The 71,866-nt window shown below is 37.5% G+C and overlaps 6 protein-coding genes and 1 long non-coding RNA gene across 18 annotated transcripts; all 7 read right to left on the reverse strand.

Annotated features, from left to right (window-relative positions):
* Positions 1-4,051: 4,051 nt before the first annotated feature.
* Positions 4,052-4,993, reverse strand: LOC113296350 (ATP-dependent DNA helicase PIF1-like). The gene is made up of 2 exons (XM_026544656.1): positions 4,937-4,993; positions 4,052-4,792 (listed from the first exon to the last, which is right to left on the reverse strand). Exons 1-2 carry the CDS (start codon positions 4,991-4,993, stop codon positions 4,052-4,054), a joined length of 798 nt encoding a protein of 265 aa, XP_026400441.1.
* Positions 4,994-5,112: 119 nt separating this feature from the next.
* Positions 5,113-9,205, reverse strand: LOC113296351. The gene is made up of 3 exons (XM_026544657.1): positions 9,049-9,205; positions 8,348-8,958; positions 5,113-8,019 (listed from the first exon to the last, which is right to left on the reverse strand). The coding sequence occupies exons 1-3, from the start codon at positions 9,203-9,205 to the stop codon at positions 5,113-5,115; spliced, it is 3,675 nt and encodes a 1,224-aa protein (XP_026400442.1).
* A 2-nt stretch (positions 9,206-9,207) lies between these two features.
* LOC113296352 lies at positions 9,208-10,726 on the reverse strand. The gene is made up of 2 exons (XM_026544658.1): positions 9,935-10,726; positions 9,208-9,882 (listed from the first exon to the last, which is right to left on the reverse strand). The coding sequence occupies exons 1-2, from the start codon at positions 10,724-10,726 to the stop codon at positions 9,208-9,210; spliced, it is 1,467 nt and encodes a 488-aa protein (XP_026400443.1).
* A 6-nt stretch (positions 10,727-10,732) lies between these two features.
* On the reverse strand, positions 10,733-11,608 carry LOC113296353 (ATP-dependent DNA helicase pif1-like). Its single transcript, XM_026544660.1, has 3 exons — positions 11,302-11,608; positions 10,894-11,204; positions 10,733-10,783 (listed from the first exon to the last, which is right to left on the reverse strand). Exons 1-3 carry the CDS (start codon positions 11,606-11,608, stop codon positions 10,733-10,735), a joined length of 669 nt encoding a protein of 222 aa, XP_026400445.1.
* Positions 11,609-28,476: 16,868 nt separating this feature from the next.
* LOC113293634 lies at positions 28,477-30,126 on the reverse strand. 2 transcript variants are annotated; one of them, XR_003332414.1, is made up of 4 exons: positions 29,859-30,126; positions 29,365-29,416; positions 29,223-29,283; positions 28,477-29,120 (listed from the first exon to the last, which is right to left on the reverse strand). XR_003332414.1 is itself a non-coding variant. In XM_026542209.1 (4 exons), exons 2-4 carry the CDS (start codon positions 29,396-29,398, stop codon positions 28,721-28,723), a joined length of 360 nt encoding a protein of 119 aa, XP_026397994.1. In that variant the 5' UTR covers positions 29,399-29,416; positions 29,859-30,083; the 3' UTR covers positions 28,477-28,720. The 2 variants fall into 2 exon arrangements, 1 of the variants encoding a protein (XP_026397994.1); XM_026542209.1 differs by having other exon boundaries at positions 28,477-28,985; positions 29,859-30,083.
* Positions 30,127-31,654: 1,528 nt separating this feature from the next.
* Positions 31,655-35,390, reverse strand: LOC113300145. 11 transcript variants are annotated; one of them, XR_003335467.1, is made up of 6 exons: positions 33,924-35,390; positions 33,588-33,717; positions 33,207-33,435; positions 32,824-32,911; positions 32,587-32,704; positions 31,655-31,712 (listed from the first exon to the last, which is right to left on the reverse strand). It is a non-coding gene; the product is annotated as an uncharacterized LOC113300145 (long non-coding RNA). The 11 variants fall into 11 exon arrangements; XR_003335468.1 differs by having other exon boundaries at positions 31,656-31,697; XR_003335469.1 differs by lacking the exon at positions 31,655-31,712 and having other exon boundaries at positions 31,765-32,704; positions 33,924-34,922; positions 35,202-35,390.
* A 681-nt stretch (positions 35,391-36,071) lies between these two features.
* LOC113296354 lies at positions 36,072-39,124 on the reverse strand. The gene is made up of 4 exons (XM_026544661.1): positions 37,717-39,124; positions 37,395-37,601; positions 36,981-37,297; positions 36,072-36,719 (listed from the first exon to the last, which is right to left on the reverse strand). Exons 1-4 carry the CDS (start codon positions 39,122-39,124, stop codon positions 36,072-36,074), a joined length of 2,580 nt encoding a protein of 859 aa, XP_026400446.1.
* Between the last annotated feature and the right edge of the window lie 32,742 nt (positions 39,125-71,866).

Here is a 71,866-nt window from a genome sequence, read left to right on the forward strand (position 1 = left end):
TTTCTGAAGGAACACAATTACAATTTCATAAATTATACTTACTGATCATTAGTAGTCTAATACTTCATCAGTAATCAGTATCATTTCAGTTGATTCAGTAACAGACTAACAGTGAAGTCTTGAAGTTGAACAAAGAAAAATACCCTTCAAGAGTAAGACAAGAAGTCTCCAAGACTCCAACAATAAAGATATTAACAACCACTTCCTGCACAAAATATATATTGTGGTTAATCAAAAAACAGTGACAACTATCAGATTCCAAAAAACATCTCCACTATATTTTCTATACAAAATTTGGAGACACTTTGATAGTTTGATAAGTAACTCCTGTCCAAAAAAACATTCTCATTTTCCATGTCTATCTTTGAATTGAGTTGCTCCAACTATTCAATAAGAATCTGTAATTTGAAGGAAAAATAAATGAAACAAAAAAGAAAACAAATCAAGTCAAAAATATGGAATTTGCATAATTACCCCGCTTTATATTGAAGAACGAAGAAGTACTATGCATACTAATTAGACGCATAAGAACTTACATCCCCATCCTCCACTGCCCCGTCCTCCACGACACCAAGTTCAAATCCTAACACATCTTCTCCACTGATTCCATTGTCCTCATCCAAATCTTCTTTTCCTATATGGATAAAAACAATCAAAGTTGTATATGAAATTTAGACATTCACCTAAATGGAAAATTAATGACTTATGCACCAACTGACCAGCAACAACAGTTACAACACCACTTAGTCAGACACACTTACCGATTCCATAAATCCAATCACGAGTAGTTATCACCGCCTCGGCATTTTCAGGTAATAAGGAACTGCGGAATCTATCAATTACCCTTCCACCAATGCTAAATGCAGATTCTGAAGCGACGGTTGAAATAGGAATTGACAAAATATCCCCCGCCATTCTTGAAAGTACTGGAAATCGATGTTCATGGGCCTTCCAATACATTAGGATATCAAATGTTTTATCTAAAGAACATCCATATTTCTCAGAAAGATAGAGATCCAACTCTGACAAGTCAGATTGCATATCACCACCACTTTCCTGTGTTGCAGCATATTCCTGCATGAAACAAGCAAGAAGTGAGTGCAGTTCTGTAGTGTAAGGTACTAGTTATGTTCTATGAAAAAATTACCAAACAACTTCAGAAACCCACTTGGTTAAAACAGAAAATAATACAAGACCACATGTACTTCATAAATAAAAAGTAATCTTTAAAATTACCTGGAGCCATTCACTTCCCGTGAGGGTAGAATTTCCACCATTTTGAAACAGCATATTCTGAGTTCCAGTGACATAAGCTCTTAAAATTACCTGGAGCCATTCTTTGCAGTTAACATCATCTGCCCTATGTCCTGAGAGTCACGCTTAAGGCACTTATGCCTTTTCATAGATGAAGTTCCACCTCTCTGGCTATCATATTTATATCCAATTCTACAAGCCTTGCACACTCCCTTCTTTGTTCCATCTTGACATTTAACGAGATCAAAATACTCCCACACATCAGATCTAAGTTTATGTTCTTTTTCAGCTGAAACGGGTGCAGTTGCACAACCAACAGTTGCAGAGTCATTCAAAGATTCTAGCATCTCAAGTTCTCAACATCATCATCCGCCGCACCGTCACTAATCACAACATCGTTGTAATGTTCTTGTACACTTGACATCCTAGAACCTGGATGAAGCCACAAAGAATAGGTCAAATACTCATAAATTAGTCATTACTTACTCCAATCTACATAAACATAAACTAGGGAATGAAAATGAAATATGCACAATCACATATTCACATTAAGGATGTCTCAAGCTACATAAACATAAACTAGGGAATGAAAATGAAACAACAACAGACTCCAATCGACCAGTCAATGCAAGCTTAATGTAATCCTGCAAACAGAAGCTCCCTAGCAAATCAAAGGTTGCAAACTTGCAATGTATGCAAAATATAGCGCTTGCAATCAAAATAATCATAATCACTATGATTTCAAACCAAAAAAAAGTCAAACAAAGACATTCAAGATCATTCAGAATTCTAATCGACCAATATCAATACACATGAAAGGCGGATGAAATAAAGATCATTTCACAGTCTGATCTAAAAGGATTGTACATAAACAGACAGGGCCTTGTATATACGAATGGAGTCATGGACCGATCAACAAAGAAAAAAATAAGCTAACCAAAAAAAAGTGGACGAAAACATAAGAACAAGTTGAAGAAAGGATTGTTCATGAATAAGTATTAGTGGAAACAGAACTATCCCAATACTAAGTGAAACATCCAATACCTACGTATTTTGTTCATAAGTTGCGTCCTTGGATGTGTATTACTGCTTCTAATTGGGCTAAAAATATTTTATCAAACCTTAAGGCTTGGATTTCTTAAACCAACCATAAACTAGTTCATATGTATTGCACCACATTACCTACAGTTTAACCATGTCATAGCATAACTACTAAAAAGAGAGTAAATTAGGTGAATGCATACAGAAAAATTAAATACCTACGGCAACTATACTCACCAAATTTGCGCCAAGAGTGTGAAACAAAACAAGCCCGAACAACATCAGCTGGTTCATACAAAATTACAAATAATATAAAACTTTCAATGATAAGTCACGGTTGAGCAACTGTAGAAAATCCACAGAGACAGACCCTGAATGATATTTAAACAAAAAGTAAGCAATGAAACTCTAACTCAAATTACAGGATTGAACTAAATTGGCTTGGCAGCATTAAAGATGCTCCAGAACATTACATATCGTCACTCAACTTGTACAGTACAAGAAAAGTAAAACTATTTAACCAAAAAATTAAAAATTAAAAAAAACAGGCCACGTTACATACAAAATACCCAATTTAGAGTACAGAAATACCTCCTAAATTACAACTACTACAGGAGACTTCATTTGCATCCATTGGCTACAGGCATATATGATCTGTTTAGCCAATTTAACATCAAACTTAGATCCTGACAAAGATAAAGCAAAGATCAATCTGATCTATGAGAACTGTCTCATGTGTGTCCAACTGTCCATAAATGTCTAAACAATGCTAATCTGGATCAGTAATTTATGGTCAGCAGACTCCATAAACATGATCTATAAGTCTCTCTTTTACAGTCTACAGTCTACACATAATAAGAGTGATGATGATTACCAGAGAAAGATTTGTGAAGTTGCTTATACCTGTAACCTGAAGATCTTTGAGAAATTACTGCACCTGGAGGCTGGAGGTCTTCGACAGAATCCACACAATATCAAAAAGAAAGGAACTTCAATTAAAACCTTAGCAGAGAAATTGAAGAAAGGAGTTACTGGACAATCTATCAAGAAATTAACCTCTAAGGCTCTAACAATTCAAATAGAATCAAAGTGATGGAGAAATTCAAATGACCTGAAGATTAATCTGCACCTGAAGGACTTCTACATTCAAAAAAAAAAAAATTAAATTCAAACCCTAACATCCAAAAAATTGAAAACAAAACAAAAATAAATCAACTTTCGAAAACCATAACATTACCTGATGAGAATTGAAATCAAATTTGAAGAAAGGGGATTTTGATTTTTGAAGATACGAAGAGAAATAGGGTATGAGAAAAGGGGTTTATAGATTTTCCAGTTCCCCTATTTCACTTTCAGTCTTTCTCCCACGAGCCCCGCTTGCTTACACAGAGAACTAGAGAATACTCAACAGTCAAACGACTCTCAAATCCTTCAAGATCGAAGTAGTAGAAGACGCAGAAGAAGAAAGAACTTCGTCTGTGAAGTGAGGCTGCCGCTTGCGGACGAAGAAGACGAAGCAACCATGGTTTTTTTCTTTTTATACCATGGCTGCATGACAGATAGCCAGGATAGGAGACACGTATGTGAGTTAGTGACACCCGACAAAAATGAACTGCGGGTTAACGGGTTAACCCGTGATTGTACGGTCCGGTCCGGGTTAACCCGTTTATTGACGGGTCACCATTTCTCCAACCCGAACCCGGCTTGTTTTGTAACCAGCCGGTCCAAGTTCGGGTTTTTACGGTCCGGGCACGGGTCAACCCGCGGGTTTCAACTTGTTTGCCAGCTCTAACCTTGACAAAGCAACGTAGAGTTGGCCGTGACAAAACACAGGTGTCTTCAAGTCAATGCCAACGTGTTGTACCGACTGTCCTTGAGATTTCTTGATCGTCATTGCATATGCAGACCGAATCGGAAACTGGCGTCTCAACATATTTATGTTCAACTCTGAAATATTGGGCTGGAATGATATGCTAGGCAACATCACTTTTTCTCCGATCTTTCTCTTCTTTCCCGTCACAATTTTTGCTTGTATAAGATACTTCCCGCAGTGCGTCACCAACAACCTTCTTCCATTGCAAAGTCCCTCCAAGGGAGCGAGATTTCTCATCAAAATTATCGGACAACCAACTTTGAGTTGTAGTTTGAATAAAGGCATTCCTTGAGGGTTTAGATTTTGCAGAAATTCATTGCTTATAGGTGGTATCCTACCACTTTCGTCGGGAGTCAACATATCAACTGCTAGATATGTGTGTGTATCTCCGTCCAAAAAATTAAGTGCCTCGACATTAATTTCATTAACATCATCATTGCGTGCCGTGAGAATCATTTTGTTAGTTAGTTCCTCCTTCGAAACTTGTTCGTAACACTCCTCATCCCCTCTCCAGATTTGTGTTTTTGTGAGGCAGGGATAGAGCTTTGTTATTAGCTCTCTTCTGTTTTTACATACATTCACAGCCGATGGCAGATAAACTTTGTCAACTGGTTCGGAACCGACCTGCAAAACGTAAAATAAGATAAGAAGTTTAAGTCGTTGTGTTAATATAAGCTAATTTCCAACTATAATCTATCATGGTTACCTGAGGTACTAGCACCAATTACCCGAATCTAAGATGTACGGAGAGACAAGAAAGATAATTACCTTGAGTAGGAAATCCGCGTACGCTCGATTTTCCGGTTCTTGCATATCCAGCCGCATATTCTTGGTGAGTGTCAAAACTTTTTTTTTTTTGATAAGTCAAAAATTGTATTAATAGATAACAAAATATACAAGAGACGTTTATAAGAAAAGAGGCAAAAGCCCCAAAAACTTATAAACTATTTGAATCTATAATAAGCAACATGAGGTTTTTCAACTGAAATTAAAAACTGAGGTCTTCCATCAAAATGAACACCAACTTCATTGTCAAGGAAACATCCTCTTTTTTCCATGATATCCGCTGAAAAATTAGCTTCCCGAAAAGTGTGAATAAATCTAATGGCCTCATAGAATTGATTAATCGTTAACCATCTTGGTCTTGCGAACCAGGGTAAGCTGTTACTTGTAAATGCTGCCACTACACTAGCCGAATACGATCTGATGCAAATGCGTCGAAATCCCCATCTAGTAGCCCATTCCAGACCCACAAGAATACCATAAAGTTCAGCTAAGTAATTGGTCGTGATACCCAGCCCAATGGACATAGCACCAATGACATTACATCTTGCATGCCTAGAAACAACTCCAGCACCCGCTATGCCTGGACTGCCTCTTGCTGCTCCATCGCAACACAGTTGCAATTCATAACAGTCAGGCGGTTGCCAATAACATTCCATCGGCTGAACAAACTTCACACTCCTATGTTTTACACGAAAATAATTCAGCAGAATAACATCATCAGGATAGTTGCGCACGTGTCCTTTGAGACGAATCAAATAGTCTTGAATAAGATTCAAAACACGCTTGAAGAAGACGCTCCAGTTCGCTTGCTTCTGCTCGAAAACAGCTTTGTTTTTGACTGCCCAGAGTTCCGATCTGATCACCATGTTTGCCAGAAGCCACAGGTCACGAATCATTCGACTCCTACTCCGAGAATCCTTGTAAGAAACCATAAGATTAACGTTAGCAGGAATACCAAAAACAGAAGATATCCAATTCCAATCACGAGCAACAAAGCTGCACTGAAAGAGAACATGGTCCAGAGTTTTTTCCGTCACTCCACAAAGAGAGCATTTGTTTGCAAGCTGTATCTTGAATCTATCTCTGATGAGGTCATAAGTTGCGCAAGCTTTTCGCAAGAACTTCCAATTTTGAGCAGTTAAAGTGGGATGAATTTCTTTTCTCCAGATAAGTGACGCACCCTCCAGCATGCCATATCTCTGCCGAATCAATTCTTTGGCTGAACTATCAGTGAAATCTCCTTTGTATTCCGACATCCAAATACGAGTATCCGACCCTCCAACTGGATTTGGAAGCTGATTGACATCTAGATTCGCAGCTAGCAAAATATTCAAATGGACTTCAGGGATCATCCATTGATTGTCGATCAACATATCACTCACCAAAATAGTTCTGTCAAGAGAAAAATCATTAAGAATATCCGCAACACTCCTATTACCGTGCCATGCATCATAGTAAAGAGAAGTAGATCGACCATATCCCAGCTGAACCTTAGTGTTAGCATCAACCAAATAGTGCACCTTCTGAATACTAGGAAGGATAGAAGATTTAACACTATATTGTTTGATATGACCATTTCTCCCAAGGAACTTAGCTCGTCGAAAACCATCCCATTTCTTATTCGAAGTACGAATATTCCACCAAAGCTTCATGAGAAGAGTTGTATTCATAGTAGCCATACGAGTTAAACAAAGGCCCCTCTCCTCAAAAGGGCAACAGATTTTATCGAAAGCAACTACAACAGCTCGGCTAACATTTGAATTTCCAGACCATATAAAGTTACGAATTGCTCTTTCACATTGAATAATGAACTTTCTTGGCCACCGATAGATAGCCATATTGTGAATAGAATAGCTGGAAATGACAGATTTAACCATAACAATACGGTCATTAAAAGATAAATGTCTTCCCTTCCAACCAGCCAACTGAGCTTTAATCTTCTCAACAACATTAGCAATGTGGTGATATTTTACCGAGCCTGGCATAATTTGAACTCCCAAGTAACGGTCAGAAAAAGTAGCAACACTCATCCCTAAATAATCAGCAAGATAAGTTCTTCTAGACAAAGAACCTCCACCATAATATATCTTACTCTTTTGACGACACACAGTTTGTCCAGAAGCGCGTTGGTATTTACCCAATAAGTCCACCAGGTTTTGAAGACTTTTTAGGTTTCCCTTGCAAAAAATCATAATGTCGTCAGCAAAGAAAAGATGAGTAGGAGAAAAGCTACCTCTTGTAACCATATGGTTCATTTTCTTCTCACTAAACAACTTCGTAATATTTCTGCTAAGCACGTCTTCAATCAGCACAAATAACAAAGGAGAAAGAGGATCTCCTTGACGCAAGCCTCTATTAATTTTGAAATAGCCTTCAGGATTTCCATTCAGAAGAATAGAGATTCTAGCAGAATTAAGGATATTAAAAATCCAAGAACACCACTGCTCAGAAAAACCATATCTACGAAAAACTTCTAATACAAATGACCAACTCACCGTATCAAAAGCTTGAGATATATTAAGTTTTAGACCAATGTTACCATCCTTACGTTTTATATGAAGCTCATTGACCATCTCAGATGCCAGGCTTATATTTTCATGGATGTTACGGCCTTTCATAAACGCCACCTGCTCCTCAGAAACCAGCTTGTCCAAAACACTACCAAGTCTAGTAGCTAAGATCTTAGTAAAAATTTTGAAGAAAAAATTACTAAGCCCAATCGGACGAAAATTACGAAGATTATTAGCCCCTCTTACCTTATCTAGAAGTATGATAAAGCTAGAATTTACACCATTCGGAATATGACCAGTACCCCAACAATGTATCACAGCCTTAACCAAATCATCTTGGATAATATCCCAACAATGGCGATAAAAACACCCTGAAAATCCATCCGGACCCGGAGCACTGTCAGCTCCTAAATCAAAAACTGCCTGCTTGATTTCTTCATGAGTAGGAATATTGTCCATAGCAAGACTCTCCTCAGAAGTAATGGAATCATGAGAATAATCAAATAAATCCATATCATAGTCCAATTCCTGGCCATTAAATTTCGCTTCATAATACTGCACCACATGGTCACACAACTGATCTTAATCTGTAATATTAACGCCATTGGTATCCACTAACTCAGAAATAGTGTTGGATCTCCTTCGGATGCGAATGCTATTGTGAAAGAAAGTGGAGTTACGTGATCCCTTAGTAAGCCACTGATTTCTAGACTTTTTTCTTAAGCATGGTGTTATGTTGTAGCCTAGTTTCACCAAGAGAATTCATAGCATCCTTCATAATATTGAGTTTAGCAACATCAGTTGGATCTTCATCTTAGATGCGCGCCGCAGTTTCGAATCTCAACTGATCCTGTTTAAGACGCATGTGAATGTTTCCAAAAACCAGCAAATTCCGTTCCTGCATAACCCCTTTCAACCTCTTCAACTTGTACGGAAAAATAAAATCAGGATCGCAATGAACAGGCATATTCCAACAGTCCTGAACCATACGAAGGAAATTTGTATGCAGAAACCACATTTTTTGTATATGAAAAGGAGCTCTTTTAGGATGAGAAACCACAAAAGGATAACCCAACAAAGTAGAATGATCTGATATTTCTCTAGGGAGAGCTTTACAGCGCCAGTTTTCAAACTTTGCCAACCAAGCATAATTAATAATTGCTCTATCGAGTTTGCTCAAAATTCTGTCAGAACCCGATTGTCGATTAGTCCAAGTGAACTTAATACCCATAGAATCAGCTTCGAAAAGATTGTTATCATCCATCCAGTCACTAAACTCATCGATAGCCGAGGTCCTAGGCTCAAGACCTCCCTTCTTATCATTAAGACGCAAAATACAATTAAAATCTCCCATGACCATCCAGGGAGTGCTTGTATCTTGCAAATTAAGCTGATGCCAAAGACTTCTACGTGTAGTTTGAACATAACTAGCATGCACAAATGAGATATGAACTCCCTCAACCTCAATAGTAATTGCTTGTTTACTCATATTCACTACAACATGATTTATTTCATTCAAAAAGAAAACCCAAAGATTTGCAATACTGGAAAATGAAGAATTATGAATAATATCTGGAGACTAACCTTCCATATGAAGTCTCCTTCTAAAGCTGGAAGAACACGCAACCTTTGGTTCAGCAAGACAAAAAATTTCCGGCTTGAAATCTCTTATTAAATCTCTAATCTTACACTGTGTTGACTCACGCGCAACACCGTTTATATTCCAAAACAAAACCCGCATAATTAAACTTTGGGTGTTTGAGTTTTATTTAGCTTAGCTGTTTTAGCTTGATTATTGGAAGGATTGAGGCCTGGAGAAGAACCCCGATGAGCACGAATTCCCAACTGTGAAATCTCTTCATTGTCAGTCAGAGAGTCCATACCCTGTAAATAATTTAGTTTTGCTTGTAGAGCTAATATCTGACGATGTTTTGCTTGTCTAGCTGTCTCATCAACCTGACCAACCATAGTTTTATTGCCACTACTGTCACCTAACAAATGAAACCGATTATGAGAGATGTATTCCGAGCTTTCTTCAAGAGCATCACACAAAGGTGTCGACGAAGATGTAGCTAAATTCCTATCAGCATGAAGAATTCTAGTTCTAGCCAATTCGATATTCCCATCTGACTTAGTGTTCACGACAGAAGTACTCAACGACCTTGCGTTACTAACTAAAACTGAATGCGACAGAATGGCCTGCTTTTTTTTCTCAAACTCAGCAGAAGCCAAGCGCAATGCAGCTTCAGATTTTGCAAATTCATCTTGCAACTGTTGTTCCAACTCAACAACGTCTTTAATGCTCACAACTTCAGCAACTTCAGAGGATATTGACGAACCAATCCCAGCTTGAACAGTCACTTCAAGAACAAAAGGAATTTTAGGAGCATTCTTTTCCTTCTTTATTCTTCTAGCTTCCTGCCATTCGCCAACCTTAGAGTCAGAACCCTGGTGATTTTGAGGAGGGTACAATGAGTTGTGTTGAGCTGTTATCGGTTTTATTAGGATTCTTCTTCTTCTTGTGACATTCAGAGTCAGAATGACCTAAAATAACACATTTCGAGCAAAACTTTGGCTTTTTAAGTATCTCAAAATTTTGCCAGAACTCCATACCTCCAACTGTGACATGGATACCATCAGTATCTAGCTCATCGAAATCAAAGTCAATGAGTACCGAAGCGAAGTGACCATATTCATGTTCCAGCGTACGTTTATCCACCACTACCGGATTACCCAAAGCTTTACCCATATCCAGAAGAGTTTTTTCAATCCAAAACTCCATAGGTAAACCCGGGAATTTAACCCAACATGCAGCACGAGAAGATCTCTGCTTGTCCGGATCGAAACTAGGGTACCATTCCATGAGAGTTAGGGTTTGTTGAGCAACAATCCATTTTTCAGCTTCTAAAATCATTGTTTTATCGTCTTGTGCATGTAACTTGATAATGAAGAAACCTCTATTCAGAGGGACAAACTGAATACGGTCATCACCCAATTTCCATTGGAGTTGAAGATTTTTCTTCACATCTGAAAAAATAAGATCTTTAAAATACAGTCTACCAATAAGACTGGACTTCCAAATCGCGCATCCTTCTAAGTAGTGCTCTTCCGGTATAACAACAGCAAGCTTACCCTCTTTAGTAGTAGGGTTTGGTAACGTAGAGAGATCAACAACGATTTTTGGTGGTAGGTTTTTTCCTTTGAGACGATCTGCATAGGTTAATTTCTTAGCATCTTGGGATGGATCAGGAAGATCCCCCATCGCGAATCACCAGCAAGTGATCGAGATTGATAAAATTGAAAAGTTTGAAAACAAATCCTTAAAAAAATCGCCAGAGCCAAAAAATTTAGGAGAGAGAAAAACCGAAAATGTGGAGTCAAAAGCTTTATGCTATCCCATAAATAAGATCTCCGTATGCACGCCCCCACTATTTCTGCTCGGCCTCCATTCGGTATCACTGGCAAAGTCTGCCCGAAGTCTCCTCCCATAACGACAGTCACACCTCCGAAGTCATCTTTCTTATTTTCATAAATATCTTGGAGCAACCTGTTTACCGCCTCAATACAATGCCTATGCTGCATCGGCACCTCATCCCATATAATCAAAGTCGCCTGTTTTATAAATTCAGCTTCTTCCTTTTGTTTAGCTATTGAACAAATGCTGGTGCTTGTTATATCTATAGGAATTCTGAATGTTGAATGTGCAGTACGGCCTCCCTCCAAAAATAAGGAAGTTATTCCTGGTACATGTAAATAAATGCAATTTAATAATCAAAATTAGATCAATATAATAAATAATTTATAAATATAGAATATTAAGCAATGGGATATATTTACCGGACAATGCAACAGTCAAAACAATCTCTCCCTTCAAACGGCAGCTCGCAGCAATGGCGTTGTAGAAAAATGTCTTTCTTGTCCCTGCACTACCATTCAGAAAGAATTTAGACCCGTCTCTTCGCTCCATGGATTCTGTCACTGTCTTGAAAGCCGCAAGTTGCTCCTCATTCAATTTATCAATATTCTGCTTAAGATGATCCGTATCTATTTCTGCCTTCATTTGCATATGCTCGCGTATGTAACGGTTTCCATAAAGATTATCCCAATCAATCTCAGACTTAGGCATCGAGCAGAAATGCGCCATCTCCTTCCCTCCATCATGCAGCAATTTATCAATCAGCTAAAGTCCGTAGTCTTCAATCTGCTCATCTGTTGGTTCTAGGATGCCATACTTTCTTTTAATAACGTGATGTAAATCATCGGAGATATGCATCTTGAATTCTTTCCATAACAATTCTGGTTCAGCTGGATTGTCATCCGACAGAATTATCTTAAAGAGGTTTCTCATCTGGCTTCCTACCTGAGCAGTTGATGCCTCCCTCAAACAATTTACAAATTCACCGTCGCTCTCTAATAACCCAAGCTCAACGCAGGCTTTTTTGTAGGTTGGATGTAGCACGACATTCACAGTCCTCAGATGTTCGAACGACCTGGCGCCCTCCACAACAGTCAATAGCAATCTCAAGTAGAACAATTCCCTAGCATTCGGAGAGACAAAGTACATCCTAGCTATCGCAAACCGTTGTTTACTTACTTCCCATTTAGATTTATCTGTTTTCCACACCATATGCTGCGGAAATTATTGATACGTGTATGCAGGGGCATCGGGATTCTCATCATAGTACTCAAAGTATGCCATCAGTTTAGATTTATAATTCTCAGCTGTCTGTGTCACTCCTTCGGTCGATGCTTCAGATTCATATACAATTCTCTGCATACCTTTAAGGTGTATTGCCAACCTTTTTACGTGGGGCAATTCCTTGTGCATACGGTACCCAAACAGATGCCAAACAGCTTCTGTGGGACCTATGTACCTTGCGTCTATGTATATTTGTATCTCATCAGCCGATCCAACTACAAATGTTGTTTTGTCATACCCCTTGTTGATGTACTTGACCTCCCTTATCCTTGCACATACCTCGACGTTTATATGACAATTAAACATCCGCAACAAATGCGGGTTGTAAGGTACAACATCAATGTTGGTTGCCTTACGCCCACCGCGAACAACCACCTCTACGCCGTTATTCCTGCGACGATAAACCGGATACCCACCTTCGTCCAAGCAAGTCGTATCGTCATAGCTCTTTGGATAGTGTTTGGTGCATTTTCCTTTTTTCATGCAAGGCGATTCTTTATTCCTGTCACCACGGGTCCGTGGACCATGCATTTTCTAACCGTATCAAACAGGACCGAGTCACTCTGCTCGTCTGGAAATTCAGCCGACACGTATCTATCTACCTGGTCAACTGTACGTATTTTCTGCGACTTCTCAAGATATATAAGTGCATGCATATGAGGCAATCCACGCTTCTGAAACTCAATGGTATACACATACCCGACCACATCCCCAAACACCTTCTTTTCAACTATCTCATCCATCAACGCCTTTCTTTTCATCTCAAATACTTGCGCAACTAAATCTGGACGGTCAGATGCAGTCTGGTGAGGATAAAGTGCTTCTTGTATCTCTGTCCAGTTTGGATTCAACGTCATGGTAAGAAAGATATCCGGATGATGATAATAGCGTGTTATTACCATGGAGTCCTGATAGATCTCATGCATCTTCCTTGGTCATCCAACATGCGTAGACGGTGTACCCCCCTGATCCGGTGATATCCCATCCTCCTTCATCTTGATTATTGAACTGTAATTATCCGCACGCAGCTTATCCTAATTGAACCTTATCCAACCTAAACGGTTCTGTTCGGTCGAAGCCCATGCATCCACCACGAATTCCTTGAAAAGTTTATCCCCCCTAAGAATAGTAGAGTATTCCAACACGCGAGGAAATAGATAATAACTATAAAATCCATCAGGGATAGACTTTTATCTCCAAAATCTTTAATGCTTTCCTCCCAGAGAGTTAATTCGCAGCTCCAATCCATCTCACCGTAAGGAAAGAACAACACATAATGCAGCGGCAGATAAAGAGGATGACGTTCAGTTATCCTAGTCCATTTGTGCCCCTCTTTCAGGTGTAATATAATATCGCGAGTTCTTTGTATGTCATCTTCCTTTTCAGGTACGATAACCGACACTTCCTCCACAATCGGGGCGTTGTACCTTCGCTGGTCGGATTCTGAATTAAAATGCAAAGATACCTCTACTTTTTTACCGGGTTCTTCTGGTATGCTCTCCAGTATCTCTTTCTCCTGAACGTACTTGGGATAGAGTCTATTTCTAGCTCTCAACGTATCTTGTATAATACATAGCACTTCACGTTCTGATTTGGGATTGTTCAGTTCTCGTATTTCCAACGCTTTCTCAGGATCATAAAAGAATAGATGTGAATAGCTTGCCTTATTCTCCTCCGCAGGTACCAAACTACTGCTATAATGTCGCAGCTCTCCATGTATTGAAAAATTTTCAGGACCACCTCCCTTTTTATCTCTATTGTCATACTCGCACCCGAGACTTGTAAAGGCGTTGGCGAAATTATATCTCCTTAAATTTTTCTTGAACATCTTTGAACTACTGTCATCCCCTTCGAACAGTTCCCTTATTGCCGGAGGAGGCTCACGAAGATCCGGAAATCTAACTTTTCCCCTGCGGCAGCATCTAGTAAAAACATGATTTTTCAAAGAGGAATCGCTCGTTCTCTCGTCGATCCAGTGCAAAGTGCCGCACCAATTACACTTATGTTCCATCTTCCCCAGATAATGTCGGCCGAACTCATCAAACCCTTTGCGTCTTTTTGTAGCTCTTTTAGCAGAGGCTAAAAGCACCGGAGTTTGTTTCATAAGTTCGTCATCATCTGATGCGTAGTAATCACTGTAATCGTCAGATGGTGTATCAGGAGGCGGAATAGACCTGTTCAAAAGAAAAGCCACATCAAATATAGCTACATCTCTGTCTAAAGTTTAAAAAGTTAATTTGAGCCATAAAATTAATGCAAGGACATATCATCGTCGTTTTCTTGGGAGTCCTTTTTTGAATTCACATGTATATTCAGAACCTCATCTTCCATCCCCAACTGCGATAAGAAATTAATCGTCGAAACCAATAACTACGATTAAAATTGCACCAAAAAGAAAATATAATCTAAGCTAAATCAGAACATCAAAGTATTGTCTTGGATAACATATCTTTAGTTATTTAGTTATATCATTATTTACCTGGTCACCACATGCAGCATCACTACCCATATAATGTGCACGACATGTCGCTTCATCACCCTCATATTGACCACCGAATGGATCCTCGACAACTTTTCTCATCCTAGTACGATTATGAATATGTTACAACAATAATCCACATTAACGAAAGATCTGTATATTGTAATAAACGATGTATTTTGAATGACTTACGACTCTGACTCCAAAAACCAGTGTCGATATCACAAAAAAAACAACTTACCGTTATTTTCTTTTCATCCTTTTTTCTTCAGTTTTAAACTTAATCTTTAGGATGGTATTATACTCTGACATTTAATCTTTTAATATCTTAACCTTAATCTTTAACGTACGCTGAGTTCGTCCGATCTATTGTCTATGTACTCTTTTTTTTTTGATGATATGGGATGATAAACATGTAACCAGATGGATACAGCCACTCAGGATTCATAAAGAAATCTTACCATTTTTTTTCTTCTGTTTTTGTGTATTTCCACCAATAGAAACGCCATCTTGTTGCCCCATCACAACTTGTTCCTTGATTTGTCCATGTCTCAAAAGTATATTATACTTTTCTTCTTTAGTCAGAGAAGCATACTGCAATTTTATTTTATTTTTTTTAAAAGACTGATTAAAGAGAACAATAGATTTTTTACAAAAAATAACTATTAAAAACTCACAAATGTTTCTGGATGCACACGCGCACATGCCTTGGGATTCAAATCCAATTTTTGAACTGTAACAGCATCACTGCTAGCAACCATTCTTTCCATTTTTGCCTTCTTTTCTCTCTCATTTGCCCATCGTGCCAACTTGGCTGCAGACCGTGTCTGAAAGTTCAAAAGGAAAAAAAAAACACAATGAAATAGATAACGTGTGTGCATAACATGTTTTACATTTGAATCAACACATATAAAATTCTTATCGAGGATACTTGTTTAGTGATTTTAACTTTCTGCACTGGTTCCTTGGATGCTCTCTCGGCCCTTTTCCGTTCATTATACGCTTTATTTTTCCTAGCCTGAATATCAGAAAAGGGAATAAATTATAATGCGAATTTTTAAAAACTAAATGCACAGAAACAAAGATATCAATCCATACCTTACATCCCCCGAGTATGTATTGTGTGCAAGGTTGTTGACTAAAAAGCTGGAAAACGAAGAAATATATTTAGTTAAGCAGATATGCATACACATAAAATTCTCACACAATAACTAACCAAATAAGCTGGAACTACATTGAAAAATTCACTTTTCACCTGAGTTTGTCTTTCCTTCTCCTTCAGTACACGCTGTCTATATTCTTTATCATCTAATACAATATCATCGCTTTGCGTTTGCTGATGCATTGATTGTTCTCTACTCTGAGGTTCTCCTCCCAAATTAACTTCTCCACCACAGACAGCCGATGCCTGAAGTATATAAAAAATAAAATGTAACACAACCATTGCTCAAAATTTAACCATTAAACGTTATTATCGACAGTGTAACCATTTTCATAGTCTTTACAGTAAATAGATAAAGTACGAACCTGAGCATCTAATGGACTATTGATATGGTCACTCTCCTGTTGTTCTATTGCTTTCCCAGACCCTTCACTGCGAATATGTAATAATCCTTTACGTTCTTTTTCACGCTCTTGTTCTTTTTCGTTCAAACGACGCCGGCGTTGACCCTCCACTTTCCGAGTCTAAGAACCGCAACCAAGATATAATCATACTTTTAAACATAAACCATACATTCATCGATACACACGTTAATTAAAAGAATGAAACCTCACCTTTGTCCTTTCTGCTATGAACTGATTTTCAGGTCGTGCATTGAACTGTAAAAACAAAACAATATATTATAGATAATCAAACACGTTAACGTATATTGGAATTATTTTTTGACAATATTAATATTTCTCCTCACCTGTTCTTGCGCTAACTGTTCTTTTAAAAGACGCTCGTTGTAATCTCGTTGTTCTGTTTCCCGCCTAATATCCTCCTCCGCTTTAGCTTGCAATGAGTAAGTTTATAAACAATTAACATTAATTTCAATACAAATCAAATCTCCTTTGGATATTAATGTCAACTATTGTATATTTATAAAGTACCTGTCGTTCAATTTCAAGTTGTTGTTCAAACTTCAATCTTGCTTCGCGTTCCATCTGCTCTTGTTTTTCCCTGTTACGCTGCCTCTTTTTCTCCTACCTTAACCTGGCAGCCTCAGACTTTCTCTGCAGTACACATACGATATAAATTAATCAAGTTCATTGTCATGTCAAAAACCACGTTAATGTATAGATGAGATTTTTTTAAACAACTAATAATCTTGCTTCTCACTTGCTCCCGCCTTATATCTTCCTCCATTCTAGCCTGCAATAAGAGACAACCACGGATCAGTTGTATAAACAGTTAACAGTAATCTTAATACATAGGAAATCTCCCTTGAATATTAATGCCCGCCATTCTGTATTGAAAAAGTACCCATCGCTCAATTTCAAGCTTTTGTTGAAAATTCAACCTTACTGCACACTCCAATTGCTCCTGTTTTTCCCCGTCATCCTGCCTTTTCTTCTCCCACCTTAACCTTGCATCCACAGACTTTCCTGTAATACGATGCATAATATGTAATTAATCAAATTTATTGTTATTACAAACAATGTAAATAATTATATTTTGGAACATACATTAATGTTTTGTTGCCCATCTCGCCAGCTTGGATAACTTTACTTATTTTCCACCTTATTAGGTTCACAATTACGATGATATGTAGGTTTTTTCTCTCTTATGTCATATTAATTCTTTAAACTTTTTAATTCTTAATTAACTTCTCAAGAAGCTCGGGAGTTAAAGACATATACAATAGATAATTGTTTTGTTTATAATTATTACCTCTGATACTATCTTCTTTTGTGGTTCTCTTTTGCTTGTTTGTATTTTTGAATTTTTAGGTTGAATGTCTTCAAAGGATAAATTTGAAGATCGTGCAAATTCAACTTTTTGTCGCTGAATTAAAGCAGAATATGATTTTGAAGATGGTCCAAATACAACTTGTTGTTGCTGAACTTGATAATCTGAAACTATCTGTTGTGCTTGGGTTGTTTATTGTCCATCCTCGCCAGCCTGCGATGATGTTTTCTTCTGCCTCTTTGAAGAACTGATACATAAATTTATTCATTAAGCACACTGATCAATAAAAACGTTAGAATTCAACGCTACATGATCAAAGACTAACCTCATGGTGTTTCAAATCAATTCAATGCCACAATCGAATGCTTACCTCATAATTTAATTTAAGTTAAACCAATATATCTGCACGATTCTTTATGACAATACCTATGTTCCACGATGGTGCCAGACTTTGATCAAAGGTAAAATAATTGAGCACTTTCAAAGGTGTATATATGTAAGAAGATATATGGAAAAACTGTTAGGATCAGGAAAGCCAATTCAGCTAAGAAAGGTGTACATATAGAGGATATATAGGAGAACTGTCAGGTTTAGGAAATCTAGTTAAATTAGGAAATCAAGAGTCTAAACTGGTTTTGATTTCTTGATTAGGAAATTTTATTAGATTGGGAAATCTAGTTAAAGTAGGAAATATAGAGTTTCAAACGGTTCTGGTTTTGGCTTACTCATATAACCAAGCCATTTGTGGGAGTTGAACCCACAACAAACATGGGTGAAAGCCATGTGCTCTGCCGTTTGAGCTAAGACAGCATTCCTATAGTAAGTTGAAAACATACTTAGACCTGTTTGTTTAAAAGATCGAATTGAATAATGGGATAAGCTTCTCTACCTTTACTTGAAGAATGGAAACATAAACCCAACCTGATGACGTACTTACAGTGGTTGCAAGCAAAAAAACGATGTATAAATAAGAAAATAGCCGTGCTTTAAAATAAAAGAACAATGAATGCAAATGTCCAAAATACACTGATTGGAATGGGTGCAGACCACAAAATTTCTCATTGCCAAGGTGTCTCGATCAAGGGACAAAACCATAAATTTGTAATTAGATCTATGAAAAATACACCTCCAGTCCCAACTGGAACCTACTTTACAATATGACGTGTATAACTCCATATTCCGAAAAGATAATCACAGTTTGGATTCCTTACATTTTATTCCAGGAGGAGAAGATTGTATTCATTACAATTTGGAATCCATAAACCCCCAGTTTGTTGATATGCCTGTCAGTTTCAGTTTGTTCTGGCACCATACACCCCCAGATTACCCCCAAAGACTCAAAATCCTGCTTCACATGAAAAAGCTATAGCTTATCTTCTGCAACTCATTGTCTTTTTTTATATGTTTCTTCTATCATATGCAAGTACTTCAGATGATATTGTAGAGAGAAACATGATAAGTAAATATGGCTTGATAATATATGCATGAGATTAAGATTAGTTAAGCATCAGTATCAAACAATTCTATGCACAACATATACAAAATAAAACTATCGATCTGAAGAAGTTATAAGCAATTACTACCTATAACCACCCCAACATTAAGTTCATATATGAATCCTAATTCCCATGTAAGACTACTCATACACAAATAACTTAGGGGTTTCACAACGGGCAGGCAGACCGTGACTATACTTTAAATGTTCAGCTTTTAGGCATATAACATAGTTTACAATTCAATATCTCCTTTATCATTATGAATCTATATGAGTAGTATAGAGGACAAATTAGTTACCATCAAAAAAGTCTAGGTATCTGGGAAGAAAACAACTAAATTCATTAAAATTCTCACATAACAATTGTTGATTCGTCAAACAGTGTGGTGTTATTAATATCAGTGACACCTCAACTAATTCTAATGCACAGCTCCACCAACAATTCTCACATACCAACTTGCCTGGTTCAATAAATCAATAAAGAAAGAACTCCAAAGACACATCTATAAAGTGCATCAGTGTGAAGAAATTTGACGTACTTGGTGCAATCATATCACATTGAGCTAACCTATTATTCAGCATTGCACCAAGCTACACATGTATCATGCTTATAGCAGTCAATTAGAATAATTAGTTATATCTCCATTACATATTTAGTTAGCTTTCCACACAGCCTCTTAGTTAAGATCTAAGATTTACTTTAACAATGAAATTCCTATATTTTAAACAGGGATAAAAGAAAGGAAGATAAAAACTATTACTCTTTCGGCAGTGGCTGCTTTTTCCTGCGCTCCAACACCAACCACATACCTGGGTCCAAGAACAAATGTTACAACTTTTTCAAAATTATCCATGTATCTGAAGTATGAGTCTATAAAAGAAGCTATGAAGAATCAATTAGAGAAAATTATGAAAGATGACCTCATTTCCTTTTTCAAAATATTAAATTTTGATACATAAACTGTAAATAAAAGTGATTCTCCTGTTTCGTATGGACTCCACGTAATTTCGCAAGACAAATTCAAAGTAAATAAATTTTCATTATAACAGTGATTCTAAAGTGATCCCTTTAGTGAAATCTCATTGATTCTACTCAGCCTAGATCATGGCATATCTATTGCCCTAAATAGAACACACAAACCTCTAGATAGTCCATATAATTCGAATAAAATATCTTATTGTTATAAATTTATTTATGAGCACAACAAAAGCAGTAGCTCGACATATCTGAAAAGAAAAGGAAAGAAGAAATCGAAAAGTACGTAATCTTAAAATAGTAGTTGTATAAGGGTATAGAAATCCAGCAACTCACTTGAGCTTCTTTGGAATTGGTTGTCTTGGTCCATCCTCGGCAAAAATTCCTGCACCATATGGGCTACCACCTTTCACTTGCACCATCTTAAAAATCCCAGCCACGCATGTGTATCCAATGGGAACATAAATTAGTCCATGGTGAACCAACTGAGTGATTGCTCTCAACCTGTATATTTAGAGGGTACAAAATAGGACTAACCAGTGTTATTTTCGATGAATATTATTTGTTACTTCTTAGGTAGAGATAGCAGAGTGAGACTTACGCTCTCGTTTCCTGACCACCACCTTGAGTCCCAGAACTATAGAAGACTCCAGCGGGTTTGCCAGCTAAAGATTCTATTCTCCATAAACCCCCTGTGTGTCTAGAAAAGTTTTGAAATCAGCTTCCATCACTCCAAATCTAGTAGGGAACCCAAGATAAATCCCATCAGCATCAGCAAGATTGTTAGGAGTAATAATAGGCAAGTTAAGTTATGGGTTTACCCTGGACATGAGACGGACACAAATTAAACAGAACCGACCAACTAATGTCAGGTTAAATCTAAGGTGAACCCTTAATCCATTATGGCATGTTAATCACAACAAAGGTAATGTGGCATCAGTTCATTTAGTCTAGAAAGAATAATACCTCATACAACATATTTTCTTAAAGATGAATGTTCGTTCACAAATAGAATAGGAGCAAATGCACATCCCAGTAGTTTACATGCATGGAGAAGGAAAATGAAAGACCGTGGGGTAAAAAATGGAAACATAAACACAACCTGATGTCACCATGGAGTACTTACAGCGGCTGCAAGCAAAACGCGATGTATAAATAAGAAAATAGATGTGCTTAAAGAAATAAAAAGAACAATGAATGCAAATGTCCAAAATACACTGATTGGAACGTGTGCAGACCACAAAATTTCTCACTGCCAGGGTGTCTCGATTAAGGGACTTGACCATAAATTTGTAAGTAGATCTAGGAAAACTACACCTCCAGTTAGTTTGGAGTCCTTACATTTATTCCTTATCTTGGTGTTTATCTTGCTTTATTGTACCCAGCAAAGTAGTGCCCTTGTTTTATGACGCTTCATTGTTCTTGACCATGGTTCACAGCTAGCCTTGTAAAAACGATACCATGATGAAGCTTCATCATTCACAGCTAGTCTTATTGACATTTTATTATAGAATTTTTGAAATTACGACTCATTAACCTTTTGTAATGGAGGGGGCTATATGCTAAGAAGTACAAAATACATGTACAAAAGCACTATCTCGCCTATTATTGTACACGTACAAAATACATGCTTTGGGACTTTGCAGTTCAAGTTCACCTAGCCTAAAAGCCATCTTCTCTATTGATTCTAAATCAAGTCCTGACTTTTTTGAAAGCCTTACAGAACATGACTAAGAACATTCACTATATGAAATATGTTGTTCCGAGAGGTTCATATCGTTCCTCAAGGCTTCACAGGATCTAGCATCAGAAACGAAAAACTACACAATCAACGGAAGCTAATGCACATAGAACACACAAGACACATAGATTTACGTGGTTCGACAATGTGCCTACGTCCACGGGCAAAAATTCACTTAATTTATATATCAGAGAATACACAATGCACATGACACTCAACACCCCTTCTTCTTCTTCACATTCTCAACTCACCTTCAACTCTCTCAGCCCTAGAGCTATGAGAGGATCTACATCTCTTTAATGAAGAGATTACTTCTTTTCTTTGTGAGGATATGTATATAACCTAAGGGTTTAGACAATATTGATGTAGATGATGTATATACCTATAACCTAAAGGTTATGTCTTTATTTATAGGCTTACAATACTTCAAATAGGAAACCAAGCTTTACTCTAATTTAGGAAATCCAAACTAGCTAAGATAGGAAACCCTTGTTTAGATAGAAGTCTAAACACATTCCAAAAATCAGTAAAACTGATTTAGGAAATCAAACTGATGTTTCCTAAAAATCAAGCCAATATCCAACAATTCTCCACCTTGGCAAGATTTCCAGGACAACTTCAACTTCAGTATTCTCTGATTTCTCCACCTTGGCATGAAATCTCGACATTCACCTTCCACGCCTTTGTATTCTACTGCCTTCAATCACCCAGAGGTGCCAATCATTTGTAGATGCTTCAATTCCACTAAAGGACTTCAATCACCCATAGGTGCCAACCATCCGAAGATGTTTCACTTCCATAAAAGGACTTCAATACATCACTCACCCGTAGGTGCCACCCATCCAAAGATGTTTCAAACCCTTATAGGGCTTCAATTCTCCAATCATCTAATGATTCCTTCATACTTCAATCATCCTAAAGATGTTGCACTCCCACAAATGGGCTTCAATTTTTCATTCATCCGAAGACGTTGCACTGGTACAATTTCCAAAATCCTTGTCTAAGGTTCAAATGTGTCAACCGACACCAACACACCAAATGGTGTTTCAAGTTCCTTTTAAGGATGCAATGTGCTTCCGCATGTGCTTCGCAAATTCGATCCCATGTTAGGGCTGCAACTGTGTCTTAAAAAAAACACCAACATACTAATGCACCTAAATATGCTGCAAACGTAAGTCATTGATTTAGTTCAAGATGGCCAATCTTAAACATCACCAATTCTTTCATAACTTTGCTGATTTTTCAACAATTCCAGTTATCTATGATTCCTGATGCGTCTTCAACTTCATAGATTCTCACATGCGCATATTCTTCAAACTTGCAAGATTCAATTCTTTGCATATTTGCTTCAACTTGTAGGATATAGTCTTTGACTTCAACTCACCACTTCACTTGTCAAATTTGAGCTCTTCCTCCATCCTACTTCTTCAAATTCCAACACTTCGTCTTTCAATGCGGAGTTCAATATTTCATCACATGAAAATGTATGGTGTACCCCCATACCAACGAAGTTTTCTTCAAAAGATGAAATAATTCGTACCTTACAAAGATGCAGTCTTTGCAAGTTCCCAAACATCTGTGTGAACACATTCCAATATTCCATATGTGGTGATATTCATGATATTTTCATATCTTCAAAAAACTAGAATTTTCTACTTCAACTCCAAGCTTGATTCTTTCTCCACCTTCACACAATGTTCGCAAAATCCTAAACTGCATGATTCTGCGTTCTTCAAATTCATGCCTTAACTGCATGATTTAGTCTTCAAATGTATTAGATTGCGCATTATCTAACACTTTTACTTCCATATTCAACAATACAGATTTCCATTCTTCAATCCTTTCATCGCTACAACCGCATTGGAAAACTTCTTCAATACTCCACCGTTTAAACAACTTTAAACCCCACTGAGTCAAACAGATCTAATAATTTCAGATTCTTCTTCAAACTTCGGTACACACCGAACAACTTTAAACTTCCCGAGTTGCACCTAAGTACTTCAAACGAATGTTTAACATTTTCAACTTCAAACTCCAACTCCTAAAAGTCAGAAATCATTCCCTAGAGGATGCACATGATACACAAACATTCAAACACTCGAGAATCCTCCACATATTCTTCATCAACATTAGATCTTCATGTTCCAACATTCACGTCTGAACTTGAAACTTCTTTCCTGCATTCCAATGTTTTTTCTCATGACAAAAAACAATTCAATTCAATTCAATACCGCATTCTTCAAATAGTTTGCGATTTCTTCGCTTAACTATATTATTCACATGTAGTACTGTACCTTACAATTGTGAAGTGCCACAATGATACCTTGTTCTTTGCATCCAAGTTTTCGCCTTAAAAAACGTAACATATCCACATGACCAATCTGTTTTTCCACCACGGTCTTGCACTTCTTCAACTTGATGATTTCAAAAGGTAAATACCTTTATTCTCCGTCAAATATCATCAAAACAACAAAGATAACAAACCACCTAGCTCCTCTTTCAAAAACAGTAAATCAAAGAGGTTCCTGCAAACATCCGAATGGATGATTCAAATGTACCATATTCGCGGTATTCAACGGTACCAAAAAATTCTGCTCCTACATTGTTGTGTAAACAACAAAAGCCTTCAGAAATCCAATGCTCATAAGCTTAATCTACAAGTAAGCTTCAAACTCAGCACACTCAAATAAACCCTTTTTCAATCATATCCCCAAGGACATGCCAAAAAACTCTGTTGACTTCATCTTCAATTTCTTTCTCTTCAAACCAGAATAAGAAACTATAGCTCTACCACACACAATATCTCCATATAGGAAATCCAGTTACCGCGTCTTCATTCGATCATCAACAATGCAATATGCTTATAGCCACCTGCTTCAAGCACTTCTTCGTGAAATCAAACTCTTCAACCAGAACTTATCAACCTTCCACTGTTTCCCTCAAAACACCATGCAACTGAGGAAAACTTGAGTTTAACTTATTCTTCAATTCCTTCGACTATGTCAAGGACAACATGATCGAACTAAAGACAACCGGTAATATTCACAATCGTTCCTCTTGGTAATTTGAACAATTCTAAGGATCTTTGACGAATTCAATTTTTGCATCTTTACCTCTTCCAGCGTACAAACCATTCAACTTGTACTTCAAACATGATACTCTTGTTTCCTAGCAACTTGGCTTGCAAAGCAAGCACATTCAAACGGAAAACCGAACTATGTATTCCCAAATAGTCCACAAAAGTCTCAAACAAACGAGGTAAAGACCAAAAAACCAACTAAATACCTTTATCAAACTAGTTAATAAGGTTATGGAAATACTTACCCGAAGCTATGCAAAATACATAGGGTTTATACCTCAAGAAGTATTCCAACGTCAAATCCTTCCTTCATGTAGAGCTTCAACTTCAAAACTGTATCAATCAACAATCAACGAATGTGAAATACTTCAAATATATTCGTTTATGAGTAATTTATGCTTCAAACGGTGCTTGTCAAATCAGAAAATCTACCTCTTCACCTTGATGCAATTCAAACGATCTTGTTTCCATGATTCTTCACATGAGGCTATACAATGATTTTATGAATTCCAAAGTAACTCTAATTTCAAATCGGCATAACTTGATTCTACAACATGCCTATTGATGCATCTTCTTATAGGCTTTTACTTCAATCTCCAAGTATGTCTTCTTCCATAAATCCTCCCACGTTTTCTGACGAAACTGTTACCACTTTGCATCATAGTTCTAAAACTATCACCAATCTTCACCACAAGTTTCCATAACTATCACGATTCTTCTACCACAAATTTCAGTCAAAAAACGTCACCTTGTCTTTGTGTTCTTTTTCAAATTTGACATATTCTTTGATATCTTCACATATTGTTTCTGACCCAATTCAAACGAGCAAACCCTAGATTTCAAGAACCTAAACCTAAGTTCTGATACCAGTTTGTTGTGCCGAGAGGTTCATATCGTTCCTCAAGGCTTCACAGGATCTAGCATCAGAAACGAAAAACTACACAATCAACAGAAGCTAATGCACGTAGAACACACAAGACACGGAGATTTACGTGGTTCGGCAATGTGCCTACGTCCATGGGCAGAAATTCACTTCATATATCAGAGAATAACAATGCACATGACACTCAACACCCCTTCTTCTTCTTCACATTCTCAACTCACCTTCAATTCTCTCAGCCCTAGAGCTATGAGAGGATCTACATCTCTCTAATGAAGAGATTACTTCTTTTCTTTGTGAGGAGATGTCTATAACCTAAGGGTTTAGACAATATTGATGTAGATGATGTAGATACCTATAACCTAAAGGTTATGCCTTTATTTATAGGCTTACAATACTTCAAATAGGAAACCAAGCTTTACTCTAATTTAGGAAATCCAAACTAACTAAGATAGGAAACCCTTGTTTAGATAGAAGTCTAAACACATTCCAAAAATCAGTAAAAACTGATTTAGGAAATCAAACTGATGTTTCCTAAAAATCAAGCCAATATCCAAAAATTCTCCACCTTGGCAAGATTTCCAGGACAACTTCAACTTCAGTATTCTCTGATTTCTCCACCTTGGCATGAAATCTCGACATTCACCTTCCACGCCTTTGTATTCTACTGCCTTCAATCACCCAGAGGTGCCAATCATCTGTAGATGCTTCAATTCCACTAAAGGACTTCAATCACCCATAGGTGCCAACCATCCGAAGATGTTTCACTTCCATAAAAGGACTTCAATACATCACTCGCCCGTAGGTGCCACCAATCCGAAGATGTTTCAAACCCTCATAGAGCTTCAATTCTCCAATCATCTAATGATGCTTTCATACTTCAATCATCCTAAAGATGCTGCACTCCCACAAATGAGCTTCAATTTTTCATTCATCCGAAGACGTTGCACTGGTACAATTTCCAAAATCCTTGTCTAAGGTTCAAATGTGTCAACCGACACCAACACACCAAATGGTGTTTCAAGTTCCTTTTAAGGATGCAATGTGCTTCCACATGTGCTTCGCAAATTCGATCCCATGTTAGGGATGCAACTGTGTCTTAAAAAAAACACCAACATACTAATGCACCTAAAGATGCTGGAAACGTAAGTCATTGATTTAGTTCAAGATGGCCAATCTTAAACATCACCAATTCTTTCGTAACTTTGCTGATTTTTCAACAATTCCAGTTATCTATGATTCCTGACGCGTCTTCAACTTCATAGATTCTCACATGCGCATATTCTTAAAACTTGCAAGATTCAATTCTTTGCACATTTGCTTCAACTTGTAGGAAATCACACTGATGTTTCCTAAAAATCAAGCCAATATCCAACAAAATATAAGCTTGCTACTGGGAAAATTATTCAACAAATCATTTAATCAGTATGAATGCAACCTAGTGCATAACTATGGTTGTTATATTGGATGCAGGAATGCAAGACATTTTCATAAAAAAACAAATGATATACCGTTTACAAAAGAAAGCAAAGTAGATTATCAAATGAAGTTGTATATACTACGTCATTTTCCTATCTTTAATGGGTCATAAACTGGGACTCAGCTTGGCCATCAACCTGATTTACGTCTATATAAGCAAAGTTATCGAATGAATGAATTATATATGGAACTTTCTGCTCCCAACACTGATACTGGTAGTGTTTTCCTCCCTTCATCAGACTAATATGTAGCAGTAAAGTGTAAGAGTTCTTAGTACAGTGAATCAGTACTAAGTTGTCTTGCCCTGAAACTTCTGCTAACCCCAATAACCAAGAAGTTTGAGAGAACATGGTTAGCAGTAGTGACCTGGAAACGACAACTCAGCTAAAAACATATACCAAGAACCCCATTCTGCAATTGGACTTAATCACATCCCAAATCCTACGAACAATGTGAAATCAAAGATGCCAACAAAAACATAAAGAAATTTCGGGCGAGCAATCCCAATACAATTACTCATCAATCCCAATACAATTACTCATCACGTGTGGCTTTCCGTTGCCTCTATAACCTATGGAGTGACGGTGGTTTTGAGCAGCAAAAACAACACCCAATGAAAGGTAACACCAATGAAATCCTAAGCCTCATCTACGCAGTTAATTATTGTGGCCAAGCTCAGAGAAGAAATTGGTTAAAAAAAACGCACTTAAAAAAAACGCACCATCTGTACTGTACCCTCTGTGTGTGTGTATATATACATATCGGATGCGTCAACAAAACTTTCCAAATCAATTCTTGTCAAGGACTCTGCAAGAAAATCAGATTTATTTGCATCATCGACATATCCTTTTACATGCAAAATATGGCTTAGGTGCAACTAAGAAAACTAAATTAAGCCAATTCCAAAGCTATGATTGTATGAGAGTGACCATAAGTTGAACTTACCATCTTGCTACAGGTTCTTCACAAATTTGTTAAAAAAATCCACTTACAAAGACAAACTGATAGAGATATATACTGAAAGAATTAATATTTCGAGGCTTTGAACATCTAATGGACAAACTGACAGGGACAATGTTAAATGGTAAATATTATTGGCCTTATTTAATTGGATTCAGAATCAACTCATGCAGTAGACCAAAGACTGATATCTGGTACTTGTGGTTAATATGCCTCTTTGTACCCTCTTTTACTAACTCCTGGTTCTGGCTTTCGAAGTCCCTGATATGTCAAGCATGTTAATGAAGACTTGACAGTAGTTTAAAATTTTCTGGAATCAAAAACATAAAAGTACACCATAATTTATTTTATTTATTTATTTCTGATCAGTAAATTTAAAGTTTTTATAGATAGAAGTCAAAAGTACATGAAGAATGAGCCCTGACTTTGCACGACCAAAAAAAGAAGGAAGGTCAAGAAGACCACCCAAAACTACGCTACTACGAGCAAAACACAACTACACACAAAACAACTTCCCAAGCCAAAAACGGAGCAACAGACCTGAGTGCCCCAAGCACCAAGGAGAACCAGCCCCCTCAAGGACGGTGGAAAATCACCTCTTTCCACCTGATTACAAAGTGATCCATAGACACGTTTTTGAAGGGACCTTTATCATGCAACCAGTAAGCTACCGTCCACTTGATAGAGTCTATGATCCCCTCTTGAGTCTTGGTGATATTCTGGAAGGCTCGCATATTTGTTTCTTTCCATAAACTCCACATAATAGCTGCCGGAAGGACCTTTAGCACAGTCGCTTTTCGACCAGGAGTCGTCTTAAAGGACCAGGCATTCAACAGAGTTCTAACATCCATCGGAGTCACCCAACAAAGAGACCACTCCTTTAAGTACACCATAATATTAAGATAAATAAATTGAAACTTTCTGATACATTATAACATTCTGAGGTATTATCGTGGTGATGGATCACAGCCATTGCTAGAGAACCAAAAGATCAAGTCAGTGAAAGTTCCTAAAAAAATTCACAATCAACCAAAATAACACAGAAAGGAGTTGCCTTTGTATCTGAAAAAATCACACCTGTATAGTCTAGCAACGGCACTGCATTTATGAGCAAAGTTCTTCATTGCTTTCTCAAGTTCTGTATTACAAAACCCAACATTAGAATCCTAAACATATTTTAGAAAGAAATAGAGAGAGTGAGAGGGGGATCCGTAGGTACCTGGGAGGAGTTTCTCCAAATAAGTGCCAGCCATGGCTATGATCGACAGAACCTGTTGAAACAATCAAAATTAGTCAAATCAGCTTAAACCCGACAAAGGGTTCTTTAATTTCATCAAATCACAACAGTGAATTGCTGCTATGTTTTCACAAACCCTAATCTTAACAACAACAAAAACGAACAACCAGACTAACTTAGACAGATTTAAGCACACTATTGCATTCATGCACAGTCGAAACACAGAAACAAACTAACTAAATGAATCGATTGATAAATAAATTCCTTGAATCTACAATTCAATCAACTAAAACTAAGCATGATTTCCAACTAAAACTAAGAAAGATATCGAAAGAGAACAGGGAAAGGGAAAGCTCAATTCACAGTCAAAACCCTAGAATGGACGGCCTAATTCGTTATTTCAATTAAGAGCCTTTCAATCAAAACCCCCTAAATTCAATTTACAGTCAAAACCCTGGAATTCAACTATGTTGTACCTTAACCGCTACTATCTTCTTCGATCTCCTTGGTAATTTTGATGGTTTTACAGGTCTTTGATCTTCCCGGATGTGAAAAAAAAATAAAGAACGAACAGAGCCGTGAAAAAACAGATGGAGAAAGAAGAGATTCGAGAGTTTCTTTTCGGCCTCGTATTTTAAGTTGCGATCGACGGCCCCGGTCTACTCTCGCGTATCCACAGATCGCGTCCGCAGGATCGATTATGGACGGCCGCGATTTTCCCTTGTTTCCTCCCCGCCCAGCCTTTCCAGGCCACACGATCTTCGATCCTACGAACACGAATGACCTCGAGACGAAGACGACATCTCCTTAATAAAGAAAAAGAGAACTAGGTATCACGCCGGCCGTAGGCCGGCGCTCAACCTCTTGGCAATGTGGGAAAAGTTGTTCTAAGCTTATGTATAAATAAAGTTTACATAAGTTTATATTAATTAAAGATACTAAACAATAATAGGTTGAACGTTAACTGAAAATACCAACACAACTCCCTCAACCTTTTTAGAGTTTCGTTTATTGTTCATTTGTTTGGTCGGTCGATCAGTATTTTTCCGTGCAATTTTAGTCTGTGGTCATAGAAAAACGGTCCCAATATTTAGATGGTCTTATCATATTATAGTGTGTTAGTTAGTCGGGTCACAGTAGCGTGTTTAATTTGTTGGATCATAGTAGCCGGAAGGGGCCGGGGCCTACGGCCCTGGCGGTGGAGAAATGTTAAAGGCAGAAGTAGTGCCCACATTTAAATTAGTGTGTTAGTTAATCCTGTCTATAATAGTCGGGAGCATATTTAATTATTCGGTAGCATATTTAACTAGTTAGTTCCAATATTTAGTTCGTCGTGTCATATTATAGTGTGTTAGTTAGTCGGGTCACAGTAGCGTGTTTAATTAGTTGGATCATAGTAACCGTAGGGGGATGGGGGTGGAGAAAATTTAGAGGCAGACGTAGTGCCCACATTTAAATTAGTGGGTTAGTTGGTCTTGTCAATTATAGTTGGGAGCATATTTAATTAGTCGGTTCCAATTTTTAGGTGGTCGTGTCATGTTATAATATATTAGTGTATTAAAAAAATTAATAAATAATAAATAAATAAATATTATAGTGTATTAGTTAGTCGGGTCACAGTAGCGTGTTTAATTAGTTGGATCATAGTAGTTGGATAGGGTCGGGGCCTACGACCCCGACAGTGGAGAAAATTTAAAGGCAGATATAGTGCCCACATTAAAATTAGTGTGTTAGTGTCGGGAGCATATTTAGTTAGTATGGTCATAGCAGAACAGTCTGAATATTTACTTGGTCGTGTCATAGTATAGTGTGCTAGTTAGTCAGGTCACAATAGCGTGTTTAATTAGTTGGATCATAGTAGCCGGATAGGGCCGGGGCCGTAGGCCCCGGCGATGGAAAAAATTCAAAGAAAGCTATAGTGCCAACGTTAAAATTAGTGTGTTTGTTGGTCCTGTCTATAATAGCCGGAAGCATATTTTGTTAGTCGGGTCATAGTAGAACTGTCCTTATATTTAATTGGTCGTGTGGAGAAATTCAAAGGCAGATATAGTGCCTACGTTAAAATTAGCGTGTTTGTTGGCCCTGTCTATAATAGTCGGGAGCATATTTTGTTAGTCGGGTCATAGTAGAACGGTCCCAATATTTAATTGGTCGTGTCATATTATAGTGTGTTAGATACAATAGCATACCCGAGTTAGTTTCAAACAAAGTAGCACTTAACAATTTAAAGTCAGAAAACCATACCTCATTGGAAGCAATGTTTTCTCCTGTTCAGTTTTAAATAGCACTTGTTCTTTATTTCCACCATCCAAGTCCTGTAGTACTTATGTCTAAATAAATATTATTTCCATGGAGTAGAGATCCCAAAAAGAAATATGTTGATTTTTTTTAATGCAAAAAACCAATATATTAAACCATCATATTACATGACTTCTTAATTATCTTTCTTTCTTCCCTTACTAGTTCAGCTATTTCTATGGGAATATTACTAGCAAAATCAAAGGAAGACTTAAAAGTTCTATCTTTGTTGGCTATTACATGAGCTACATTTTTTGCCATTCTTTTTACATGATTAACACTAAAGGAAGAAAAATCCGATAAAAGCTGCTTTATTTCATCTACATGACTCTGGTTCATCCAGTGAACTACAGAGTTAGCTTTGCTGGTGGAACTAGTAACATTTATACAGTCTGCTTCAAAAAGTAAGTTGCTGAACCGAAGATTGAGTTCTTTGGCCCACAGGATTGCATGTTTCATGGACAAACATTTTGTCTGCTCTGCATCTACTCCTCCATGGTAGTTATTTTCAAATGACTAGTTGGTGGAGGAGTCCACTGCTGTGCTTGCATGTTATATTTACCCTTAAGATATTGTGTTTCTTCTTTGAGACAAAAGTCAACAAGGTTTCTAATCTCATGACAGGCAAACCATGAAATATGTTGATTTATCAATGCATAAAACACACCGAATCAAACAAAACTAAAAACACCATGGTAATCACCAAGAGAATCTCCCATGCCAAACTAAAAACAAAACTAGCAATCTCGAAATCAGATCTCGTTATTTCATATTTATCAGCAATAATGAAGTAGCTTAATATTTAGAAAAAGGGTCCTCGGTTAATCAATGGTTACTTGTCATTACCCTTTAAACACGACTCCCTATTCTAAGACAACAAAAGTTACACAAAAGAGTAAATCTTACCATATCTTATCTGGGACATCCTCTTGAAACACGACTTCCTACCCTTATCAAGATCATATCCAAGTTAGTGGTGCCATTACATCCTCCTCCTTCTCATCACCACCTACATCTTGATAATCTGCAATGAGCCTCTTGACATGTAAGAATTTATCGAACAAAGGTATTAGACCTTTAAAATACTAATTCCTAATTGATAGAAAAACCAATAATGAACCCTCAAAAATAGGATTAAATTACCTTAGAGGTTGTACAACAGCATTAAACAATCCCAACACCGGACCTTGAAGCTTTTCACATACCTGATCGTCTTTATTCCCATGTGCATCTGCAGAAAAGAAAATAGATAGAGCTAATGATCATTAATGTGCACTAAACCAAAACACATTGACCACGACAACATAAAATACAAAGCCAGAATGAAATAAACATGTACCCAAACAGAACAAAATTGTATGAACTACTAAACCACTGTATAAGATGTTCCAAAATTCCAATTTAGTTCTCGGACAACCACAATGTTGTGGAAACTATTCAATGGAAGCATTATTGCTCCTACTGAGATGCAACAAAATGTATGTAAATAAAATAAAAATCGTACAATAATTTTGAACTATATTTACCTTAAAGTAACGGAACGCGAATTCGACAGAAAATATGAAAATGATTATTAGCACAAAGCAGCTGCCACCCTAAAGAAGTTAGATTAAATTCAATTGGGATTTAGTCGACACATTGATCAGCTTTACTTATTAGAAAAAGAAGTACTTGAATTCAATGCATCCAGTATAAGGGTTCACACCTGCATAATCAATAAGAAAATTCTCATGGCTAGATTTTTCAAAGAACCAACTGCAGATGAAAGAAAGCCAAAAAATTCCTTGATTGTCATGTTATAAAAATTTGATGTCCACAATTTAGCCAAGTAATTCAGTTTTAAAATGTAGTACTATTAAAAAAACGCCAAAACAAAGAAGACATGAGCAAAATGAACCATTAACAACCTGTAATGGTGTCGCTGCTATTCCCTTTCCCTTTCCCTGACATTTGCCTTCTTCCTTAGCATAGGCGGTACCTCCAATATGCAAAACGTTTTATTAATTTCACTGCTCACGCAAAGAGTATTGCTGCCATCTAATATCAAATAATCAGAGTCAGTAAACTTGAAGATGATATATAACTCATAACAACATCAACAACCCAAAATTCTACATATATTAGTTAGACAACCATAACATATATTAGAAATACAAACACCACAGCGTTATTGAGATGTACTCCCGTTATAGTTTAATCAGAAGAATCAAAATAAAAGAAACCCCTAAGCATATAGTACTCACCTGAACTCTAAAAAGTCTTCTAAGAGGTTAAAAGAAACACTCGATGCACCATTCTCGAAATCAAGCACCCGGAGATGATGAGCTAAACCAATACATGAAAACTCTTCAATATCAACAGATAGTAAATTATTAAGAAGATTACATGCATTAAGACCATTGGTATTGTTAAGTTGTGATGCCGATTTGAAAAATAAAAGATAATTGTTAAGTTATGATATTGAGCCTCGCGTTTAAGGTTCTAATTCTCCACTGTTCTTACGGTATCGACATACATAAACCCCTACACTTCAAAGATGGCTCCCTTATATAAAATCCTTAGATGCATGCTTATGTTTCCTCCACATTGAGCCAAATATAGAGAACTATCTCTCTTCAAGCCCATCACCTTCAAGCATTCGAACAACATCCGATATCTTTGGTCGTTGCCTTTTGAAATATTTTAGTACATAAGAGAATCCCTTGAAAAATCTCTTCCTGGCTGATTTATTGTTGTCACGTGTGAATTTTGATGATCCAAAGGTTGGCTAAACCAAAATGTCTAACAAAAGATTCACAGTACGCACGCATTAGAATAAAGGCTCATTTTATGTTCGTATTGAACCAATACGAAACTGCATCATGTGAAAACCAAAAGCACAAAGACATGCAAAGGACTATTAGAGTTTTCAATACCCAGACATGCCGGAAAAAGAGGAGATGAATATTTGAGATGGTAAACTTCACATCTTACTAATCAAGCACCCTCCAATTATACACAAAATCAGAATCTTTCTTTACCTTAATCCGACAACCACCAGCACTAATTAAAAAGAAATCCGGAGAAGGACTAATTGATGTCGAAGGATCTTTGATATTTTGTGAAGAAGAATTTCAAAGTTTATTCGATCAACTTGCCATAAAATCCCAAATAACACAGTAATAATTTAATGAATACAATAAAATACATTGAACAAAATAAACAATCAAAGTATCCAGTATTTTCACACCTGCTTGATCAACCTGAGGGCCACAATTTCGAGAAATTCGTGCATCAACCGAGAAATCAATCACAGAGCAATCAGAACAAATCAAGATGGCTTGAATTCTATGAGAACCAAGAGCAGAAACCGAGAGAATTTTCTCAAATCTAAAATTATTAGAAACGAATCACTCACTTAATCTCTATTTCTACACCAAAATTGAAAATAAAAATTCACCACGATTAATTCGAAGAAACCTAATAAGTATACAAAAACTGAACTGGGATAATAACAATGACATGAGAGACGATGACTTCACCTGTGATTTTCTGATTCCTTCCCAGGAGAAAATCGTCTGTTAAAAATCAAAGCTTTGCTTCTGTTGTAAACATAATAACCAGTTTATGTTCGATTGCCGTTGTAAACATAATAACCAGTTTATGTTCGATTGCCTCAATTGTTGTTGATGGTGGTGTTGGGGTTCTGCCTGATTGATTCTCCTCATATTATGCTGGTGAGGTTAAGGAGAAAAAGAAAGAACAAGATCCCGTGTTTTAAAAAAAATCGGACGGCCCCGAATTACTCCCGAGGACCTGGACGGACACGATATATCCCTCGCCCACGATATATCCTGGCCCCAGGATCGCCCGATCCGACGGCGAATATGTCTCACGTATTTCTTTTTTTTCTCCCCCAGCAGCCTTTCCAGGCCACAGGATCGCCCGATCCTACTATCACGAATGACCCCAATCATAACCACCATTTTTTCTTAATAAAGAGACTAGGTATCACGCCGGCCTGAGACCGGCGCTCAACCTCTTGTCGATTTTCAAAAAGTTGCCCTAGGCTTATATAGCTAAAGATATTATATAATCCAAAGAAAAAGATATAATATGGAGATTTACTTAATTATTCAGAATCTAAATTTTATATTAATTAAAGATTTAATACCTAAGTAATAATAGAATTGAACATTAACCGAAAATACTAAGACAAATCCTTCAACTCTTTTAGAGTTTTGTTTATTGTTCATTTGTTTAATAAATCATAACAAAACATCCTGGAAGACGACATTAGTTGCCTTTAAATTGTTTGACGTATCTTCGGGTAGCACAGTTATTCGTCTTGCAGCGGTGCACCTTGAAAAAGCAACGTAGAGTTGGCCGTGACAAAACACAGTGTCTTCAAGTCAATGCCAACGTGTTGCGCCGACTGTCCTTGAGATTTGTTGATCGTCATCGCATACGCCAACCGAATTGGAAACTGCCGTCTCAGCATATTTATGTTCAACTATGAAATATTGGGATGGAATCCTAGGCAACATCACTTTTTCTCCGATCTTGCTCTTCTTTCCCGTCAGGATTTTTGCTTGTATAAGATACTTCCCGCAGTGCGTCACCAACAACCTTGTCCCATTGAAAAGTCCTTCAGAGGGAGCGAGATTTCTCATCAAAATTATAGGACATCCAACTTTGAGTTGCAGTTTGAATAAAGGCATTCCTGGAGGGTTTAGATTTTGCAGAAATTCATTGCTTATTGGAGGTATCCTACCACTTTCGTCGGGAGTCAACTTATCAGCTGCTAGATATGTGTGTGTATCTCCGTCCAAAAAATTAAGTGCCTTGGCATTGATCTCATTAACATCATCATTGCGTGCCGTGAGAATCATTCTGTTAGTTAGTTCCTCCTCTGAAACTTGTTCGTAACACTCTTCATCCCCTCTCCAGATTTGTGTTTTTTTGAGGCAGGGATAGAGCTTTGTTATTAGCTCTCTTCTGTTTTTACATACGTTCACGGCCGATGGCACATCAACTTTGTCAACTGGTTCAGAACCGACCTGCAAAACGTAAAATAAGATAAAAAGTTCAATCATTTGTGTTAATATAAGCTAATTTCCAACTATAATCTATCATGGTTACCTGAGGTATTATCACCAATTAACCGAATCTAAGATGTATAGAGAGACATCAAAGATAATTACCTTGAGTAGGAAATCCGCGTACGCTCGATTTTCTGGTTCTTGCAAATCCAGCCGCATATTCTTGGTGAGTGTCAAAACCTTTATGTTATCTCATAAATAAGATCTCCGGATGCACACCCCCACTATTTCTGCCCGGTCTCCATTCGGTATCACTAGCAAAGTCTGCCTGAAGTCTCCTCCCATGACGACAGTCACACCTCCGAAGTCATCTTTCTTATTTTCATGAATATCCTGGAGCAACCTGTTCACAGCCTCGATACAATGTCTATGCTGCATCGGCACCTCATCCCATATAATCAAAGTCGCATGTTTTATAAATTCAGCTTCTTCCTTTTGTTTAGCTATTGAACAAATGCTGGTGCTTGTTATATCTATGGGAATTCTGAATATTGAATGTGCAGTACGGCCTCCCTCCAAAATCAAGGAAGCTATTCCTGGTATATGTAAATAAATGTAATTTAGTAATCAAAATTAGATAAATATAAGAAATGATTTATAAATATAGAATATTAAGCAATGGGATATATTTACCGGACGACGCAACAGTCAAAACAATATCTCCCTTCAGACGGCAGCTCGCAGCAATGGCGTCGTAGACAAATGTCTTTCCTGTCCCTGCACTACCATTCAGAAAGAATTTAGACCCGTCTTTTCGCTCCACGGAATATGTCACTACCTTGAAAGCCGTGAGCTGCTCCTCATTCAAGTTTGCGATATTCTTCTCAAGCTGATCCTTATCTATTTATGTCCATTTGCATATGCTCGCGTATGTAACGGTTTCCATAAAGATTATCCCAATCAATCTTAGACTTAGGCATCGAGCAGAAATGCACCATATCCTTCTCTCCCTCACGCAACAATTTATCAATCAGGTAAAGTCCGTATTCTTCAATCTCCTCATCCGTTGGTTCTAGGATGCCATACTTTCTTTTAACAACGTGCTGTAAATCATCGCATATATTAATCTTGAATTCTTTCCATAACAATTCTGGTCCAGCTGGATTTCCATCTGACAGGATTATCTTGAAGAGGTTTCTCATATGGATTTCTGTCTGAACAGTTGCTGCTTCCCTCAGGCAATTTACAAATTCACCGTCGCTCTCTAATAACCCAAGCTCAACGCATGCTTTTTTGTAGGTTGGATGTAACACGCCATTAACAATCCTCAGATGTTCGAACGACCTGGCGCCCGCCACAACAGTCAATAGCAATCTCAAGTAGAACAATTCACATGCGTTCGGAGAGACAAGGTACATCCTAGCTATCACAAATTGTTTTTGCCTGACTTCCCATCTAGATTTATCTGCTTTCCACACCATATGTTGCGGAAATTCTTGATACGCGTATGCAGGGGCATCGGGATTTTCATAATAGTACTCAAAGTATGCCATCAGTTTAGATTTATAATTCTCAGCTGTTTGTGTAACTCCTTCAGTCGATGCTTCGGATTCATATACAATTCTCTGCATACCTTTAAGGTGTATTGCCAACCTTTCCATGTGTGGCATTTTCTTATGCATACGGTACCCAAACAGATGCCAAACAACTTCTGGAGGACCTATGTACCTTGCATCAATGTATATATGTATCTCATCTGCCGATCCAACTACAAATGTTGTTTTGTCATACCCCTTGTATATGTACTTGTTGATGTACTTAACCGCCCTTATCCCAACACATACCTCGACGTTTATATGGCAATTAAACATCCGCAGCAGATGCGGGTTGTAAGGTACAACGTCAATATTTGTTGTCTTACGTCCACCGCGAACAACCACCTCAACACCGTTATTCCTGCGACGATAAACCGGATACCCACCTCCGTCCAAGCAAGTCGTATCGTTATAGCTCTTTGGATAATGTTTGGTGCATTTTCCTTTTTTCATGCAAGGAGATTCTTTATTTCTATCACCGCAGGGTCCGTGGACCATGCATTTTCTAACCGTATCAAACAGGACTGGGTCACTCTGCTCGTCGGGAAATTCAGCAGACACGTATCTATCTACCTGGTCAACTGTACGTATTTTCCGCGACTTCTCAAGATATATAAGTAAATGCATATGAGGCAATCCACGTTTCTGAAACTCAATGGTATACACGTACCCGACCACATCCCCAAACACCTTCTTTTCGACTATCTCATCCAGCAACGCCTTTCTTTTCATCTCAAATACTCGCGCAACTAAATCTGGACGGTGAGATGCAGTCTGGTGAGGATAAAGTGCTTCTTTTATCTCTGTCCAGTTTGGATTCGCCGTCATGGTAAGAAAGATATCTGGATGATGATTATAGCGCGTTATTTCCATAGAGTCCTGATAGATCTCATGCATCTGCCTTGGTCCTCCGACATGCGTAGACGGAAAAACACACGGTGTACCCCCTGATCCGGTGATATCACATCCTCCTTCATCTTGATTATCGAACTGTAACTATCCGCACGCAGCTTATCCTGGTTGAACCTTATCCAGCCTAAATGGTTCTGTTCCGTCGAAGCCCAAGCATCCACCACGAATTCCTGGAAAAGTTTACACCCCCTAAGAATAGTCGAGTACTCCAGAACTCGAGGATATAGATAATAACTATAAAAATCCATAAGGGATAGACTTTTATCGCTAAAATCTTTTATGCTTTCCTCCCAGAGAGTTAATTCGCAGTTCCAACCCATCTCACCATATGGAAAGAACAACACATAATGCAGCGGCAGATAAAGAGGATGGCATTCAGTTATCCTGGTCCAACTGTGCCCCTCTTTTAGGTGTAATATAATATCGCGAGTCCTTTGTATTTCATTCCCCTTTTCAGGTACGATAACCGACACTTCATCCACAACCGGGGCGTTGTACCTTCGCTGGTCGGATTCTGAATTAAAATGCAAAGATACCTCTACCTTTTTACCGGGTTCATCTGGTACGCTCTCCAGTATCTCTTTCGCCTGAACGTACTTGGGTTGTCTATTGTTAGCTCTCAACGTATCTTGTATAATACGCAACACTTCACGTTCTAATTTGGAGTTATTGTGTTCTCGTATATCCAGCGCTTTCTCTGGATCGTAAAAGAATAGTTGTGAATAGCTTGCCTTATTCTCCTCCACAGGTACCAAACAACTGCTATAATGTCGCAGCTCTCCATGTATTGAAATTTTTTTAGGACCACCTCCCTTCTTAGCTCTATTGTCGTACTGGCACCCAAGACTCGTAAAGGCGTTGGCGGAATTATATCTCCTTAAATTTTTCCTGAACATCTTTGAACTACTATCATCCCATTCGAACAATTCCCTTATTGCCTGAGGAGGCTCACGAAGATCCGGCAACCTAACTTTTCCCTCGCGGCAGCATCTAGTAAAAACAGGATTTTTCAAAGAGGAATCGCTCTTTCGCTCGTCGATCCAGTGCAAAGCGCCGCACCATTTACACTTATGTTCCATCTTCCCCAGATAATGCCGGCCGAACTCATACAACCCTGTGCATCTTTTTGTAGCTCTTTTTGCAGAGGCTGAAAGCACCGGAGTTTGTTTCAGAAGTTCGTCATCATCTGATGCGTAGTAATCACTATAATCTTCAGACGACGAATCCTGAGGCGGAATAGACCTGTTCAAAAATATCCACATCAAAAAGAGTTACATATCTGTAAAAGTTTCAAAAGTTAATTTGAGCCATAAAATTAATGCAAGAGTTAGTATAATTACATATCATGGTCGTTTTCATGGGAGTCCTTCTTTTTTGAATCCACGTGCATACTCATAGCCTCATCTTCCATACCCCACTGTGATAAGAAATTAATTGTGGAAATCAATAATCACGATTAAAATTGCACAAATAAAAATATAAACTAAGTCAAATTAGAACATCAAAATAACAAATCTTCAGCTATATCATTTATTTACCTGGTCACCACACGCAACATCACTACCCATATACCGTGCATGACACGTCGCTTCATCACCCTCATATTGACCACCGAATGGATCCTCCACAACTTTTCTCACCCTAGTACGCTTACAAAGCTGTTACGACAATAATCCATATTAATGAATGCTCTGTATATTATAATAAAATGACGTATTTTGAAAGAAATCTCACCATATTATTCTTTTTCGGTGTATTCCACCAATAGAAACGTCATTTTGTTGTCCCATCACAACTTGTTCCTTGATTTGTCCACGTCTCAAAAGTATATTATACTTTTCCTCCTTAGTCAAAGAAGCATGCTGCAATTTTATTTTATTTTAAAAAGAGTGATCAAACAGAACAATCGATGTTAAATCAGAAAATATATCAATTAAGAACTCACCAATGTTTCTGGCTGCACACGCACGTGTGCCTTGGGGACCAAATCCAATTTTGGAATTGTGACAGCATCACTGCAAGCAGCCATTCTATCCATATCCGCCTGCATATCTCGCCCACCGCGCTTTCTGGGCTGCAGATCGTGTCTGAAAATTCAAAAGAAAAAATACCGAAGCTAAGATAAAGTGAAGTACAGCGTTTTTTTACATTTGAATCAACACATATAATATCCTTACAGAGGAAACTTGTCTAGTGCTTTTAACTTTCGGCACTGGTTCCTTTTTGGATGCTCTCTCTGCCTTTCTATTTTCATTATACTTCTTATATTTCCTAGCCTGAATATCAGAAAAATGAGTAAATTAAAAGCGGAAAAAAACTAAGCCCACACAAACAAAAATATCAATCCATACCTTACTTTCCCCGAGTATATATTGTGTGCAAGGTTGTTGATTATAAAGCTGGAAAACAAAGAAATGTATTTACTTAAGCATATGTGTACGCATATACATAAAATTCGGACACAATAATTAGCCAAATAAACTGAAACTACATTGACAGATTCACTGTTACCTGAGTTTGTCTTTGCCTCTCATCCAGTACACGCTGTCTATATCCTTTATCTTCTAATACAACGCCTTGTGTTTGCTGACGCATTAATTCATTAATTGTTCTCTACTATGAGGTTCCTCTCCCAAATTAACTTTTCCACCACAACAAGCCGATGCCTAAAATATAGAAAAAATATATATATTATAACACAACCATTACTCATAATGCAACCACTCAATTTTGGTTTCGACAGTGTAACCATTCTCAAAGTCTCTATAATAAATAAATAACGTACTAACCTGAGCATCAAATGCACTGTTGACATTCTCACCCTCTTGTTGTTGTATTGCTTTCCCAGACCCTTCACTGCGAATGTTTAATAATTCTTGACGATATTTTTTACGCTCTTGTTCCTTATCGTTCAAACGACGCTTGCATTGACCCTCCATTCTACGAAGCTGAAAACCGCAGACAAAATATAATCAAACTTTTAAACACAAACCCATACACACACATTAATTAAAAGAATTAAACCTCACCTTTTTCCTTTCTTCTATGAACTGATTTTCAGGCCGTGCATTGAACTGTAAAAACAAAACAATCTAGTAAAAGACCATAACTTAACAGAAATTCAAGTTGGCTGGTTTGAACACACTATTGGCAACTTAGTAGCGTGACTTGTTATTTAGGGTAGTGTTTCAGCAATTAACTTAACAGTTGAATTTTATGGGGTTGGTTAACGTTGAGTTGGCTTGCATCCATTTTAAAACAGGTAAGACCGGGGTAGCGTATCTCTATTCACCAACCCCTGCTTATTTCGTTGGAGAGACCACCCTTGAAATTTCTCAGCAGAGCGCCTAATAAGTTTGTTCTCAACGTTAACCAACCCCATAAAATTCAACTGTTAAGATAATTGCTGAAACACTCCAAATAATAGAGTAGTAGCATAGTGTTCCAGTTAATCAATGGGGTGACTTGTTATTTAGAATTGCCTTTCAGCGATTAACTTAGCAATTGACTTTACAAATAATCAAACACGTTAATGCTTATCAAAAAAAAAAAATCGACAATAATAATATTGCTCCTCACCTGCTCTTGCGCTAACCGTGCTTTTAAAACACGCTCGTTGTATTCCCCCTGTTCTCTTTCCCGCCTAATATCCTCCTCTGCTCTAGCCTGCAATGAGTAAGTTTATAAAAAATTAACATTACAGTAATCTCAATACAAATCAAATCTCCCTTGAATATTAATGACAACAATTCTATATTTATAATGTACCTGTCGTTCAATTTCAAGTTGTTGTTCATAATTCAACCTTGCTTCGTGCTCCAGCTGCTCCTGTTTTTCCCTGTCACTCTGCTTTTCCTTCTCCCTCCTTAACCTCTGGGCCACAGACCTTGCCTGCAATACGCATAAGATGCAAATTAATCAAATTCATTGTTATGACATACGATTAAAACAATCATACAGACTTTGCCTGCGATACACATAAGATTTAAATTATATTTCGGAACTTACATTAATGGTTTGTTGTCCATCCTCGCCAGCATGCGATGATTTTTTCTTCTGCCTCTTTGAAGAACTGATACATAAATATATTCATTAAACGCACTGATCAATAAAAATGTTAGAATTCAATGCTACATAATCAAAGACTAACCTCATGGTGTTTCAAATCAGTTCTTTACTAATTCAAATACTCTTGTGATGTTGTAAGAATTTCTGTTAAGCACTTTTATATAGACGCAGATCAACTTATATTAGGAAACCTAGTTATGTCTGTACTTTGGAAATATCCAAGTTTAGGAAACTGAATTCTATTAGAGTTTTTTTTCTTAAGATTTCCTATTGTTTTGTCTACACAATATAGGAAACTGAATTCTATTTGATTTGTTTCAATGGGTATTTCAGGTTTAGGAAACTGAATTCTGCAATGGAAACAAAAAAACGCATTAGTTTTATTGGTAAGCTAAAAACGATGTGCATGAACAACGAAATAACCTAACATCTTTAATATTCTTCTATTTCATATGGCAATGGTGTAAGGCAGTAATCGTCAGCATCTTCTCTTTTCGAAGGTAGTTATTGGGTTATTTCTAATCTAGCAAAATTAACATCACGCCCAACTTGCTCAAAGCTGATCGTGACGATGTTATGTTTCTATAGACAACAGAGGGTAGATGTTTTATTTGGTGCCAAGATTGTTCACATGTTTTCATGTTCTTTCTTGATGTCTCTAAATTCTACGTTGGTTATTGCAGACAACTTGATAAGGAATGCTAGCTTCTTAATTAAACAAAAAAGAAATATGGAGATGGCTAATGTTCTCATCTTTACGTTATTGTAGTTGCAGGAAATCCTACACTACACCCCTCATAAGATTTCATTAACATTTAACTCATTTTTGGATTAACAATCTTAATTTTATTGATGAATCTTTGAACAATCTTATAAGAAAAGATAAAGGAATCAAGAATAACCACTGTCTAGATTTTCTCTCTCATATTTACTTGCTTCTCACTCAAAAAAGATCTCTCTCCCTTTTCTCTCTCCTAATGAAGAACATCGCGAAGATAGAGAAATGACTGATGATCGTTACGTTCCACAAAATGAAACTTTTGATGATAGGCAAAATGATAGAAATCAAGAGAATGGACAACGTCAGGGACGAAATAATCAAGATGGCGAAGGGAATCGAGAGGAAGGAAGGAGAATTTTACATAAGAGAGAAGCTCAAAGAAATCAACAAACGATTGAAGAAGAAATTGAAAGACACTATGCTGAACAAGCACATTTAACTCGCGAGCGTGAAAGATTGAGAGCGGAAATGGAAGAACAAGAGATACAGGAAGCGATTCGCCAGAATAATCAAGACAATCGAGAAAAAAGGCGTACACAAAACCAGAATAACGGTAATCTCAATGAAGAGTACAGAGGAGGGCTGAAAGACAACTAATGGAATTGATAAGAAATGAACAAAATCATGGAGGGGAAAATGAGAGACATCATTATATGCGCATTCAAGATAGACATGAGGAAGAGAATCGCAGGAGAAGACGAGATGAGAATGATGAAGAAGAAATGCAAAATTTCGCGAGAGAAGAAAGACATGAACGCAGAAGAAGGGAGGCGAAATTAAAAAGACCAATGGATCCAAATTTAGGCGTAAATGAACAAATCTTAAAAGAATTGGAAGAAATGAGAGGAATGCTAAATAATAGAGGAGAAGTAGGCAGAAGATAATTAAATGAAGCTATATAAGAAGTTGCGAAAACTCCATTTACAAGAGAAGTACAACTAGGAGGAATACCTCCGAAATTCAATTTGCCCGCATTAACCAACATCTTTGATGGAACAACTTGTGCAATTCAACACATCAAAGCCTATGTGAGATGCATGTTACAGTGGGAAAATCATGATGTCGTATTGTGCAAGTATTTTGCATCCAATCTAACAGGAGAGGCGTTAAAATGGTTCGAAGGTCTACCAAAAAAATACAATAACATCTTTCAATCATTTGCAGACCACATTCTTGAGGGCATATATAAGTAACAATTCTTCGCGACCTGGTATTGAAGATGTGTTTGGATTAAAACAAAGGATTGACGAAAGTCTGAAGCATCTGACCAAAAGGTAGAGGACTATGTGTAGTGAGATGGCTGGCCGTGTGGATGAGAGATATCTTATCTTGTCATTTATCAATGCTATGTTCGCAACCAATCTATTATAAGTCCAAATTTTCAGAGTCAAGAACACCATCACAATGACCGAACTGCGAGAACTTCAGGAAGAGTATATTGCTCTAGAGGAAAGGCAAAATGAGATGGAATCATACCCAGTTGCGAATACCAGTTCACAAGCAGCGAAATCAAGCTTATTACCCAAACTAATAAACACAGTGGCGAGCACTTCGCAAGGACAACAAGAAAAGGTGACGGGCAACAATCAACCGAAACTGGTGGCTATGGGAAGCCGAGATCAAGAGGAGTATGAAAGAGAAAAAAATTTCTACAGTCGTGGTGGAAATAACAAGATTCAAAGACTTGATCAGCCGCGAGAAACTTATGGAGGTCAGAGGCAAAACTATCATAGAGGACAGGGAAGCCACAAGATAATGCGGGAGGAGATCAAGATGCCACCTCTAAATGCAAGCGTGGAGAAAATATGGGAAGCTATAATTTTGATGGAGAATATACCGACACCATGGAACATGGGAACTGAACCACCTCCAAGCAACAGAAGTCATGAGTTATATTCTTATCATCATTTCCATGGACATACTATAAATGATTGCAGAAATATAAAGAGAATTATTCTGAGAATGATAGATCAAGGAAAGCTAAACCACTTTCTGGTAGGGCATCCACAATCTCAACCATTGCCGCCACCACCACTAGAGCATCACAGAGTAAACACGGTAAAAGAAAAGGAAACATTCTTCGTAAAAGTTGGTGCAAAAGCAAAGAATCTATTTTGTCACTCTATCGTACATTCATACAAGACAATTGAAGATTTTCATGACAATGTTTTGAGTAGCGCGTTCGCAAGAGACAATGATGGAAGAGAAATTATGAATATTGCGAAAATCTCGCCGCTAGAGGAATGACAGAAACAAACTATTTCTTTTAACGCAGAAGAAGTCCCTGAAGGTGGAGAAGTACATGACAATCCATTAGTGGTAAAATTAGAAATTAATCCAAAACCGAAAGAAGATGAAGATGATGAAGCTGAAGACTCATGGGCAATTAATAGGATTCTAATCGATACCGGAAGCTATGTGAACATCTTATTCTATCATACTTATAAAACCATGGGAGGGAGATATGATGGTCTTATACTATCAACATATAAGATATATGGTTTTAATGGTACTGCCAACAAGCCTAAAGAGGAGGTTACTATGCGAATTCCATTGAAGGGAATATCTTCTGAAATCCTGTTCTGTGTTGTTGACGTAGAGTCACCCTACAATGCATTAATTGGTCGACCTTGGCTACATGGGATTCTAGGTGTAGCTTCAACTTTCCACCAGTGCATCAAATTCCTCACCCCAGCGGTGTAGGAATCATAAAAGGAGATTGGGTTGAAGGAAAGAAATGTTACGAAACTGAGGTAGAATCCTGCGAAGGAAGAGAAAACAAGAAGGAAAGTTGGCGACGCAAAAACAAAGAGACACAAAGAAGTGAGAGATTGATGGTGGATGCAATCGAACGAAAAGAAGAAGAAATGTTGCGAAACTAATGCTAGCTCAGAATAAGAAATGGTGAACATACCACTACCAAGGAAGCAGTAACAGAAAATAAGATGTGTATGAATGGTTGATTTGTTGCGAAAATTTTCAAAAAGTACATTTTACTGAATGATAAAAAAGAGATTGAGAAGTGCAAATACGATGCGATGATGTGCGAGAATCTCGCAGAGATAATGAATTCTACAAAAGACAATCAGAGAACAATGATAAAAGAGAAAGGGGCGAACCTTTATGGCGTACACCTTAGTTCGCGAATACAATTTCGCAAAAGGCAAATGTAAGACCTAAAGTACGTCATATAAGGGGGTACCTGTTGCATGGGTCAGGGAAAGGCTACACCGCCATCGGAACCTGAGTCATGGAGATTTGGGGTCAATAAAGCTCATCCGGGAGAGGCACCTTGGATTCTCAGCTTAAGCATATGACTTAGGTTGGGCGACTAAGGTAATAAGGACTCTCCCAAGGAGTGCAGAATATGACCAAGGCACCGAGGTACACGGTTGAGTCAAGAGTGTCAGGGGCGTCTGGAGCGTACCTTTCCATTCTTGACAAGTCTTGGCTTATACTACACTCGACCCGAAGAAAACCCCACTTAGGGTCCAGTCTCGTAACCATAAAACCTATAGGGAAAAGGGATAAGAGGCTGCGAAAACAACTGGTTGTTGTTAAGACCGGATGGGAGGAGCCAACCTTGTATGGTAGAGGTACGCCTCCTTGAAGGGGCAACCAGGGGGGAGATAAGGGCGGCACCCTCCATTAGGGAGCTGATAAGTGCCTTAAGACGCAAATGTCATGAGGCTTTTTACTCGGAAGGGTATTAAGGCTTGTCATATTTGTGCGACAATCCTGAAGAGGCAATAATACTAAAGAGAAAGATAAGACGGGATCAATGGGTTTTCGCATGAAAGTGCGAAGACGTCCTGCGATTTCGTCGCAAGACGGCAATGTCATGGGACTTTATTTTTCGCAAGAAAATTTAGGCCTGTCATATTGTCGCAACTATCCTGGAGAGGCAATAATACAAAGAAAAAAGTTAAGGCAAGATCAATGGGTTTTTGCATGAAAGTGCAAGGACGTCCTGCGATTTTGTCGCAATGACAAGAGGTGGCATAATAAGACCTTTAACTAGGAAGGCAAAATAAGACCACACAGGAATGAGATTTTGAAAAGAATCAAAATTCATTTCGCATATGATTGCGAAATTATACATAAACAACTGCGAAATCGAGGCACAAAATAAGAAAAATCTGCAAAATCTCTCATTTGGATACAAATAACAGAGGCAAGTATGGGAATGAATGAAATTAGAAAATGTTATTTGTCTCCACATGATAGATTTACGCAAAAATTCAAAAATTAATGATTATGTTGATTAACCATATTGCAAGGAAGAATTGTTTTAATGAATGCAGGTCGAAATGAAAGAAACTCATATATTAAGGAATATGGGGAACCAAAAGAATTCGCAAATATACAAAAAGAAGGAATAAATGTACGAGTATTACAGAAGATCAAAGAAAAAAACAAAGACTACTTCTTAGTTGATCCTTCATCATCTTCATCAGACTTGTTCTTTTTTTCATCTGCATCAGAACCTTTATCTCCATCAGAACCTTCACCACCATCAGATTCTTCATCATCAGCTTCGCTATCAGAGATGGTCAGACTAGGAATGTTCCTTGGGATCTCCTCCAAGAGACAAGGATAATCAGAGTGAGGGATACTATGGTCATCACAAACCATTTGAATAGTTTGATTGCGAAAGTGCAGAGTGTCGTTCTTAAAATTCGCAACAGTGATCTTGATTTGATTCTTTAATCTTGTCGTTGCGAGAAGAAAGATTCTTTGCGAGTTCCTCTTTTTCATCTTCAAGTTCCTCAACTCTTTGGCGATATCTACTTTCAGATTCTGCGAAGTATATAGCAATTAGTCAGTAACTTGATAAAAACTCGTGAAAGACCAAAGATTAATAAAGGAAAACAATTAATGACCTTCTCTCTCAGAAATCATATCTCTAATCAAGGCTGTATGCTCAACTTGGAGACTAACATTTACACCTAAATCTTTTCTGGCGTTATCCAAGATTGTCGCGGCCCAAACGAACTCATCATCACTATTTATGAGAAGACAAGAACGAATTTGGTTTTCTCTCTCGCTAAGCACAACATTTCGACGATTGGCTTCATCTCGTTCAAGTTGAACCTCAAGAAGAGTCTCTTGGAATTTCGCCAAAGCCTTAACACCTTGATCAGAGATACGATCTTTATCATCTATAAGTTTGCTAATCTTGGTTCGCTAAAGCCTTAACACCTTGATCTTCTCTTTAGAATTGAGATAAAAACGTTTAAATTGGTTGGCTAAACCTAAACTAGATCTATGATCAATCTCTAAGAGGCGAAATTTGGATTTAAGTTCATTCAAAGGCAGAGATGAAATTTTATCATTAGAGAAACTATTCAAAGATTTATTAAGATGTTCAAGAAGAGTGTCATTATCTAGGGAATCGGGAAATGAACGAAGAAGAATGGCTTCATCAGAAAGACCATAAATGTCTGCAAAAAGGATTAATCAAATAAGATAAGACAATAGGATGAATGAATGAAAGGAAAGGAGAAAAATTGCATACCATAGAGCTGATCATTAGCTTTTTGAAGAGTAGAAATTTTGTTCCTTTGTGAAGAAGTGTCGGTTTCCAGTTGTTTGTTCTTCTCGCGAAAACTTTAACTTCAGCTTCTAATTGTTCGTTCTTCTCACGAAAACCTTTAGCTTCAGTTTCCAGTTCTTCATTCTTCGTACGAAATTGAAGATTCTTCTTTTCAAGAATTTCGCGTCTCCTCTCCAAATCTGAGGCAACAGCGAAAGAAGCTATTCCAGCCTGCGAAGAAAATACAAAAAATAATTAAAATAAAAAGAAATTTTGAGTCACAATAATGAAAAAGTAAAAAGACGAAAGCATATCAAACTATCGAGGGAATTTAGGAAGCTGTGAGTCACTGATCTGGAGACTCCACGAAGAGAACTATCACCATCCAACAAAGGAGTATCGCAAATAGTTGCGAGAGCTTTGCATATACTGGCGATGCAATTATCTCCCATCCCTTGCCAAGAATCAGAGAAGATACCAGATAACTGTGCCATAGAGGATTCAGGTGGAGAATCTTTATTCGCAGCAGAGTCGTCATCATCATCTTTATTGTCTTTATCATCTTCAGAACCATCAGGGAAATGAACATCTGAAGGAGGAGGAGAATTCCCTCTCTTTCTTTTATTTGAAGAGGATGTAGATGATTTTCCTTTGCGAAGAATATCTTTACTCTTATCACCAGCCGTCGCAGCCTTGATGGATTCTTCTACTTCAGCAATAACCTTCACACACAAATGAAGATAAGAAACAGAGGCAACAATATATTGTTTAAAATCATAAAAGAATATTTCTTACTTCATCTGTGTATGAGCGAAGAGCTAGCAAGGTATTGACTTTGCCAGTCCTGCGGTAGCTATCTTTCAGTTTCTGGATATGTAGAATGTCGCAAGAATCAGCGAACAAAAGAGTAAAGATAAATAAAAAAACATAAAGTGGGCGAAATTAGAAGAAATATACCTCTTTCACTTTATCAGGCCAAGAGAATACCCAGGGTCGATAAGCGGTGAGATTCGCAGGAATGACATTAGAACCAACAATATAGGGTCCTTTCAGCATCAAGGGGAAGACGCACCATTTATCATCTTTGGATTGGCGAGGGGTTTTATTTATTCCAGAATGCCAATCAATGTCATGCATGAGCATTTTATCTTCAGCAATAACATCCTTCCTTTACAAGCGAATACCCCAGCGAGTATTCTCTTTCTTCATGGATATTAATTCATAATTTTCGAAGAAATTCGCTATTGTATACTTCTCAGCGACTATCTCTAGATCTACGAATTTAGGATCCCTAAGTTCTTTGGAATAAAGAGATCCTTTACCAGCACCACAGTTAGCGAACTCCAGCATCAGACGGATGCAATCCCCACTCAATTGGAAGATAGCTCGCGAAAATCCCGAGCGAGCGAGAATCTCATAGAACAGGGGAATATCTGGGTCATAAATAGGAATGGGGAGACCTGCGAGAATTTGTCCCAGCGAAACTATGATTGATTGATCATCACAATGTTGATCAGAGAAAAGTTTGATAGAAAGAATTGATTTGGCACTTTCACCAGGAATGGTAGAAAGTGTGAAACCTTTCTCGGCAAGATCTTTTTGAACTTCCTTTAAGGTTTTCTCATGTTTTTGACCACTTGGAGGCATATCTGAATATAGAGTATGGGAATGGACGAAGAATTAAGAAGATTGAAGAAGGAAGATAGAAGAAAAATTACAGCAGAGGAATTTACGGAGAAAATGATGAAGTTGCAGAGAAGATGAAAAAGAGAGTAAAAAAGAAGAAAAGGGAGAGTAAGAAGAGTATATATAGAGGAGATTTTTCGAGAAGATAAACACAATTAATGCGAAAAGACGTGAGCGGTTGAAAAACAGCGGTTACAGAAGACGTGTCAAGAAACATATGGGAGAAAGGATACGTGTGATAAATGCAGAATATGAAGTGATGGATGGCTGCGGCATTTCTCACATCGCTCTCTACTTCGCAGAGAAGATATGAGAAGAGGCAAGATGTAGGATCAGAATCTCGCAGCAATAATGCCTCAGCGAAATTATTAACAACACAACACGACAGTGTCGCAGAACAACTTCAGAAACGACATAGTAAACGACATCAACCAAATCATGAGAAAAGTGTGACGGTCCTGCGAAAATAAGGAAGTTTTGCGAGATTGATATTTATAAGGTTGCGATAATGTCGCAAGTCATATCCGAAAATAAAGGACAAATTAGCTGTCATCCACTATGTAATTCCCTATAAATAGTCGTTCAGTTGTAAAGGAAGGAGAGAGATCTTTTTTGAGTGAGAAGCAAGTAAATAGGAGAGAGAAAATTTAGAGCAGTGGTTATTCTTGATTCCTTTATCTTTTCTTGTAAGATTGTTCAAAGATTCATCAATAAAATTAGGATTGTTAATCCAAAAATGAGTTGAATGTTAATGAAATCTTGTGAGGGGTGTAGTGTAGGATTTCCTGCAACTACAAGTAATTTCCACAATCATAATATAGAAAAACGTATCAAATATAATACCAGTAAATATTTATTACTCATTGCTTGATTGAATAGCTTATTCATGGTATATGATTTAGATTGATCGATAAGTTTTGCCAATTAGACATATTAAAATTGAAGTTACTATATCAGTTAGCAAATTACAGGGAAGGTAAATATTGAATACACTATAATTTAGGAGACAAATAAATATACTTCCTTTTTTAGATTTAAATTAAATTAAAACATAATAAAAATCTAATTTAATGAAATGAGATAACCTTTTGTTAAAATGGACCAATCGCATTAATTTGTTACGTGCACACTCGTTAAAGAAGTGTGCACAAAATTGGAGTTTGTTTTGTTTTGTTTTATTTTGTTTTGATTCTGATGGATTTTCTTTTATTCTCCCTGATTTTTTGTTTTATTCTCTTTGATAATTTTGTTAATTTTGTGAGAAAAAAGAGGGTTTGCTCTCGTTTGAGAGATTGGGTTTTGGGGCAAAATTAGAGGAGAGAGAAAAAAATGGAGAGGGAGGTGGTGTTCGCTTCTAACATAAGAAGGAGTTTTGGTCACCACAAGACGTGGAACTTATATGGCTTAGGATTTTAAAGGATTAGATTAAACAAGGACACTTTAGCCATTTTTGAATATATATGGATAAGGGGTTTAGGATTTACTTCCTAATGTCCTTATTTTGTTTTACTACTCATGGATCCGGGGATGTAGCTCACATGGTAAAGCGCTCGCTTTGTATGCGGAAGGTACGGGGTTTCGCACCCCGATGTGTCATTTAACCAACTGGCATTAGCCTAGTTGGCCAGGGATTGGACTACCAACCTATAGGTTGCAGGTTCAATTCCGATGTTGATCGATCAAAACAAATCATGGATCCTATTCTAACTTATTTGGTAGATTTATGTATGCCTTGAAACAGGATTCAAGAAATATAGGAGCACTGGATGGGAGCAAGAAACTTCAAGGATATCACCATTGGTCTTGACAGAGTAGCTAGAGGAGCAACTCTAGCACTGGAGTGGGGAAAATAACTACACAAGTCCAACAAAGGCTCTGGATGACGCAACTCTCCAAGCTATTAAAGAAGGGTACCGGAAAAAAGTACAAGGAAGATATAACCTAGGATTCCACCAAAGGAATGGAGGAAACTTTGAATCTATTGATTTTCTAGCTAAATTTTATACTCAGTCTACTATTTTAGGAAACTTCAACTGGAAAGGTCCTACTCCGTATTTTTTTTTGATTCCCTTCAGCTTGTTAATCTCTCAGCAGATGAAGAAAACTGTAACGTTTGTATACTACAATGAGGCTACTCAACATGGTGCTATCCCTAGCCCGATTGAGTAGTACCACCATGTAACTTAGGGATGGCCGATTTTTTCCAGCATTTATGTTTTCTTACTAGGATATGACCCGTCCCGTAACGGCCCGGACTTCGAGTTGTTGTTGATATTGTTAATGTGACTGTACTGGCTCATATGATCACTGCCGCTAATTTGTATTTGCATCTCAAATGCTTACCCTTAGTTAAAAGACCTTGCAGTATATATACTCTTTGGATTACGTCCGAGTAAAGGCGATATCTATGTCTAATGTGAGTAGTGAATATTAATTCTTGATTATTACGTTTGATGATAGAATAGCTTATGCAACATAATAATATACACTATTCTCTTGTACTTTATAATTTACTACTATGATGGAAATTACGTTTGAGTACTTTATAATTTTTAATTTTTATTATCTTCTAATGTGAATAGTGTATATTCTCTTGTTAACTATTCTGTTGCAGATGCTTTTGCCTCTTTATGTTTGTCCATCCAAATCTTATATCTTACTCCTACCTAGCCCGATCTTTATAAGATCTTGCTGCTCTCCAAGTAATGAACTCAAGGTTCTTTCCAAGTCGTTTTTTCTTAAAACTGTTATAGATGTCTAAAACAACGCCTGAGATGGTGATTCACATCAGTGAAGTATTTAGACACACCTTCACCCAATTTCTTATTTTCTTTTTTTGTCACTAATAAAAGTTAGTGTTTTATCATGTTGTTTCACTCATGTTGCCAATATACCAAGAAAATCAATTTATGTTTTTCTCCATTATTACAAAAACAGTAGCGACAGCTGTCTTGCAGAACGACTGTGATTTATTCCACTTCCTTCTTAGTGCCCAAGATTTTTCATCAAGATTTTTCGTAGTACCTCGCAGTCTGTTCCCTGTTCATTTGCTCCTTATTTATATAGGAAGTAGTGTACACCCTCTTTTCTGATGACACCAACATGTCAATCTTTTGGCCATCTGGGGTTTAACTTCTCCATTGGCTAAAATTCTTCAGCTATTTTATAACCCCCTTAGTTTCCATTAACATTTAAACACATCACCAACCCATACGTGGTCTGGACTATCCTTTAACCCTCATTGGAATCAGTGTTCTAATTTTCTGTTGCCATTTGTAAACGTGGACTATCCTTTCATCTAACTGTTCAGCGGCAGGATCCTCCCATTTTCTTCTTGGTATTGATTTTGGCCCAAGCCTATGGATGGAGATTCCCTAGGGAAACATTAGAACGTATTGTTGGGAATATATGTTTTAAAAACATTATTAGTTTCCAAAAATTAATGTCTCATTTAAACGGTGTAAATGTGATAATTATTCTCTCTCTTAAAAAATAAATATTTTGTGTTAATGTCAAAACCGTTTTTTGTTGAACGAATTAATGATGTTAATTAACATCTTAATAATGTCTTTCATTTAATCCATATTTATTTATTCTTGGCTTTAAAAATAAAAGATCAGAATTTTTAGAATGAGATTTTTAGAAGAGTTGTTGAAACATTTTTTATAGAGAGTTTCTCTTTTATGTCTCTTGGGTTTCAAAGAAAAATGAATTTTTGTGAGAAAGAAAAACAAGTGTGTGATCATTCTTGATTTTTCTAAAAGTGTTTCTGAGCAAGAATGAAGTGTAGAAGTTTCACATCCTCTCACCATGCAAGAGTGATTGTGTAAGGGATTGAACTCGGCTGTTTTTTCCTGGGGACGACGCGCCACTGAAGAACTGCTTGCACAATCTTGGGCAGAGCCGCGAAACATCTTAAAGAAAGCGACCTAGTCCGCGACTCAGCCATAACAATGTTTTGTTTGTTTTTTTATGATTGTTTTGCAGGCATAATTCAGCAATTGTTCCAATAATTTTAAGAAGATTATTTTGCCACATATATCAAAAGAAAACGATTGTTGAAACACAATAAGTATCATTGTTTTATTTCGCTTTATAGAACTATAATCGGTATAATTTTTCTTTGACGATTGAAAATGATGCTTGAGATTTTAGGTAACCTGATACCTAGAGTTAATTTTATGGACTAGGATTATAAAATGGTTGATATCTTTTCATGAATTTTTAGCATAGAAAAATATTGCTGAACATACACGAACGTTTTTGACATGTTATAGACTTTTATGCGCATATCTTTAAAGAAAAGGAATTGGGTCTTGAAATTTTTATAGAGTATATGAGACATCATGAGGATCATCCCTGTAAAATTTCATAATTTTTGGAGTCCGAAAAGTATTTTTAGAGTATTTTACGAAACTGAATAATGTTGTTGAAAATTTCTGACGATTAGAAATTTAGTATTGATTAATTTAGTTTTTCTGATCTCTGTGCTGATATTTTGGGTTTGTGTGAAACATGAAACTTTTAAATTATGAACTTATCTTCGAAACCCATTTTGAAATTTCCTGTTTGGATTTTTAGATTGAGAGATGTGGTGATTTCAAAATTGTTGTGTACGTTTGTCCAAAATAGGAGATGATACTTGACATTAGAGATTAAAGATTGAGATGTAATAAATTATACTAAAATTCATGTTTTGATTTTGATTTTGATTTTTATTACTTCATACTCTTGTTTTGGAAATGAAAAAGAAGATCATTGTTAGAGATTAAGCTAATGCACCACATGTGCTTGATAATATGCTTAGTGGAAAGTTATAACTATGTGTTATAACTATATAACTTTGAATCTTTGTTTGAAACTTAAGAGAAACATGGAGTGTTGTGTTTTATTTGATTTTCAAGTAATTATGTAAGTGCATACCTTGCATATTTTTTTGGTTTCAAATGCTCACATGTACATGATTGTGACAGGTGAAAAATTCACTTACTTGAGGAAATTTTATTTTCTAATGAAATAAAAAATTGCGGGAGATTAGTAGATGTATGGAGCAGTGGAGTTGCTGATTTCTTTGTTAGTGCGCAAAGAATGAATAATGGTTTACAACCCATTGAGCTTTAAAAGCATTTGAGGTATGTTTGATGAACTATTTGTAGTTATTGTAGTGATCAAATAATGACATTCTAAACTGAATAAATTGATTGTTCAATCTTAGAATAAATTTTAGAGAAACAAGATATTGAGAATTATTGTGTATGACAATAAACATGTGACTCATATAAGTTTGGAACTTATGAGATGGAATTTTATTCGAACCCAAAACCGAAATAATTAGAAACCTAGTCAAAACTAATGTGAATATCAACTCTCACCAAGAAATGAACATAATATTGATTATGAATTTATTTGTTATTCTTGCACGGCATTGTAAGGATATCAAATATTATTAACAATGATTTTCAAGCTAAGTTAATGTAAATTGTGGATACGGTGAGAGGTTGGCATATATTGGTGTTTTACACCATGTTTGTTTTGATAGGTTATGGTTCGAAAGTTGAACCAAATCATTTGAAAGAAAGTGGTGTTGAGATATACTCACATCACTAGGATTTTCGGTATTGGTACGATCTCAAAGTTTACTTTGGGTAGAACAATCTTGTCAAAGATGTTCATACTTCCGAAATGAGAAAGAATTCTAGTTTCCGCCTATCTTGTTATTTACAAGATTGAGATTAGAAATTTGTTGAGTTTGATCAATGCAATACTACAAATGATATGTTATGGATAAAATGTTTGAGCATAATATTGCAATTTTATCATAACATAAATTGAATTTTGAATATTTGAAATATGAGATTTTGTCATGCTTTTTAAGAAATCAGTGAGTTAGTGATGAATATGAGCATGTTATATTTTCTTATAAATTTGGTGAATTTTTGAATAACATGTATGTAATCTTACCTAACTCATAAAAGCATGTACCCTTTCAAATCTAACGTGAGTTGCATAAGTTTGAAATGAAATAAAATGTTGGAGAATTTTATACAAACATGTGTGATGCTTTGAGTGGCCTGTATTGATATCAAATATGATACTTTGAGTAGTTAACTAGGTGATGTTGTCTTCACGAAAATTGTTTGAATTATTATCCGCTATCTTGTGCAAAACGTTTTGGGTTTAGATCATTGATTTATTAGTTTTTCACAATTTTTGGGATCTTTGAATATTGTTTTGAAATTCTTGTTTGAGTCAAAAATAGTGGGGGTTCCATATCCTATGCTTTAACACATTTGATTTAAATTAGAGGAACTAGAAAAATGAAGGTGACAAGTAATTCACTAAGAATGAACCTAGAAAAGCATATATAGTGAGACTAAATTTTAGTCATGAATATTTTGTTGCTTAAAATTTGAAAGATAACTTCTTATAGAGAGTAACTTTGTTCTTCAAACTATTAAATATTTGGCAAAAAGTTTTTATGAGCCTATTGTTTTTAGACAAGCAAACAGAAAATTGTTGACTCTTACATTCATGTCGCTAAATAACTTGCATGCTTGTTTGTTGATGTTGTTTCTACAATGTATGATTTGATATAGTCATAAGTAGAAATATATACTTTTGTGTAAGTTAAGGATGAGAATCTATATAAACCAAGCATGGAAAAATGTGTAGTTTCTACAATAAAAGAAATCATATAAGTTAGATAAGTTATCCTTTATATTCTGAAAAACAACTTTAAAACAATTTATAAAATAAAAATTGTTTACTTGATTCATTCAAATGATTTCAGAATTGATGAAAGTGAAATGCACAATACTCTTTGTATTGTATGCATAAGTGATTTTTTGAATTTTTATTCTAACTTATAGGATGAAAATGAAATTGAGAACATGCTTAGTTTGCTATTTGACATGAAAGACTTGATTGAAGATGATGTATATTTTTGAAATGAATTTTTTCTTTCTTTGGATCATTTTCATTTCAATGAAAATAGAATTTTTAAAAGAGACGGAAATATATATAGTCTAACTGTAAACAAGTTTTCACTCATTTGTTTTAGTGCTAATGCTTTTGAGATTGTGTGTGATTGCACTAGACATGAGTATGGTAGCTCAGTATGCTTCTTTGCTACGTGATTGACTATATATATAAGTATTTTTTGTAGTGGGGATGTAATATATTGCTTCCATAGTGGGGATTTTATATTCAGATTTGCCAATCCTAGTATGGAAAATTGGTAAAATATTGAGAAGGTTACGAGGTGTTTCAAACACATCATACGCCTAGAAATACACTATCTAAATGGTTACCGCAATCCTTTAAGGATACTGCGAAGCTGATTGGGAACATCCATTCAGTTAAATCCTTTAAGGGATGGAGCGATTCGATCCTCTAATAGATAGAGGAACAGACATATTAATCCAATGCGATAGTACCGCGGCTATTGCATGAATTGAGAATGTAACGACAACTATAAGAGTTGATTTTATGAGAATATGGATTATATAGTGTCTGAAACGAGTTTCCATTAGTCCTTTGACGAAAGGATTGATAAGAAGATGTGAATACATCTTAGGGATGAAGTTGATGCCCATTGAGATTGAGTCATCTATGATGGATACCCAACCTAGAAATAGGTTCAAAGGGACTAGACGAAGTCATAAGTGATATGGAGATGCGAGAATCATGCTTTTGAAGAATTCATCCCACGGCATGACATCCTGAAACGAGTAAAGGTTGAGTTTAATTTTTAAATTTTTAATTTTTAAACTCTTAATGATGTTTATATCTCTATTTAGAGTGGGGTACATTCAGGAGTACTCTTGATAGACTCACCTATATGAATGTGAAAGTGTGGCCGCTTTCTATGAAATTATGGGTAGTTTTCTAGATCATTCATTAAATTGGGATACAAGCGCAGGGCCATAATGTGTTGGCTTTAGACTTTACACTAGTATAGTCGTGTGTGTTAAGCAATCTTTTTATCTCATAGAGTTCAAGACTTATGCTCACTCTATGGTTAGATTTTAAGAGAGCCTATTAACGCTACGTAAAAGTTCAAGTCGCGAGACACCTTTGCTTATGCACAACTCTATACGTTCTTGCTCAATGTTTTGAAAAATATAAGTGGGGGATTGTTGGGAATATATGTTTTAAAAACATTATTAGTTTCCAAAAATTAGTGTCTCATTTAAATGGTGTAAATGTGATAATTATTCTCTCTCTTAAAGAATAAATATTTTGTGTTAATGTCAAAACCGTTTTTTGTTGAACGAATTAATGATGCTAATTAACATCTTAATAATGTCTTTCATTTAATCTATATTTATTTATTCTGGGCTTTAAAAATAAAAGATCAGAATTTTTAGAATGAGATTTTTAGAAGAGTTGTTGAAACATTTTTTATAGAGAGAGTTTCTCTTTTATGTCTCTTGGGTTTTCAAAGCAAAATGAATTTTTGTGAGAAAGAAAAACAAGTGTGTGATCATGCTTGATTTTTCTAAAAGTGTTTCTGAGCAAGAATGAAGTGTAGAAGTTTCACATCCACTCACCGTGCAAGAGTGATTGTGTAAGAGATTGAACTCGGCTGTTTTATTCTGGGGACGATGCGCCACTGAAGAACTGCTTGCACAATCTTGGACAGAGCCGCGAAACGTCTTAAAGAAAGCGACCTAGTCTGCGACTCAGCCATAACAATGTTTTGTTTGTTTTTTTATTATTTGTTTTGCAGGCATAATTCAACAATTGTTCCAACACGTATATTTACTACTATGATGTGTGCCCCGTACAATTTCGCTTAAAGTAAGTTACAGTCTTATCCCTTTGATTCTTAGATCCCACAACCGTTTGTTTTAATTCATGTTTTGTTACCTCAACTGTGGCTTCAAGGCACGAACAGTTAAGGTTGCATGTTTATGAGAGATGCTGTAAGTGAGCGAGGTTACATGAAATTCATGTTTGAACATTGGTGAATATAACATGAGGAAGTGGAACCGTACCCGCAGTTGTCATATTTGACTTGGATTGGAAGGAGGATTATTTCATCTTTAGCAGCACTTGCAATGGTGCTGAAAACAATACCGCCACACAGAAATGCACAACTCTTTCATATGCTAATATTGTTATGGCTTGGTAAGCTGCCTAGCCTGCCTTCGGGGTGACACCTGCAAGGGTAAAAAGGTTGCCATGAAATTAAGGTATACTAAATTACGCTGACTCTTAAGTTGAAAATTGGAACTTCGCTTTTATCTTTAACTCCTTAATAGGATTCTCCATCGACATATAACTTTCTTATCAATTAAACACTAACCAAATTGAACTAGATAATTTTGGCGCTTGAATTGTCCTGTACTTGATGTATTATTCATAAGCAACCGGTAATTTGATTGATGATGTTACTTATTGTATTACTTGAATTGTCATGTACCTGTACTTAATGTATTACTTGAATTGTCCCTATTTGTAAAATCTCCTGGTTCTAACTTACTTTGGGTTGGGCTTGTGGGTCAGTAGATGGTTATCTTGGCCCTCAAATCTGAGGTGAAGTACTCAAAGCACTGGTTTGTGATTCAAAATGCACCCTTTTCAGAGCATTCCAAATTTATGGGAAATACACAATCATTCAAGGAAAAGTTAGATCATGCGATGCTCCAAAAAAATGCATCAGCCGTGTCCTTGCTGGTCATATGCGAAGTCAAGCAATAATGCAGAGTTTGGAGTTATGCACAATGGTAGCAGTTGATAAAAAGAGAAAGTGGAATTAATAGAGCACCTTGTAGTTGTAGGAATACAGTACTTTGAACTTGAATGTTCAATGTAGGATACAGACTGTTGATCGTGAAAGGACCAAGAGACATCAGATTTTTTCTTTCTTTTTTCTTTTTTGTATGCCCAAGCTACAAATGCAGAGACGAAAACACTACAAAAACAGCAAAGAAAAGAGCAACGAAACATCTAGGCTATTCATGTGCTTTCATTATGCGTCAATTGTCACCCAAATCTTTCCCCTTAGACTTGATCACCGAAAAACAAAGTGACAATCAGATCTTTTTGGTTGGTGTTTATCTTCAGTATCTGGGTCAGTTTGATCCTTGTCAGTTGTGAGTACAGGACCCAATAAAGGGGCTGTTGAGGATGCCTTCAGGAAAGGAAACCTTGAAATCGTGTAGCTGGGAGTGGTTTGCTTCTTCTTGTTAAACCCCTCCATCTCCACATTCAAGATCTTTTCAAAAGCTGCAACAACCTTACATTTTCCCTTTTCCTGGTGTCATTACAACATAGGTACTTTGGAACTCAAAATGTGCACACAATCAAATTTGTTTAAATAATTTAAGAAGACCAATTAAAAATTTGTTTAACTGACTCAAGGATGCCTAATTAAATATAGATAAACAGACGGTGGCGTACCTCTCCCACCATAACTATGTCTGAGGCAGTGGTGCGGAGAATTCGCTAGACTTCACTATCTAGGGCAGCTGATATGGTGCTACCGTTATGGTCTGTCAGTTCAAAGCGAATAAGATACATGCATGAAGCTAATTTTTGGGTGGTCAGTACTTGATTGTATCAGTTTGGAAGGTCCTTTTATTGTTTTGGATCAAAATGTCCAAGTCAGGATGCATAATTAAGTAAAGATAAATTGAATGTGGTGCACCTCTCCGAGTTCATCCACTTACCTTTGTTGTTACACTACAAAAGGACACCATGGTATGTAAATTGTAGAAAGGTGTAGATGGGGAAAAACGATTTGCTGGTTTTTACGAAATTGAGGAGACGTCCGTGTGGAGACTCCTTGAACCGAGCGAAATGTTGAACCTCACACAGATGCACTGCAAGAAGGGAGTGCTTTAAGTTCGAGAGATCAATTTGTAGGACTACGACCTAAACCAAGAACAATGGTCGTTCCAGAGTCAATTCGGTCACAAGAGAGGATGGGTTGATATGTAGGAGGGAAGCTGAGAAATGTGTGGGATCAATGGTGACATGAGATTGTAGGTGTGTCGTGAATTCAGCGTAAGGACACTCTGAATGATTGAATTTTACTCAATTGAGAGTGATTGCTCAGATGATGAGTTCGTGTAGACGAAGGATTGTCTGTATGAACTTGCCGAGAAATTCCTTGTTTAGACGAATGTTCGAGTATTCGAATCTTGTCCTTTCAATCATGATTCAGAGGTCTTTTTATATTATTAAATTAAAAGCACCATGATCCCGTGAAGTGTGACAGTTGCTGGAATCAGAGAGTGGGGAAGTGGGAAATCGTGTTAAAACCAGTTGCTCGTCGTGCGGAGACTTGGTTAATTTTCCACCCACTACTTTGCTGACTCTTCCAACTGATTGCACGACTTGCTCACATTCTCGTCGTGGGAGAACACATGTGCCGTAGACCGCCAGACCAAAACCCTAGTTAATATCCCCCCATGTGACACGATTGATATCTCGTGATTGTGGAGTCAGTTGCGGACTTTATGGAACGATGAGTCCATGTATTGCTGAGTTGAACATGATTTGCAAATGTTCTGAAACTCATGAATTAAATATGTCTGCTGAGACGAGGTATCATTATGTTGATTACCAAAGACGAACAAATTGTGTTGCTGAATTGTTGAATATTGATAGTTGAACCAATATTCTTGAATCTGAGCAAATATTGCTGGTTGGAGCAATATTGCCAGTTTGAGCGAATACTGCTCATTTGATGAATTGTTGGTAGCAGGACCAAATAAAATATTAATTTAAGATACTGATTGTTGGGCCGAGTATAATAAATAAAGATGTTGATCATGGAATCAACATAAAATTATCAGTTTTTAATCTGCTCAGAATCATGTTTTTGCAGAGCCCTGGATTCAAAAACCCTAATTTTAATGAAATGATGATTTATTCAAAATCAACCGCCGAGTAAAGCAGGGACCGGCTACATGGGATGATGACTCCACCATGTAACGCCCAGATGCTCGAATGAGCAAAATACCAAAGTCTCTTGAGGACCAGTTGGTGAAAGAATGATTAAATGCTGGTTTAATCATTTATTAAAATAATGCTCGTGTGAGCGACAGATAATAAAACCTAGCCATGAAAAGATGAGGGACCGACCAAGAGGTCATGGGAACGACTCTTGGTGGCCGTGGGACCAATTGATGGTCGTTTGAGCAAACCCCCAATTGTTTGGAAAGAGTTTGAACCTCATATGAGCAATTGAGCAAATTAGGTTAAAATCATTAAAACGTGTGGGACCGGCTGTTTGTAAGCCTTAGGGTCACCCTTGGTCGGTCAAGGGGATGTGCATGTGTCACCATAGTGTCTGTGTCTGAGTCCTGAGAGTTTCAATATTTTCCGATGCGCGTTTGAGCAACATTTTGAGAAAATATGCAGAATCCGGGGTTTTGCTGAAACTAGGAAAAATACATAAGATGATGAAAAATAATAAATAAAACAGGGAATTGCAAGGTGCGGGACCGGCCACGGCTAGGGAATGGTCGTCCGTATGACAAGCACGGTCCCATAATTTCCCAGTTTTATGTAATTTTGCGTATTTTCTCTGAATTGAGGGAAATCCCATGAAACCGGAGAGTTTTATGAACTTAGGGAACTTCCATGAGATGAGAGAAATAAAATAATAATAAAATAGGGAATGATGGAGTGTGGGACTGGCAATGGCCAAGGCATGGCCGGTCGACCAACGGGCACGGTCCCAGGGTACTCTTCCCAATTTTATGTAATTTTCATGATTTTAGAGAATTTTAATAAAATCAGAGAGATTTGTTGAAACCAAGGTATTTTGTTGAAATCAGGGAGTTTTCATGGAATGAGGAAAACAAAACAAATAACAATAATAAAATAAGAGGCGTGTGGGACCGGCTAAGGCATGACCGGCCGGCTAGGACCCGGTCCCACGAGTTTTCTTAATTTTATAATATATTTTTCATGGGTTTAGGGAAAATTCATGAAATCAGGGAATCTTCATGGTTTTAGGGAAAATTCATGAAATTAGAGAATTTTCATGGATTGAGAGAAACAATAAAATAATGGGGACGTGAGGTGTGGGACCGGCCACGGCTAGGGCATGACCGTCCGGCTGGTGCTCGGTCCCGTGACACATTTCCCTAATTTTATTATTTTCTTGACATAAAGAAATATCATGAGATTAAAGAATTTCCTTGAATCGAAGGAGATTTGCTCGAACGAGAGAATTTTCATGAGATCAGGAAAAAATAATAAAATATGATAAAATATAAAATTGGGCGTGGGACTGGTCACGACATGACCGTCCGGCTGGTGACCCCAGTCCCTGGCGCCTTTGCTAATATTTTTTATTATTATTTTTCCTTCCTATTTTGCATAGGTTCATCGTTCATTCGTATTTTTGAAATGCTCGTTTGCTCATTCAAATGTTGGTCTGTGCATTATTGCTAAGTACACTTGCACCATTTTAGTCAGGGCTTATTCGGTGCTCAGATGCTTGTTTCGTTGAATATTTATCACTAACCCGTGGAATTCTGCTGGGAAGAACCACGAATTGAAATGACGAAATATAACGAAGGATCGTAGAATATTGTTGGATATTCAGGCGATTAGAGATAATTAACTGATGGCTCTATACTAGCAGGGCTTCCTATCTAGGAGCATTAATTATCTGAGAGTTGAGAAATATGAACTTGTTGGAGTATCATATTTCTCATATGTAGTCAGGGAAAACCTGATTGCATCTTGAAGACGTTGTCGCCCTATACTAGCAGGCATGCTCTCTAGGAGCCGTCCAATCTTTCGATTCTATATAGAAATAATTACTGAAATTGCTCAGTATTCATGAGATGTGCCGTGGCCTCAGCTGGGAGACTACACATCTATAGATACTCTGAGAGACAGCCTTCCCAGTCAGAGATTTTATGGCATGAGCTTTCACGCTTTGTTGAGAGACATGAGTCTCAATACTCATCCGATTGCCGGATCCGGAGTATGCATAATTATGGTTTTACAATTTTGCCCTTGTCGAAAATCTACCATCTACATTAAGTCCCCTGCTTAGTGAGGAACAGTCATGTTCCTCAGTCAGCATTGAATGGTGATTTTCCAGGTACAAACAAAAATAAGTAATTGAACTTAGTCATAAGATAAGATGTTACCGGATTTCGACCGAAGGAGCAAACCATTGTTTGAGAGAAAACCCCAGTGGCATAATAGAGCGTCATCCGGCGAGTATAAATTGGTGTATAACCGCTGATTCGATGGTAGAACCTTGGTCGGTTTAGGATTCACGGGCCGGGCCCCGATAAGGAAATCCTTATGGAATTAGGTTTTGGAAATAAAATTTGGTATAAAAGGGATTAATTCTTTTTTTTATTTCTTCCCACACGTCCACCAGCTTCATCCCCTTCACATCTTCACGTAGTCAGTAGGGAGAGGAGAAAATCGCCGGAAGTCGCCGTCGCCGGCCGTCCGATCACCGTCCGACCAACTTCCGGCCGACATGTGTAGATGGTGGATTTTCGACAAGGGCTAAAATCATAAACTCATAATTATACGAAGATCTGATCCAGCAATCAGACGTGAGTATTGAGACACGGGTCTCTCATCGAATTCTCAACGGAGAGTACTTTCTCTCAGAGTACATGTAGATATGTAGTCTCACGACTGGACAACGACATATCTCATGGATACTCAACACTTTCAGTGATTATTTCTATATAGTATCACGAGATGGACGGCTCCTAGACAGCTTTCTCTGCTAGTATAGAGCGATAACGTCTTCAGGAACAAAAAACGAGTTTACCCTGACTATATAAAGGATATGACTTACCGAAAAGCTCATATCGGGATAATTAATGCTCCTAGACAGCTTGCTCTGCTAGTATAGAGCCACAAAGTTAATTATTCCTAATTAAGATTAATTCTGCCGTGACATTCACTACTGAATTCCCAGAAAAATCTATTATTGCTCCTATTCCATGGTCGAATCCACGACTGGTCCCATGGAATGGCAATAACAATTGCTCCTATTCCATGGTCGAATCCACGACTGGTCCCATGGAATGGCAATAAACAATTGTGCTGATTCTATGATCGAATCCACGACTTGATCTCATAGAATAGCAATAACTATATTATCTCATTACTCCGATTTCATGATCGAATCCACAACTGGTCTCATAAATGGTAATAGATAAATCTTAATTACTCCGATTCTATGGTCGAATCTACGATCCCATGGAATGGTAATGCTCACTTTATTATTCTGAATTCATATTCGAATCCTCAGCTGATCCTATGAATTAATAATAAACATCTTATTACTCAGTTTTGCGAATTATTCTTCACTGAATTCCACAATTAGTAATAAATAATCAATAACCGGGCGTCTGAGCTACCTCTAAGTAAGCCCCGATTCAAATGGTGAAAGTGTATTCAACGACGATGCACTAATAGTCACCGTACGAACGAGTATTTCAAGATACAACGAAACGATGAACCTATGCAAAATAGGGAAGAAAATAATAAATAATTAAAAATATTGACCAAGGTGCTGGGAACACGGACACACGACCTACCGACAGTGTCGTGGTCAATTCCATGTCAGTTTTATATTTTTAATACATTTTTATTATTTTCCGTGATTTGATGGAAATTTTCTCATCTGATCAAATTTGCTTCGTCTCGAGGAAACTCCTCGGTTTCATGGTACTTCCATAAATCCATAAAAAATAATATAAAATTAGGGAAAGGAGTGTGGGGCGTGACCATTGGCCAACCGGCCATGCCTTGGTCCCAGCCGGCCCCACACCTCACGGTTCCTTATTATTTTATTATTATTATTATTATTTCTCTAATTTCATGAAAAACTCCTTGATTTTATGGTATTTTTTGCACAAATCATCATATAATAATAAAATAAAATAACGAAAACTTGTGGGACCGGGCTACTAGATGGATGGCCATGCCCTAGCCGGTCCCACACGCCCTTTGCTTTATTGTTTTATTATTATTTATCCTATTTTTCCTTGAATTCATCAAATTCCTTGATTTTATGGTATTTCTCTCAAATTAGGAAAAATTCCCTCAAATCATCAAAAATACCTACAAAATATTAAAAAATTATGAAAAACTCGTGGGACCGGGCCATAGCCGGCCGGCCATGCCTCCATGGTCCCACACGCCCGTGTTTTTATTATTTTAATATTTTGATTCCATGAACTCATGAAAACTCTTTCAATTCATGGAAACTCCCTAAATTTATCAAATTTTTCAAAATTCATGATTTTTTCATAAAATCATCAAAATATTATAAAATTAAGAAAAAGGCACCACGGGACCGTGGTCATGACAGGCCGACCATTCCTTGACCACGGCGGTCCCACGCCTCCTCATTCCTTATTTTATAATTATTTTTCATCATCTCATGGTGTTTTCCTCAGTTTCGTCGAAACCCTAATTTTGGCATATTTTCTCGAATTGATGCTCAATTGCACGCCAGAAAATATCAAAATTCTCAGGACTGAGACGCGGACGCCTTGGGGACACGATCAAGCTATCTTGACCGACCAATATTGTCTCTTTGGCTCACGGAAGCCGGTCCCATCAATTTTCACAGTTTTGACCTAATTTGCACAATTGCTCGTATTAGGTCCAAAACTCTTCCAAACACTTTGGATTTTCATGAAGTGATCGTCAGGCGGTCACGTGACTACGCAGGGCCGATTTCATGACCCCATGGTCGGTCCCTCACTCCGTCATAATTAATTAGGTTTTATCACCTAAGGCTCAGACGAGCATTTTCGAATAAATGATTAAACCAGCATTTAATCATTCTTTCACCAACAAATCGTCAACTCTTCAGGAGTTCTTTATATTTGCTCACATGAGCATATGGACACTACATGGTTGATGCACGGTCCCATGTAGTCGCTCCCTCCTTCGTCCCATGGTTAAAATTTGGACGAACCATGAATTGATCATCAATTGATCAAATTAGGGTTTCTGAATCCAAGGATCATCATTCCAGATTCCAACCTTAATAATTTTACGACGACCTCATGGTCATTAATCTTATTAATTATGCTCGGTTCAACAACCAGTACTTTAATTAATATTTTTGTCACGCTGCCAATAATCCATCAGATGAGCAACACTTGCTCAGACGATCAAATATTCAACTTTTCATCACATGAGCAACACTTGCTCAGATGATAAATATTTGCTCAAACCAAGGAATATTGGTTCAACAATCAATATTCAACGATCCATCGAATGAGCAATACTTGCTCACTTCATCGTAAGAACTATACCTCTGTCTCATGACATGTTCAATTCATGAGTTTCAGAACATCATGTTCAACTCAGCAACTACATGGACTCATCGTCCCATCAAACCACGAAGTCATCAATTGACTAACAAACCACGAGACGTCAATCTTGTCACTTTGGGGGATATCATATAGGATTTTGGTCTGGTGGTCTATGGCACGTGTGTTCAAACTCACGATGGAATTTGAGCAAGTCGTGCAATCAGTTGAAGGAATTCACGAGGTAGTGGGTGGAAAATCGACCAAGTCTCCACACGTTGAGCAACTGGTTTCAAACACGATCTCCACTTCCCCACTCCTTGATTCCATCAACTGTCACACTTCATGGGATCATGGTGTCTACAATTCCAACAATATAAATAAGTATCTGAATCATGATTGAATCGGCATCAACAGTATCATCAATCTCACGTCTCATCGACAACACGAGATCATCAACTCATCAATTGAGCAACTACTCTCACTTGAGAAATTTCAATCATTCAGAGCTTGTCATATTCAGAATTCACACACCCACAATCTTTGATTACCATTGATTCCATACATTTCCCAGCTTCCCTCCTACAGATCAACCCATCCTCTCTTGTGACCGAATTTACTCTAGAACGGTCATTGTCTTGATTTAGGCCGGAGTACTACAAATTGATCTCTCGAATCTAAAGCACCCCCTTTGCAGCGGTGCATCTGTATGAGGTTTAACATTTCGCTCGGTTCGAGGAGTCTCCTCCATACGGTCGTCTCCTCAATTCCTTAAAAACCAGCAAATCGTTTTTCCCCATCTACAGATTGGCGACCACAATGGGAGATTAATCTCTCGGTTGCAATCTCAAACTTTCACAAGATGGTTGATCTTAGGTCATGCACGATCGCAGATCCTAACATAAATGATGCTAACACTAGCAACGACACTAGTGATGATATTCCAGAAACCATTCCTGCTTCCAAGAATGGCGGTGGCGTCACTCCTCATCAGACTGGAGCACATCCCCTGTTTGGTCGTTCCCCTGAGGAAATCAGAGAAAACCCACCTACCATTGCTGTTCTCATCAAAGTGCAAGAGACTCTTGCAAAGAATCAAACCAGTATGGCTACATCATAGAAGGAGCTATTTAATCAACTGAAGGCTCTCACTGATACAATGTCAGGGAAGACCCAAGGAAAAGGAAAAGAGAAGGAAAAATCCTCAGACGATGATCCTGAGGTAATTTTGATTCATACAGTAGATGATGATGAAGTCCGTAAAGCTGCAGACGATCCATCGGAGAAGGAGTCATCAAACTTCATCACTCGGGAGGATTTGGAACGCCTTCTGGAGAACCGTGGAAATGACAAAACCCCACATGTCCATCGTCACCAACCTCCATACCCTGTTGCTACGCAGAGGATTCCTCTTCCAAAAGGTTATATCTCTCCAACCTTTACTTTGTACGACGGAACCGGCAATGCTCGGGAACATGTTTCTCGGTTCCTGGAAGCTTTGGGTGAACATGAGCATAACCATGTTGTTCGCCTCAAAGAATTTTCAAAATCCTTGAAAGGGAGAGCATACACCTGGTACAACAACATCGCACCAGGAACTATCAACGGTTGGGGAGAAATGGTTAATGCTTTCTATAGGAAGTATTTCTTCGTTTCAGAGCAAATTATCCTCTCTGATCTCGGAAGGATGTTTCAAAGGAACAACGAACATCCTAACGATTATGTGAAAAGGTTCAGAGTTCAAGCGTTGGATTGCCATGATCCGAACGTCACGGAGCAACAACTGGTAGACTTGTGTATCAACGGCATGATCCCGGTCTACAGAGCTTTATTGGAAAATATCCGTTTCCAGACCTTCTTAGAGCTTCATGAAGAGGCGAAGAGATCGGCAACTACTGCACCCGCTTTACTGGAAAGAACAAAAGCTACAAAGGCTGAAGAACCGCGAGACACTCGAGGTAGCAGAGTCTGATCAAGAAGCAGTAAAACCTCCAGCCTTCCACAAACACTGTTGCATAAGGGAGCAAACGGAAAGCCAAACCGCCGCGCAAGCATACCTCAGCTCCTTCAAAAGCACAAAGGAAGGATAAGCAATATGCACAAGCCTCTGACCAACGCACAAGAGTTCCTGATCAAGAAGCACCTGACTTTCCTTTTTCCATTAAAGAGGTGATCGAACTCCTGGATGTCTGGGTCCAAGATGGTGCAATCAAGTTGCCATATGTCAAGAAAGACCCAACTGAAGAAGACATGGAAAGTACTCGTTACTGCCGCTTCCACAGGTTCGTCAATCATCCCACAAGCGACTGCGGAGTTTTGAAGCACATTTTCAAAGAGAAGGTTGATCCACAATAGCTTCAACTGGGGACCAAAGGAGTACACAAGAATCCTCTCCCAGTCAAAACCTTACACTCTCTGAACAACCTATCAAAGAGGCAGTTCAATCCTTGGTCGAACATGAATTGCGTTATCTGTCGAAGGCACAAAGGAGAGACATGTTCACAGTACTGAACCACATCGTTTCAAGAAGTCCATTCCGAAAATACTTCTTGAGACTCCAACCACAGACTAAGATATGTACGACTGGGGACTGCTTACCACAGTCAATCTCAGAAGAAACGAATTTGGAAGAACGTTGATCGATGCTGACACCTCCATCAACAAAATTCCACTGAAAACCATCGGATCCACATGCATCACTCGACAAGAAGATACTCCAGGGCCGAGACAATCAAACCACTAAGAAATTCGATGTTTAAGGAATATACGTTTCAACGCTCAAGCATCTAAAAAAGCCATCAAATTGTACTCCCAATCAAAGAGTACAGCTTCAGCACAAATATCTCGACGATGACAAATTGATTCAACACCAGCACAATCAAAGTGTAACTAAACGATAAGTCTTCATTATCCCATGATAAGACTTCTGAAGCATATGCAACATCATGGATGGCGCTAACTCCTTCAATATACACCGGATAACCTGAGGTGATTCCGTGAAACTTCATCAACGGGTTTTCGCTATGTCACAAGCCCCTGCATGATTGAGGAACTTTCTCTCTTCACCAATCACATCCAGTATGAAAACTCTTGATGCCATCTGCCGCAACAATGTCGACTCACTGACAAAGTCAGTTCGTGGTAAAGTTATGCTTTTAGGAGCATTCAGGTTGAACTCTCAGTACACCTTGATCTTACGGATGCTCAACTCATCAACTAGTTCGTGAATGTAAAAGGCTCACTGGATGAAGTAACAAAGATTATATCTATAATCATGGTTCTATCCTTTTCGGTCTTTGGAGCAACTT

This window comes from Papaver somniferum, chromosome 7 (genome assembly GCF_003573695.1).
Source record: "Papaver somniferum cultivar HN1 chromosome 7, ASM357369v1, whole genome shotgun sequence".
Classification (NCBI taxonomy): Eukaryota; Viridiplantae; Streptophyta; class Magnoliopsida; order Ranunculales; family Papaveraceae; genus Papaver; species Papaver somniferum.

What these genes read in the sequence shown, in the direction of transcription:
- LOC113296353 (XM_026544660.1), bottom strand. Translation starts at nt 11,608, where the DNA reads ATGGCGCATTTCTGCTCGATGCCTAAGTCTGAGATTGATTGGGATAAT. An exon ending in TTTGACTGTTGCATTGTCCG is followed by an intron (nt 11,205 to 11,301) that starts GTAAATATATCC and finishes TACATGTACCAG; the next exon opens with GAATAACTTCCTTATTTTTG. An exon ending in ATGGAGGCCGAGCAGAAATA is followed by an intron (nt 10,784 to 10,893) that starts GTGGGGGCGTGC and finishes GATTTTTTTAAG; the next exon opens with GATTTGTTTTCAAACTTTTC.
- LOC113296350 (XM_026544656.1), bottom strand. Translation starts at nt 4,993, where the DNA reads ATGCGGCTGGATATGCAAGAACCGGAAAATCGAGCGTACGCGGATTTC. An exon ending in ACGCGGATTTCCTACTCAAG is followed by an intron (nt 4,793 to 4,936) that starts GTAATTATCTTT and finishes TACGTTTTGCAG; the next exon opens with GTCGGTTCCGAACCAGTTGA.
- LOC113296354 (XM_026544661.1), bottom strand. Translation starts at nt 39,124, where the DNA reads ATGACGGCGAATCCAAACTGGACAGAGATAAAAGAAGCACTTTATCCT. An exon ending in TTTGACTGTTGCGTCGTCCG is followed by an intron (nt 37,298 to 37,394) that starts GTAAATATATCC and finishes TACATATACCAG; the next exon opens with GAATAGCTTCCTTGATTTTG. An exon ending in ACCGGGCAGAAATAGTGGGG is followed by an intron (nt 36,720 to 36,980) that starts GTGTGCATCCGG and finishes TACGTTTTGCAG; the next exon opens with GTCGGTTCTGAACCAGTTGA.
- LOC113296352 (XM_026544658.1), bottom strand. Translation starts at nt 10,726, where the DNA reads ATGGGGGATCTTCCTGATCCATCCCAAGATGCTAAGAAATTAACCTAT. An exon ending in ACAGCTCAACACAACTCATT is followed by an intron (nt 9,883 to 9,934) that starts GTACCCTCCTCA and finishes GGCGAATGGCAG; the next exon opens with GAAGCTAGAAGAATAAAGAA.
- LOC113296351 (XM_026544657.1), bottom strand. Translation starts at nt 9,205, where the DNA reads ATGCGGGTTTTGTTTTGGAATATAAACGGTGTTGCGCGTGAGTCAACA. An exon ending in AAGGAGACTTCATATGGAAG is followed by an intron (nt 8,959 to 9,048) that starts GTTAGTCTCCAG and finishes ATCATGTTGTAG; the next exon opens with TGAATATGAGTAAACAAGCA. An exon ending in TGCAGGAACGGAATTTGCTG is followed by an intron (nt 8,020 to 8,347) that starts GTTTTTGGAAAC and finishes CATGTGGTGCAG; the next exon opens with TATTATGAAGCGAAATTTAA.
- LOC113293634 (XM_026542209.1), bottom strand. Translation starts at nt 29,398, where the DNA reads ATGGCTGGCACTTATTTGGAGAAACTCCTCCCAG. An exon ending in TTTGGAGAAACTCCTCCCAG is followed by an intron (nt 29,284 to 29,364) that starts GTACCTACGGAT and finishes TTTGTAATACAG; the next exon opens with AACTTGAGAAAGCAATGAAG. An exon ending in GCCGTTGCTAGACTATACAG is followed by an intron (nt 28,986 to 29,222) that starts GTGTGATTTTTT and finishes GATGGATGTTAG; the next exon opens with AACTCTGTTGAATGCCTGGT.